This window comes from Gallinula chloropus, assembly GCF_964237585.1.
Source record: "Gallinula chloropus genome assembly, chromosome: 7".
Taxonomy (NCBI): Eukaryota; Metazoa; Chordata; class Aves; order Gruiformes; family Rallidae; genus Gallinula; species Gallinula chloropus.
This window is the reverse complement of record NC_140092.1, coordinates 16,946,740-17,013,238: the sequence shown is the minus strand read 5'-3', so window position 1 is coordinate 17,013,238 and position 66,499 is coordinate 16,946,740. Positions and strand designations below refer to the sequence as shown.

Genomic DNA, 66,499 nt, shown 5'->3' with positions numbered 1-66,499 from the left:
ACCAATGGGAAAATGTTGATCAACTCTTAACCATTGCAGGAGGTTTAAATCCACCTGAAAGCTTGTGTAAGTCCAGCAGGGATATTTCAGGCTCTGAGATGTATGAAAAAAGCCTGTATCATAAAATCTAGACTGAAGACTAAAATGCCAAAGCTGGAGCAGTCGTTGGTAAGCCTGGCATCAAGATAAGCTGAATTTTAGCTTTTCTATTTTAGACAAAGCCACATACCTGTAGGAGAGGTGGCTTTTATGGCCATGTATGGCTTGGGGGGTTTCCTGGCGTAGATGGAGCTGTTAAATTCATTCAGGACCTTCTAAATGGGTTTGTTCAGGACTATGTGGTGGTGAATTGAAGCTGAACCAGACGGAGCTCTGGAGCGAAAAGCGCAGAGAAAGCAAGACCTCCCTCTAGTGTCAGGAGAGGCCTGGGAAGGGAGCGGAGAGAGCAAAAAACCAGCTGTATTTCTGAGTAAAAAAGCACAAAAAGAGACAGTAGGATAGAAAGGCTAAACCCAGAGTGTGTGACTGGGCCATATATATGTCATCTACCCCTCTGTCTAACTTCTGAAATGAGATTAGACCTAGACAGATTTCAGTGATTTGCCTTGGTAATTAATGTTATTACATTATCTTCATAACGAGGAGGATGCAGCAAGTGGGAACGTGCTGATAAAAGGAATCTGCTAATGAAAAAACAGCCTTGAGAGACATTGGTGAGGGGGGAGCAGCACAGGACAATGGCATGGGTGAGGAGCGGGAGGGATGGGCCGAGCCAAGGTCCTGCCGAGGGTACGTGGTTTGAGGCCTGTAAGGAGAGAGCCATTGAGTCACGCAGGCCAGGGAAAGGAGCCCTTGGCTGACACGACACCTCTGCTGAGGTGGGAAAGGGAGGGTTAGAATTTATCAGTATATCTTACTACACTGTAGCAAACCTTGATCAGTAGGTTGCAGAGTGGGTTTGGAAAAACTTCTCATTTGTTCTCCCCACAGCAGGCCATTGGGCAGGAGGCTGCAGTCGGCTGGGGGCGGAGGAGGGTGGGTGCAGCGCCTGCACAGGGCTGTGTTTCACTGCCCCAGGCACGTTTTCAGGTGGAGCTAACGCAAAGGTAAGCAGCCCACCTGACAGTGGCTCGATCCCTGCGTTCTGCTCAGGAGGAAGCCAGCCCTTTGCAGGGACTTGTTTTGCTGAAAGCCGTTTTGCTGCTGAGCTGGGCTCAGGTGCTTTACCAGACACACATATTTGAGCAAGCCCCTTTTCCTGTTCCCGTGGCACGGTTGGGTACCTGGACAGTGTTGACCCTGTGTGAACAGTGGCACAAATATTTATTTTTATTTTTTTACTAAAAGAAAAACATCAAATCCCTCAGCACTGACATTTGCAATAGACATTATCTGCTCTCTGACATTTGGGCTCATAAACTGAGGTCAACTAAATTTCTGTTCTTAATTTACCCCACTGTCCTGGACAAGATATGAACTGACTGGCTGACCCTTTTGCCAAACGGCAGCACACCTGCCCCTCGCTCCCAGCACGCAGTTATGAAACTGGTACTTACGTCAGTGATGATGTACTGAGTGAGCCCCAAGAAAATAAATGTGGCATCATCAAAAGTACATGGCAGAGCAGGGGCCTGAGAGAGGGTCTCTCCCACTGCACCAGCCATGGCAGAGCTGAGCAGCCCACCAGCAATGGCTGCGCTGCACCCTCAGGGTGCTGCACTTTCAGGGTAGTGGCTGTGCCTGACAGGGTGACCGTGCTGCTTGTGTTGTGCATGTGGGCAGGGCCAATGTGTTGGCACAGGAGCTGCCAGTACCTGCCAGGAAGATGGAGGGGAAAAGGAAGGGGCAAATAATCCCAAAATCAAGAAACCAAAAGCCCGTGGGTTGGGATAAGGATAGTTTACCAAAATAGCAGAAAGATAAAATGTAAGAATGCTAACAGGACTTTAGAGCAAAAATCTATGAAGCTGTTGGTACACAATGCAGTTTCTCACCTAACCCACAACTCAGGCCGTGTCACCCAGAGCTGTCCTGGAACCCGACCGTCCCCCAAAAACCGCGCGTCCTGGAGCCACCCCCCTCCTCCTCCCATCAGCCCCCTTTATACTGAGCATGATGTAATTGGCATGGAATACTCTCTTTGGCCTGTTTGGGTCACCTGTCCTGGCTTCATCCCCTCCTTTCTCATGAATAGAGAAATATGAAGAGCTGAGAAAGTCCTTGACTGTCTGACAGCACCTGAAAACATCAGGGTGTTATCAGCACTGCTTTCATTGTAACTCTCAAACACAGCATTCCATCTGCTGCTACAAATGAAGTTAACTCCATCCTGACTGAAACCAGGACACTGGCACAGAATCATTTTAATTCCAATTCCTTTAAATCCTGCTGAAGATCTGCAGGTGTGTTTAATCACTACAGCCATGTTGTGTGTCCTGTACATGTGTTAGGCAGTCACAGCAGTGTGGCACTTCGTGTAAAGAAGATAGTGACGCGCAGTTCAACTGTGTGAGGTGGCAGGGCTGGAAACCACATTACAGAATACCTTGTGGATACTCCTTTCAGTCAACTCTTGGAGCAGAGATCGTCTTCCTTCCTGCAAAGTCGTAAGGATACCCCCCCTCCTCCTGAATTCCCAGGTCTTTGAGACTCCTACAGACAGCCTGCCTGTAGCTGTCAGCCACCACTGACAGGGCGGACAGCGTGCAGGCAGATTCCAGCCGCATCAGCAGCTCCTGTCTCCTGAGGTGTTCATCACTTACTTTTCTTCACCACCTACAGTCACTGATAGGCTCAGCTGCAGTCAACGATGGCTCTGGCCTTAAGCCAGCTGGTGTTTGCTCCGTGGGGCCTGCAGAGAGCTTCTGGCTGCTTCTCGCAGAAGCCACCCCTGCAGCCCCCCCTCCTCCACCAGAACCCAGCCGTGCAAAACCACACCACACACCTCCATACAGAAACCCAAAGGAGCCGCCATACCTTTGCTCAGAGTAAGAGAACTCGAGGAACAGTGTCTTCTAGTGTGAGTCTTGCAATCTGATGGTGCCACATACAATCAGCAGATTAATGTAAGGGTTTGATACAGCAACCCACTAAAAGAGCAGCAGGAAAGGCTACTAATTGCTTGCAATTTTGACGCTGCTCTCTGTTCCTGAAGAGCTGCAGGGCAAATGGTGCTTGGCTGCTGATTTAAGAAGTGACGAGGGGTGGGGGAGTGGATGACATTTTAGAAGCAGGAGGTGTGAAGCCCACTCTACCTGAGTAGGTCAGGTAACTAGTTGGATTATAACATAGGAGACTACGCCAGGGTAACAGCAAGCCGCACAGGTTAAAATTTGTTAAACAGATATAATACTAAGTGGCAACCAAATACAAATAAACTCAGCTTAACTTTATGGATACCATGATAAGGAAAAGGAAGAGAGGGCATTCACCTTATTATTGGACACATTACTTTGCAGCAAGACACAATCACAGGAAGTTACTGAGTTCAAAGCATCTGTATGCCAGCTGAGCAAGGCATTCATGGATGAGCTACAGAAAAGGTGTACCTAAGGATTCAAGTGCTGCTTACAAGGCATGCTTTTACAGTGCTCAATTCCCTGCAGAAATTCTAGAATTTTCCAAATGAGAAACTTGTTTCATGAGGTGGTTTGAAGCAAGCACGAATCCTCTGAAAACAGAAAGGCAGCTTGTGCACATACAGTTCCACAACCACAACACTCTGGAGGGTAATTCAGAATACAGCTTTTCACTTAACTGAATTCTGCATTGTCCTTGCAGAGCAGAGGTACAAGTCCACCTCGATCTGTCCCGAAATCAGATTTCTCCCCCATACAGCGTTGTATGCAGTTCAAGAATTACAGGGGGCAGCGGCTGATGTCAGTGACTTCTGAGAATGTCAATGTTGTTCCTGAGAAACAACCCAACACACAAAAAAAGCCCCAATACCCTCTGCATTTATGGAGGCATTTAAAAGCAATTTCTTAATAAAAATAATGATCCAAGAAGTATTTTGTGGCAAGAATATTTTATAATTTTTTTTTACACTTTTAACACTTACAAAAACATTCAAACACAAAAAAATTAAATAACTTTGGAAGCAGAACAAGTCCTTCTGCCTACACACATACAACAATTCCGAGCTGTTGGCACAAAAAGTAATCCACATTCATAAAACCCTTACTACTATCTCAAACATAAGTTAAGTAAATCATAGGCACTAGTTTATCAAATCCGTATTTCCACACTTCCGCAGTAAAATCTCTAAACACAGAGCCCCGTGATTTCCTGATATCAAGGAACTGGTAATGCACAAAGGCTTTCTAGTAAACAGTCAGTCTGTCTTCTCAGGAAGTTGCTCGCTGTATTTCAGGGGGACAACAGCAGAGAAAAGCATCTGTATAAAACTTACGCTGAGCTTACCCAAGTGATGAGTTACTTAACTTAAGGAAACGTGCACACATTTGATGCAGCCATGGTAACCCCCCCCCCATATCGTCATCTAAACCAGCTTTTAAAATTCAAAAGCCAGTCAAGCTTTTGATAAAATCCACCAATTAAAATTCCCCTTTTCCCAAAGAAGACTGCAGCATTGCTTTGTGAAATGCTGAAATGTTAAAACGTGGGCTTTAGTGAGAGCATGAGCAGTTATTTCATCTAGTCCTCTCTGCTGCTTAACAGTGACATGAGCTAGGAACTGACCTCCCTTACCTGAGCCAGCCAATGACACAAGGCCAAATTAGTGGTAAGTACTGGTCTCCTGGCACAAGGTAGTTTCTTTATCCCTGCTGAAATCTTGATGAATTACAGTATATTTGATACCTCAACTTTAAAGTCTCAGCACAGACCTCAGTCTAGAGTGTGATGTCATTCATCAACCCGAAGCTTGCTTGAGGAATTAGAGCTGCAAATTAGTCTCCACTCCTTCCTCTTTGGCTTCTTCCAACTCAAGTAGTACTGCATGGCTTTTCATCCAGGAATATGCTAACGCTGGCCTACAATTCAAGTGCTGGAATTTCAGGGTTAGTCATCCTCTTAGTGGTGGGAGTCAAAATACATCAGCAGTTCCAAACTCAGATACTAACGGGGTTGAAGGCTACCTACCGTCCAATCCAACTTGTAGTGTTCGTCAGCCATTGCACAAAGGATATACCATTCACATTCTCTTACTTCAACAACTGTACATCCAAAATACTGAAAAAGCTTCAAACAAAATCCCTTCCATTGAACTAGTCCCACCCAATACAACTTTAGTTACAAATGTTTGCGTGATGTCTTCCAAAACAGAAAACAATGCTTATGAGTTGGTCTGAGCAAAGTGTGTTAGAGTAAGTCAGAGCCACCAGAGGAATTTAATAGCTTGTAAACAGACATAGCAGGTTTCATACTCTGTTACCAGTAATGTAAGATACACATATGTAAGGCAAAGTACATATTTAAACACACTTACATGGGCAATATCTTCTGTAAAAATATTTACAATTTAAAATAAACCAATTTAAGAAATGGATGAAAGTAAAAAAATAGGATACAGAAAACTCCCTCATACCATGGAACATCACCTAAATGAATATCATTTGGCATCAAGAGTCAACTCATTACCTTAAAATTTGTATGTTACAAGTGCATAGTTGTGTTTCCTTCTCCTTAACTATCAGCATTTACAGTTGCTCCGGGCTGCAAGCATAGCGGTATGGTATTAGCACAGATTGACATTGCTCTTCCCTCGTAAGGAAACCTGCTGTAAAAAAAGGGGGTTTTCCCAAACAGTGAGCCATGTGATCAAAAGGTGGCTACAATAGCAAAGGCCATCTTTCCTGAGCCAGGAACTTTAAGGTTTGAAAGATTGTACAACTGATACGAAGCCCTTTTGGCAATCAACACGTAAGAGCACGTAAAGCTGATAAATCAACATAGGAAAGATGTGATCTATACTATTGCATTTGTGTGTGTCTGCTACATTCAAACCTTTAATGTTAGTAAAAGCCATGGCTATTTATTGTTTTGCCTCATCCTCCAGAGTAACTTCTGGTTCTTGCTGAAGGACGTACGTACCACTTTCCCCAGTGAGAATCTCACACCTTTGTTAAAAGCAACGTTGTTCTAGCACTGTAGCAGCCTGTGGTCAGAGTATCAGCTCTGATTAACACAGTCTTGTTTCAATGGTACATATTCACCAAGGTTTCTGCTGAATTAAAACAGGCTGAAAATGAAGTTTGGGACAATGGAAACTGACTGTTATACTTGCTCTTTTTCAAGATGGGCATTTCTTTGGCATTCGTTAGGTTTTTGCCCAGACATTGGCCACTGTCATAAATGCTCATATTGATACATTTTAGCAAGCAAGAAACAAACCCCACAGAACTGATAGCAATTTAATGTAGAAGTGATTGTATGATCACCAAACATCTGATGTTAGATGTCATTAAAGTGCTGCTTTATAATCTCTGCCAGTTTGTGCTAATTAGAGACAGAGAGGTCTGGAATTTTTTTACAAATCCCAAAAGTCATATCGGAACAGTTTGTATAATCAAGCTGTCTTTTAGCCTGGTGAGGAAGCATCCATGAGCACTGGAATTTTGCATTAAGCTTTGCAGTTCAGTAGCAGCCATCTTTCCAACTCTCATCTTTCACGTTGCCATAGGTTTTGGGAGCGGGTAATGATCTAAAATAAAATGAGATTGGTTTCAGTTACGTATAAAACTGCTGAAGTCTCCATCTACAATACAGAAGAATTTAAACATTTTATAAGTAATTGAAACATACACTTCACTCATTTACCTCTCTGCAATATAGTTTGCTTAAAATAAACCCCAACGTATTCTCAGTTTCTGGCTCTATCAGTTGTATCTTGGCAACTACCATGTCAGAAGAACATCTGGATAAATAGGCAGAAAGCTTTTTGCTATTATAATCAATAATACAAACTTAATCTGCAGCCATCTAATAGGTCATTTTTTCAGTGGTGTATTAACAGGGAAATCCTTGTTTAGAGTATTACATTTTGCTTACATCAAGATCCTGACATTTGCAGATACTTCATTGTTGTGTTATGTATGTAAACCTCTTATTTAAGTGTTATGAATTTTTTTGAAAAGTTGCATAAGTGAACCACCTTTCTGCAAGACAAGTTGTGATTTGAACAACCACACTTTGGTAGTATTATGAACTTCCTGGTAACAAACCCAACTGCTTTTTATTGCAGCTTCATACTGCTCACACTGCGGACTCAAAAAGTCAAAAAGGGCACAAAACAGTCAGTGTGACAGTCACTTGTCATTCCCCTGCCCAGCACTCACTGAAGAGCAGAACTCCTCCACTTTGCTATTTACTGCTGTTTCATCTTTTCTACAGTAGTGAAGACCAACTGTTTATCCTTTCTGTTTAATGGGATTCTTAATATTCCCCATGGATGACCACTTCTTTATGTCAGCTGGCTTCCACTTGGCACCTTCAGTGAAAATCCACACTAGGGTGGCATTAAGAGCACATATTCTAGATTAGGCATCACCTCCTCCTGATTCTCCTGCAGACAAATTGCTCATGTAGCCTTTCCAGTCAATATTTAGTCTCTCCTGTGATTCTTTCCAAAGCACTCTGACATTAAGCAACTTATACAGCAGAGTGCTAGCACAGAGGTTATGTTTGAGCTGAAAGTTCCGTTTTATCTCATGGGTTAACTGAATTTATCTTTATGCATTTAGCAAATGCTATGGATGCCTCCTCTGTCCTCACATCTTCCTTCCTAAAGTTTCTAGCTGCCCATGGAGAGAGACTGATCTCGCTGGGGTACCACTGCTTGACATAGGGATTACAAACAGCAGTAGTTCTGACTTGAGACCCTTTCATCCAGTGGTACCAATGAATTTTCATTTACCAGCTGTATTTTCATAACTTTTTACCATGCGCAGACAAATTCTTAGTGCTGTCTCAGCCCAGACTAAAACACTGTTACTAATTCAGTATCTTCCATTATTCATTTCACTTTCACTCCTTTACCTTCCCTCTCTTAATTCAAGAATCTTTTTCTCTGTTTTGCTTTAAACTTGTTTTGGAAAAACAGTTAAATACTTCATGTGAAGGTGTCGATTTCTACTCTAAACACCTCGAGACAAAGCAAGAGCCGCAGCACAAATACACAACGTAAAGAACTCACTCTGAGAGCTGCCACACACTCACCTGCGAACAGGCTGTGCAAGTTTGCTACGAGGCACTGGGATGCCCCCTGCAGAAGGGGCACTGGGTCTGGGCAAACCACTCCTCATCCCTGCTGTCCCTGCCGGTCTGGTAAGAGTAGTACTGTTAATACTGCTGGCAGGGCTTGGCAAGCCTGAACTCTGGGCTGCGAGAGGCCCTGGTGAGGAACTACTGTGTGTCATCTGTATGGCTTCTGGAGAAGCAACCGAACCGGGTCCATGGTTACTGAACGCCTTCACTGGTTGCCGGAGGGCTAGGGGAGACGGTGCTGCAGGTGAGCGGAATTTACTTGAAGAAGGTACTGGAAAATAAAATACAGATGTTACTTTCAAGCTTAAGTTACAGCATAACTGCAATTAAAAACAGGAAATTACTTTATGTGAAAATTCAAACAATATGGAATGTATAATGGAATACAGCCAGTCAAGCAGCAATGAGAAACAGGAATTCAGATGTCCTCTTTGTCATGTGTTTTTGATATCATAAAAGTCTAATGCTCCATTTGTTTGCTACAAATTTTTATCTGGATTTATAAGATCTAACCTTTATATGAGTAAAGTTAAGTTAGAGGAGAACATATCCACTAAGAGGAAATTTAGCTGCTTCAGAAACCTGCAAACCTAACTCCTGAAAGAACAAGGATTCTACTGTGATACAGTCTAAATAGATTTGAAGTGAGTGTTAGCTTCCAGTGATGAAATTCTGAGCAGAAAGCAACTGAATGGTTCTTTTAACTTTCTTCTTTTTAGCCAAATCTAATGAATTAGAATTCACCTACTGATATGGTCACATCCCAGGTTTACTGGCTAACAGGAAAAAAAGAGAGAGGGTCAGCCAACGCCCAACACAAGAGACTGAGGTGCTGCTATGAAACTGAAATCAGACAAGTACAACAATTTACAGCCTTCCTCTTTTTATGAACATTATCTAAATTATCAGTATAACTAATGCCTGTATTCAACTACATATTATCTAACTTAGTAGGTAAAATACAGGTCTTTATCAAGTCCTTTCTGGGAAAGATTAATAAACCAGTGAAAACCCATTTAGAAGCTTTGACTTAAAATATAGCACATGTCTATACAACGAGATGCATCTGCAAATATGCTCCACTAGCTATTTATTTTTGTATGATACCTATGGTACTCAATCCTATTAATGCAACAGCAAAAGTTCTTATTTATTACATACTCAAGAATTACTTCCAAATGTTAGTTGACAGCTAGCAGTGAATACCACCCCCTGAACCTCACAGCAGGAGTACTGACAAGGAAGAATATTCAACAGTTCTTTGATAAGACCAAACCTTAAGCACAACTCTTCATGAGTATGAGAGAGATTTTCAAAACATGCATAAAGCGTCACTAACAGAATACGTAAATTAATTAATCATCTTACTAATTAAATGGAATTTCACCAGCCTTTCATACTGATTTGGGTGGGCCAATAAAAGTTAACAATCAGGAAACAAAACCAAAATCACTTGGTGAATTTGCATCAACTGTTCTTTACTCTGCTAAATAAGCTTTTACATAGAGACCAACATTAAGTCCTCTTTGACCGATGCTGTAGGTAAAGAAGATGGTCCTTCACGTAGCTTTTTACAGGTAGATCCATGTAGATAGAGCATGAGGAGTGAGAGAAGGGACAAGTACCGACAGGACTGTGAAATCCTAAATGGGGACAGTTTTCAGGTGGTATTCTGAAGTCATTCCTTATACAGGATGTCTAGGAAGATTAGTATGTGCCTCACTGCAGATGTAAAGTGGATTTGATTCCTTTCTGGATTATCCAAGAGGGCTTGTCCACTGACAGCCATATCAAACACAGCACGAAGCCACTCATGGGAAGAGCTGACAAAAAAGATGGCAGAGATGTCAACAATACATGACAGTTGGTAAGTAGTGAGGAGAATAAATAACTCCCTTAAAATAAAACCCTGGCATCAAGCCAGAGGATGGATTAAGGAAAGTATTAACAGCAGAATGACTGGACAAGAACAGCAGCAAAGTGCTCCAAAGACTTAAAATAGATTACACATCAGCCATTTTTAAAACGTGACATTGTCTGTAATACTGGTGCAATGAAATCTGCAGAATTTCCAAGTGATCCTACAGTGTAAATACTGGGAGCTTTTAACTCAGAATTATCATTACAAGGCTTGCTTGGAACACAAATACAGCCTCATGCTCACAACTGGCCAACAGAGCAATGCCAGTGCCTACAAACTGAATACAGCTTTGGGCCTCACAGGCACAGCAGGGAGAAGGCACAGAATAGAAGCAATGAGAAGTTGTAACTGAGGAAAGCTTGTCACATTCTCAGCAAAAGGAGGCATTCAGTGAATTAGTCCTCTCCCTCCTCTCCAGTTTTCTGTTGACCATATTTTACCATGCTTCCAACTTGAACTGTCAATTCATAAAACATTTCCTGTCAGCACAGCATTGCTGAGAGCTGTATTCATTCTTGTACATAAGGGAATTAATTGTCTTCCAATGTGCTGTGATCTCCAATGCAATCCACATGATGCAATCTCTGGCAAACTACCTAACAAGTTTGCTCTCGATAGGAGAAATTTTGCCATAGAGCAGTTTCGGATATTTAATAAAATTGAGCTTGGCCTGTTTTAAAAACAGGATCATGAACAGCAAGGTACTGCCTTAGTCAGGGGCTATTTGATAATAGTGCACCCACGTGCACTGTTGAGCCCATCCCTGTTCAATAACACCATGTAAACGTGTAATGGAAGGGCTTAACAACTTCATGCAACTCCATCTCCTTAGAAACTAAACAACTACAATTAAAACATCTGGGAACACTAAAAATAAACAGCACTGTGCAGTCACGACATTCAGATTTCCCACCCTCACTAGATCCTGTACTGGATTGTAGGCCACGTGTGAAAGCAAAGTAGGATGCTGTGAAGCTACAGCCGTACCTGGCTAGCACCCCAAGGCCAGCTGCTGCCCCTAGACTTGAAATCAGAGGAGGGAAAATAATGGAAAGCAATAAACTGTTCTGTCATCTCAGTACAGGACACACATGGAGCTGTTGGAGCAAGGCCACAGGAGGGCCACAAAGACCATCAGAGGGCCAGAGCACCTCTCCTGTGAAGACAGGCTGAGAGCTGGGCTTGTTCAGCCTGGAGAAGAGAAGGCTTTGGAGAGACCATACTGCAGCCTTCCAGTACCTGAAGGGGCTACAGGAAAGACTGAGAAAAACTTTATCCTGCTGCAACAGACCCTATTAAAAGGCGGCTAATAGATTTAAACTAAGTGAAGATAGATTTAGACTAGGTATAGTCTAATACAGAATAGTTTGAGGTGGAAGGGACCTCAAAGACCATCTATTTCCAGCCCCCTGCCATAGGCAGAGACAGCCTCCACTAGCCCAGGCTGCCCAAAGCCCTATGCAACCTGGCCTTGAACACTGCCAGGGAGGGGGCAGCCACAGATTCTCTGGGCACTCTGTACCAGGGCCTCACCACCCTTAGAGTAAAGAATTTCTTCCTGGTATCTAATCTAAACCTATTCTCCTTCAGCTTAAGGTCATTACCCCTTGTCCTATGCCCTTGGTAAACTGCCCCTCTCCATCTTTCCTGTAGGCCATCTCCATCAGGTTGGTACACTGGGGACCACAGGGCTGAACCTTTTACAATGAGGGTGGTAAACCCCTGGAACAGGTTGCACAGAGGTTGTAGATGTCGCACGCCTGGAAACCCATGGGGTTTTGAGGAACCTGATCAAATTGAAGATGGAGCAGCTCATTGCAGGGGGGTTTGATGAGGTGATCCAAACCATTTTCATAATGACTGACACAGTGAGGTAAACAGTTACTTGAATGTATTGAGAGGTGTTTACACCAAATGGTAAAAAGCCAATTTCTGGGTATGAAAGGTGTCAAGCTCTGCATGAACAGTGTTTTAAGAGACTCAAACCAATTGTTGCTCAGAGTTGTTTATTTTGAAACGAGTCCTGTGATTACTGCATAGTGCTGCTGTAATTGTGAGAATCGCAGATCAGAAGCAAGAAAAATCAACACATCATGGGCGATAAAATAGCAACTGAAATAGGCAACTGAAAAGGAGACGTTGGTTCCTCAGTTGCAGCGAGGAATGAAAGCAACAGTAAACCAGAATAGCTAACGGGCAGTGCATCATGCTTGGTTCCTTAATTCTCTATATGGTTTGTAAAATTTTATTAAACAAACTCAAAAAGTCAGTATTTTGTACATTTCCCCAGCTCCAGACTAGGCCATCAACCTAGTAAGTGTTCCAGACATCCAGATGAAGGTATAGCCAACTGGAAAGAGGCTAGAAAGCTTCGCAGAGGAATCAAGATGTTGCTCTTGTGCCAAAGTAGAACACTGAGAGAACTTTTCTCCATTTGGTATGAAGTATTACAGAGACTGTTAGAGATCTCCTACTAAGCTATGTGAAACTTGTTTCAGAGCCGTCATACTCTGCTAAATCATTTTTATGGAGGCCCCTTCCAAGCCCTGTCATCCTGTGAATGAAGCCCACCCAGAGAAACACCACTCTGTATCTGTGCAAAGGGCTCTTACAGTCCTTAAATGACTCTAGCATAGATAGAGCTTATTAATTGGTATCAACTGAAACCTGATCTTTAAAATTAGATCTTTAGATTGTAATAGACAACAGGACCAACTACACTTAAAACCAAAATCATCGATCTGTTTTATCTGAGTAGCAAAACTGAGGCAGTGTCACATACAAGGCTGCCAGAATTAATTAAATATCAATTAAAATTTGTCTAATTGCATTAGAGACTCAATATATTTCATTTTCTTCCAAAACCCAGCCAACTTCATCTGTTAGCAAACTGGAATATTATATACAACAGTATATGTTTTTTCTCTTGAGGAAAAAATGTAAATCTAAATTCGTGTATGTTGGGGTTAATCTAGTTCTGGGAGGAAAAGAGAAAGCACAAGTGTGTACGCCTGTATGCACAAAACAAGTTGACATTCCATGCTCATCTTTTCAAGGATAAACTCATTAGCTTTTATTTTCAGCACAAAGGATGATATTTTTCACTGGCCTGCATATTTTTTCATGGTTAAAAAGAAAATTTGCACAGCTATCATTTAAAAAACCTGCATATTACTTTTGTAAAGATTTCCTATCCAAATGTAGCCTTAATGAATATGGATTCAGGAGTCTACTTTTGTAATCCAGATTTCCTGATTAACACTAGACATCACCAATCCTTGGATTTTACCTCAAATCCAGTTTAATACTTTCTTTTCCTTTCTTTGATGCTGGGATGTATTTTTCACGTTTAGAACAAGAAGTTATATATTTTGCTACAACAAGGACCACTTGGTTAATCTCAACATGCAACAGCAATTTTCTTAATCCAGAATGTGTGAGATTTAATGCAGGTGAACAATCATCTGAGATTTGCTGGAGCTCGATAAGAGGTTGTAAGTTAATTACCTCCTTTTGTAGATGGAGTTTGAAGAAACTGTTTGGTTTTGAAGGCAGCACGAGGCAAATTTTTCTGCCTTTGCAGAGCTGTTGAAAGACAAGAAGTGTTATATTTGTCTAAGAAGATAAGAAAACTAAATTTACTGGGAATTTCAGAATTGCATCCACTTGTGAAGCATCAAGGAACAGAGTGAGTACAACACTCAAAAAGCTGTTATGACTCTGGAAGTGATGGGGGTTTTTAAATGGTGCTTGCTCTCGATGGCAGAGTTACAGAGGAGCGTGTCAGAGACTTTGCAGTGCAAAACGCGCAGGGTCTGTCAGAGTGAAGCTTCTTGCAGGGCAAAAAGCCCAGAAAGGCAAAAAAAATTAATACACCAAAGGGAGAACAAGCCTCCTAGCAAACATGCTACAGCAATATGAGTGCAAGATTAGATACAAAGATGAAAATTAAACCATCACGTTTGACCTAGCAAGACTAAGCTTTTAATTTTAAAGGAGCTTTCAAAAAGATTTCTGACACAAAAGCAGAAATCTTTGTCTAAATGTGATCATCACATAAGAAGGCTGTATTTTTCAGCTATGTAAAAATAAGCTATTTTGACAGCTTTCTGGGATTCCACCCCCCCAAAAGGTATGCAAGAGAACTCAAACTTAAAACAAAGACTATCAGCTGCCAGCATACATGACAAAAACTGTTTTTAGTGCTCCTGTCCTGCCTTTTTTCCAGTAATGTTAAAGGGCTGATACTGCCTTGAAATGACCTCACTACCTACCAGTTACCAAGAGAGAAGCCAGTGTTCCAAGAGCTGTGGAATCTTGGCAGAGAGAGAATTACCTAGTGCCAGAAGGAACGCATCGACTCAGCGCATTTTCACCACAGCGTATTTAAAGTGGGGAGGGAAGGAAGTAGTCAATGAAATGAAGCTTTGCCTATAAAGGCTTCTGAAAATGGTAATGTAGGAATGTCTGCTCACCCCAGTGCCTAGAGTTCTATACCAGCATAGAAATGATTGCACCAGCAAGGCTTATTTCCACAGTGAGAAAGAAGAAAGATGGGGGAACAGCTGTGTGTAAAGATCCTGACCCTGAGTAAGGAAGCTCAGCAATCCTATCACCAATCGGTGGGTATCCCTATAAAGAAGGTAGAAGAGCAATCAGAATCCTAGTAATATCAGTTAATCCTTTTCTAAACGTGATTGCATGTAATGATTGCCATCACCTCTCCTATCCTTCAGTCACTGCAAAGTTCACAATATTTTGTTTGGACTTGATAGTCTATCTATTTAATCTTAACTAACTAAACTCTGTAATTTTAAGAGCAAAAAGGAATTAAAGTGTTTATGAACATGAAATGCTGCCTGTGGCTATTAGGGATAAAAAAATGGATTCCTTCTATCAACTACAATCTACTGCAAAAAAGCACGTGTCAATGTGCAATTCTTAGTCGATTTCTGGCACATGGTCTTGCTATAAACTTTTAAGGCATACCCATAAACAGCCAATTAAGTGCAGTAAGATGTTTAAATATGAGCATACTCCTAGGAATTTAGTGAGACAGACCACTGGCCAGAGTGCTTCTGTCCACAAATATTCCATTATACTATTTTTTACTGAATCAGTTGTTTTGTTACACCACACAACCAAGAAAAGCTTCTTCCTTCACATTTATGATCTTGAATTTAGTTTGCCCTAATTAATTCAGTTAGATTTAAATATACTACTGCACACAGCATCAAGTTTCTTCCCCCATCATTATTTAAACTACTTGCAAGCCAAGAGGTGTGGGATGATATGGAAAGTATTTAAAAAAAATTATATGTCAAATTCCTTCTTTCTTAATTGAGACTCTAGGAAATAGCAACTCAATAGCTAAACAATTCTGTGCACTGAATCACTAAAAGAACTTTGGGCAGTGCAATCTGAGCAATGCTGAAGAAACATGCAGTCTGAGATAAGTGTGGAGTGCATGCTTACCCATGCTATCTGCTGCTCTTGAAGTGCAGTTATGTTTACTTCTGATCAACTCAACTGGAATACTGTTTCCTCAAAACACAGTCTGACTTTCTTTTACTCTGAACACACCAAGCAGACTAGTTACTTTATGGATAGTTTGAAAACCATTTACAGCTTAGCTCTACAAAAATATTTAATACTGCTTAAAGATTTAATATTCATGTGCTAACAGTGCCAGGTAAGTCCAAAAGTATCACACACAACTCCCTAGAAAGCACGGAGCTCCCATGTGGAAGCCACCCTAGGAGTTCTACAGCTTTGCAATCTATGTGCAGTAGGGTGCACAAACAGAAACTTCCCATCAAATACAGAGATTTCCCTTTATTCTAACACTTCATTACTGTTTCTTCCAGTGTTTTAGGGTGAAATATTTGATAGCTTTCATATAAAAAAGTACATGTATAACTGCATGAAGAACCAGACCTAGATGAGGAGTCTAACAGTTACAACTACTATTTAATTCACTCATTCTCGATGTCTTTACAAAAAGAATTTGGGTTTTTCATATTACACATAAAACTTAAAATGCCAAATGTTTTCATGTTTTACAGCTGTACTTCTAAGCATATTACAATTTTCTTCCCTCTGTAGTCTTTAAGCAAGTGTGTAAAATTTGCCTATGTAACTATAACAGGAATTGTTGTTTCAGAAACTTACTGGATTCCTAACTCATTTCTGAATGCCAGCAACCATAGCAAGTTCAGTATTGCAGCCACAGCAAATGTGCAAGTAAATTATGAACAGCAGATCTTTGACAAGGGGAAAAGTAGTGACCTTGGGTGGCAAGCCAGCATCCTTGCAAAGGTAAGCTCATGCAAAACTAGCAGGTGTATGAGGAAGCTTTGAATCCCGAGATCCAGAAGTCATTGCCAAGGGAAAACAAAAATTTGCTGCATTTTAACAGTGCTTTGTGCAAGGTGACACAAAAACAGTAAACCAAAAAGGATACAATAAAAAGGACACAATTCTGGAAGTTTTTATACAATGTACAGTTTTGCAGATTTTTTTTTAATCCAAACTAAGCAAAGATACTTACTCATTGACTTCATACACAAACCGTTTTACGATTGTCAATAGCAAGACTCTGACAAACATCTGTAAGAGCAGGGAAACTGTAAAAGCTAGAAATATGGGCTTTATTAATGATATTTAACTTACATTTAAATGTAAGTTAGTCTAGAGTGGTTCACATTTGTGGAAAGATTCCCATGAAAGGCAAGCAAATTCACCTAATGAATCTCTGATCTTTCCATTAAGTTTCATTGTGAATATACTTTCAAAACTGGAAATAGCCTTCCAGCCAACTAAGCTGCCCTCTGTACTCCTCCCTTCTCAGCTCACTTAACTTTAATTTTTTTTTTCCCCTTTCAGGTCATTTTGATTATTCTTCCCATCACAAAAATAACACCGTTGGAGCAGTGATCTCCAATTGCTCTGAGTGCTTTATAGTTTGGTAAGCCTGCCTAACAGAGAAGAGTCCTGCATTTGCACTATGTGCATGCCCTTTCAGTTGTAAATCCCACCTTCTGAGCGTTTGTGAAGAGTGGCAGAAGGGGGCGAGGTGAAAGGATGCAGGGTAACAGATATGCGTGATCACAAGGTGACATTAACTTCTCTGGCTACAGTATCACACACCTGGGACTGGCTGTCCACACAACCCTTACATCTGGTCTGCTCACTACAAAGAGAGAATCGTGTGGTCATCAGCACGGTCTGCATTCCTTTTGTATTTAACTGAACTGGGTTGCATTAACACATTGTTTTAAAAGGACTAGTTACAAGGCCACCTAGGTAGGCCAGTATGCCTTTACTGTTCCAAAATATAGTTTAATTCACAAATAATATCTTACATTTCCCATCAAATATTTAGATTACTGATGAACTTTTATTGTAGAACTTTCACAGTTCAACTCTCTATGTATATTAATATTCATACTGTGTTCTTGCCTTGAAATGTCACAGAGTTATTAATTCTGAAACTCGTTTTAAAATAGAATAGTCAGGAAACATTTAAACAAAAGGAACTGTCAATATTGATACATAAAGCAGCAGTGAATATTTCGTTTGATTTGCTTTGGCATCTTTAAGGTCACCATTTTTAAGAGATTTGTGAGATTAGCAGCGTTCTCTTATCAGTTCACTTTTGGACAAACTAGCAGCCACTAGACCAGCAGCAGACTAATGTGTTTTGTGGGACACAGGTTCATCCAAGCCTTTTCTAAGAAATACTGAGACTTAAAAAGAGTAACTAAAACCTGCTACTAAATATATAATTTCCAGGCAACAAAATAGAAGAAAGACTGCAAACAAGGGTTAAAACTTGCATGAATTCAAAAAAACCCAAACAATTAACATAATCAGGTAAGTATTAGTTTTTGTAACCTGAAAATAAAACTCAACAGTACAAAGCACTGTACCTTCTGTAAATTACAGAAAATAAATGGTTTCTGAAGTGTGTAACTAATGTATTTATGCTGTAGTACTTGTACCTATGCTGTTAGGAAACTGTGAGCAATATCATATCTTAGTAAGAGATCAGGAATTCTTTGAATATGCTCAGTACCAGATTTTGTGTACCAAAAAAAGCAGATTTTCACACAAGTGTGATTAAAAATCAAGATTAGCATCTCCAGTGTAACATGCAATGCTTCTCTTTGCCATGAAACTGGAACACAGCCGAGTACCATTATTTAATTCCGAGATGTACAACACAAGTGCCACTAGTGGTACTTACTGGCTGAGGCTTGAGGTTGAATGCGAGGTATTCCTCCGTTTGGCACTTGGAAGTTTGAGTCACTTCTACTGTTTTTCACAGACTCCGCTTGGATGTTCGATGTCCTGGACAGGTTTGGAAGACTACGCCTTAGTTTTTCTGTGTGAAACAATACAAAGATACCACATGTAGGCTGATGCCAGACAAACATCAGGTCATGGACACCCAGCTGAACCACAAATCTAAGTCACACACAACGTTAGCCACATACAACTACGCTACAGTTTCCACCCATGGTGAAAAAAGTCGAGCGTGGTGTGTATTGAAATTGAAACATATCTGGATTATGATTCCCTGGGTTTTGTTCTACCATTAGGGAAATAAAATAGGCAACCCCCATTTGCCATTTGGCGCACTTTTTTCAAATCTTTACCTAGAAAGTTATTGATAATATTGAATACTTGACTAAAGATTAGAAACACGCAGTAATTTTAGTCAATTTTTGGGACTACTTAGTCCCATATCAGCACATCAGACAACAAATAACAGTCATCCACTTGGAAACAAACTCACGCACGGCCTTCAAAGTTACTGAACTGCCCAGTTATGCTTCATCTTTCACATAATGACTTCATTTATCCAGCTAATAACGGTTCTTCAAGGGTCTAAAATTTGTACCATTGCTCATGGAATACAGAAATACGCCAACATGGAATACAGAAAGATGCCATTAAACATCTCTAAGTCTAATGACATTCTGTGCACCTCCAACCCATGCAGAGCAGGGTTGATGACATACTTTGGACAGAAGACTGCAGATACCTTGTCAGGATGAGTAGCCAACCTTTCCTGTATCCCTCTGCAGAATCAGAAGTACACTAACCATGCACAAGCACTGAAGATGAAAACAGAAGTGAGACTCTTTGTAGGCTGAATGTTCCTACAAGTGTACCTTCTGCACTCAGCAGTTTGCATTGCAGCTGGTACATTGCTAAACCCTGTCAACCAATTTTCCCTCTAACTATTCAAGAGAAAAAAAAAATCCAAACCAACATTTTTTGGCAGTTGATATATAAACTGAATATCCAAGCAACATTCAACTACATAATAATCACTGCAAGAGAATTCTTTGGAAGTGTTTCAGAAACACATGATCGTACACTCTATTTTGATCCCTCTGGTATGTGGTGCACCAGCTTTTGGTACCTTGCCGCTCATGGGATATTTTTGTTGTAACTCATCTAGCATGCATTAAGACTTTAATGAAACTCTAGAAAACAATGGGGAAGGAATTCTCAGCTAAGTCACACAATAGTAGATTAACTTTTGTGTAGTACATTGTCCTATACACCTAACACTTCCCCAAACCACTACTAGATAAGACAAATTAATCCTACCAAAGATATTCTTGAACAGCTAATTAAATTTGCAGGATCACCTCCCCAAAAAATTCTAGCTTAGTCCACTGACTTTCCCAATTAAAATTCAAAAATTTCTTAGTTAATGGAATTCTCTAAGTAGCACAGACCTCTCTGATAAGTTGGGTGAAAAGCACCCAGAACATAAACTGTTTAAAAATAAATTTCTAACATCATCTCTACTGCAGACACTTTGCATCCAGCTGATCTGAAAGATGAAGAAAATAAGCTGAATTCTTAATACCTACATGTATATTATTTCTGAATTTAAGATTTATTAAACTGCATTTGTTAAAATGCTTGTGAAGTTTCAGCCCAACTGAATTTCTGCCAGATTGCTACCAGGAAAAAGGACATTAAAGAAGGAAAATCATACAAGGATGTGTTATTTTGTTCTATGTCAATATAGTATAACTGCACCGAGTTTACTGCAAGGTTTATTTTTATTATGCAGCAGGTTGCACAGCTTTGTGGTATCTAAAGGCATGACTTCAGTACTAGTATTTTTAAGACAGCATTCATGCTCAAAGAGTTCAGAGTCCTGTGTGGCCAGAAAAAGAAGCATTCAGCTACCTCACAGGTTACGGCCATGCATAAATTACCATGTAACTCTTCTCTTACCACAGTTACTTTCTCTGTGTTTTATTTTGTCATCTGCAAGGCATAACCCTACTGGCAAGAGATAGTTTCCTTTGGGCTCTGCTTTATTCTAGTGCATTTGCCTGCCAAAGATACAACTCTGTCACCACAGAACTCAATTACACCCAGAGTGACAGAGTAACATCTAATGCAAATATAAGCTACCAACTCATCTGACTTAAGGGTTCCCCAGTAGAAATTTAGCTTTCCTTGCTCTGCTTTTTCTTCAACAGCTCTGTTGAAGAAACCTGAGATTAAGCCATGATGTTACACAGGCATATAGCACTGCACACTGACCAAAATCCTCTACAGGATCTACACAGCCACTTGTGCAATGAATTTGAGACACAGCTTTTTACCTTCACTTTTGACATTACTAGTCTGTAGATCTGTAGGGTGGCCTTGAAGCGAAAGACGAGGTTGCTGTAAACGGCTGATCATAGGCTGGGGTGACACTCTACTGTATTCTATGCTCCGAGCAGGTGACCGGGAGCGAGGTGAATTCCTTGGAGACTGTTTTGGTGAAGGCCAGGGAGAGCTGCGAGGTGATGGTGAGAACCTGTTAACAGCAGGATGCACCGTGTGATGCGTGCCATCTTCTTCATCTTCTAAACTCTGCGCATCGAGCTCCTGATCACTGAACGTGCCGCGCCTTGTGGAGTTGCAGGAAGAACCAGAGCTACGCCGAGAAGCAGTCGCTGCATACTCCTGCCGGAGGCCTGGCAACAGTAAGGAAGATCACTGTTTATTCGCCTCCAGCCCACAAACAGTTTAAACTAGAGACAGCACATACAAATATTCACCCAGTGCTCAACCTTACATTTGGCTCAACTTCACTCATTTCATTGGAGGCAGTAACTCTAGATTAGTACCAAAAAGTTATCTACCAGCTGATAGTGTCCTGCAATAAGAGGACTCCTCATTCCTTTTCCTATGACAGCAATCAACACAGGTATAAATGTGTTCTGTACTGGTTCATCTCCTCTCCCTGCCTAGACACTACCAACACAGGCTACACCTTAATTTTGTCATCATGTAGCATCCTGCAACAATTATAGCACCTACAATAAAATGTCTCTTGCAATGTGTTAGCAAAAGTAACAAAAGTCTATAAGCTACCTCTAGAGAAATTATTGTTGTGTTCTCTGAAGTGGGGTGCACAAAATAATCCACTGAGGTGCAAGAAGAAATCAAGCACAATACCTTAAAAATAGCATTTATTTAATCTTTATCTCATCCTTTTTATATTTCTATTTCTGTGTACACTTGTGTATTTTTTGTGTACGTAATACTAATAGAGTAGTAGGTGCAAATGATTTATTAAAAAAATACATATATTGCGGGTTTGTTTGGGGGTGTTTTTTCTGCTGATAGGAGTACATAAAGAAGGCTGGAGACCACTTAGGCAACTGCAATTACTACCACCTGCAATCTCAGAGGGAAAAATGTTAGGCAAAACTTCATCTAACCCTATAATTAAAGGCTCACATCTACCTATGTGCTTTTCTTCTCTTTTCTTTGCCATATCAACTTTACATTTGGGTGACATGGTTTAAGCATCAATGTCAACAATACCGGATTACATCTGGAAGGCACATATTTCCTGAGAAGACTGATGGCTGGCAGTAGTCTAGTCCAATAATCATCCTTTTAGCATATACTATATGCTACAAATTCATACTCTCTCTAGTATTTCTTTTGTCTACTGTTCCTGAAGAACACTTCTGCACAGCAACTTCATTTCCTTATCCAAGTTGGTAGGTGAGAATTAAAGGACAGGCTAGCATGGGTGATACTGTTGTGGGTAACTATTACAGGCCATCTGATCAAGAGGAAGAAGCTGATGAGGACTTCTACTGGCAGGTGATAGTAGCAGTCACAGGCCCTGGTTCTCACAGGGGATTTTAACTACCCAGGTGTTTGCTCACAGTCCAGGAGGTTCTTCCAGTGCATTGACAATAACTTCCTAATGTAAATGGTGGATGAGTCTACTAGGAGAGGAGCGCTGCTGGATCTTGTACTCACTAACGAGGAGGATCTGGTTGGAGTAATGAAGGTTGAGGGTAGACTTGGCTACAGCAACCATGAGATCGTGGAGGTCACAATCATATGTGGCGGGAAGACAGTATCAAGTAGGATCGCAACCCTGGACTTCATCAGGCCCAAATCTGGCCTCTTCAAGCCACTGGGGGAAATCCCAGAGGACAGGGTACTAGAAGGAAAAGGGGCTCAAGGTAGTTGGTCCATATTCAAGGACCACTTCTTCCAAGCTCGAGATCAGAGCATCCCAATGGGAAAGAAATCAAGAAAGGGAGGCAGAAGACCTATGTGGATAAACAGGGGACTGCTGGGTAAACTCAAGCCGAAGAAGATAGTCTACAGGTCACAGAAGGAGGGGTGGCCACTTGGGAGGAATGTAGGACTGTTGCCATGGCACGTAGGGCGGAAACTAGGAAAGCTAAGGCCTCTTTGGAATTAAACCTTGCAAGAGAGATCAAGGACATCAGAAATGGCTTCTTTGAATATACTACAGACAACACTAATGCTAGAGGCAACACAGGCCCTCTGCTGAATGAGGTGGGTGCCTTGGTGACTGAGGATAGTAAGAAAGTGCAGTTACTGGATGTCATCTTTGCCTCTGTCTGCACTGCTGGAGACAGTTTGCAGGAGCCCCAGATGGCTGAAGCCCCGGTGGAAGTCAGGATAAATGATGAGTCTGCCTCAGTTGATGAAGACTGGGTCAGGGATGAATTAAGACATCTGGACATCCATAAATCCATGGGTCCTGACGGGACCTGAGGGAGCTGGCAGAAGTCATTGTTAGGCTACTATCCATCATCTTTGCTAAGTGCTGGGAAACGGGAGAGGTGGCTGAGGACTGGAGGAAAGCAAATGTTACTCCAGTCTTCAAAAAGAGCAAGAAGGAGGACCTGGGTAATTACAAACCAGTCAGTCTCACTTCCATTCCTGGAAAGGTGATGGAACAACTTATCCTTGGTACTGTTTCTAGGCACATCAAGAATAAGAGGGTTATTAGGAGCATTCAACATGGTTTTATCAAGGGGAAATCACATTTGATTAATCTAATAGCCTTTTATGAGGATATAAGCAGGTGGATAGATGATGGTAGGGCAGTAGATGTGGTCTACCTTGATCTCAGTAGAGCATCTGACAGTCTCCCACAGCATCCTCATGGCTAAACTGAGGAAGTGTGGTCTGGAAGGTTGAGTAGTGAGGTGGATTGAGAGCTGGTTGAAGGGAAGCCAGTGAGTTTTGATCAATGGGACAGGGTCTAGCTGGAGGGCTGTATCTAGTGGTGTCCCTCAGGGGTCAGGACTGGGACCTGTACTATTCAATATATTCACTGATGACCTGGATGAGGAAACAGAGTGCACAGTCAGCAAGTTTGCTGATGACACAAAACTGGGAGGGGTAGCTGACACACCAGCAGGTTGTGCTGCCATTGAGCAAGACTCAGACAGGCTGGAGAATTGGGCGGGGAGAAGTTAAATGAGATTTAACAAGGGCAAGTGTAGGGTCTTGCATCTAGGGAAGATCCACCCCAGGTACAGGTATAAGTTGAGGACTGGCCTGTTGGGAGAGCAGCACAGGTGAGAGGGACCTGGGAGTTCTGGTGGACAGCAAGATGACCACGACCCAGCAATGTGCCCTCACGGTTAAGAAGTCGAATGGCATCCTGGGGTGTATTAGAAGGGGCATGGTTAGTAGGTCAAGAGAGGTCCTTTTCACCCTCTACTCTGCCCTGGTGAGACCTCACCTGGAATATTGTGTCCAGTTCTGGGCCCCTCAGTTCAAGAAGGACATAGAACTCCTTGAAAGAGTCCAGTGCAGGGCCACCAAGATGATTAAGGGAGTGGAACACCTTCCTTATGAGGAAAGGCTGAGGGAGCTGAGTCTCTTTAGCTTGGAGAAGACCGAGGGGTGACCTTATTAATGTTTCCAAATATGTAAAGGGCGAGAGTCAGGAGGATGGAGCCAGGCTCTTCTCAGTGATGGCCAGCAACAGGACAAGGGGCAAAGGATGCAAACTAGAGCACAGGAAGTTCCACGTGAATGTAAGGAGAAACTTTGACTGTGAGGGTGACAGAGCACTGGGTCAGGCTGCCCAGAGAGGTTGTGGAGTCTCCTTCTCTGGAGACATTTAAAACCCACCTGGGTGCATTCCTATGTGATTTAGTCTGGGTGATCCTGCTCGGGCAGGGGGGTTGAACTAGATGATCTTCCGAGGTACCTTCCAACTCCTAATGTTATGTGACTCCGGAGGCAGTTCTTAACCAGCCTTCGCAGAACTACATTTGTACATCCATAGTAAAATCTACACCCCTCCTTTGCCATTCCTGCTAAGCAAGTGCTACTGCAGTTCATCAGTAAAAAAGGGAAGATCAACTGCTCCACTGTGTTTTCAGGATCGGAAATACTTACTTTCTTCCTGCATTCGTGCTAAAATTTGCACATCTGTAACATCGTTTAGCTTGTAATTAGACCCAATAGAGTCTTCATCCATCTCTGATGCACTTAATTCACTGTCCAAAGATGACTGTGGACTTAGTGGAGGATTTCTATCTGCTGAACTTTTAAGATGACCTATAGAAAGAAAAAAAAGTAACAGGAAATTTTAAGAATAGGCAAGATATATTTTCTTTCTAGTGAAACAACCACCAATCTGAAAAGAGATTATCACTGAGACACTGAGTCTGACAGGCCACTTGATACATCTGATTGCAAACTTGGGCTGAAAATACAATTTACACAAGCAGAGCTTGGCTGTTACCTTCTAAGAACAATGATCTTATAAAGTTGCTTGTATCTCCTTCATTTGTTTTACCAGCATTATAATCTGGTGTACCTGTATCACACAGCTCTTAAAGAGCAACTGCATACCTGTTCCATTTGTGCTTTCATTCTTGTGTCTGCACACTACCCTTTTAAGACATAAATTTGTCTGTATCTTTATTGACCATAAGAACTTGCTGATCCAGTGAGTATAATTTTAGTTTGGAATGCTTAAAATACAGCTTCTCTGAAAATATCACCTGTTCTAGGTACACATCTTTGCTAAACTATAACATAGAAAAACTTTGCTGCCTTCTGCCTGACACCCAATTGCCAGTTACACTTAAATTTCCCTGTCCTGCAGGCAGATCTAGCATTGTAGCACAAAATGTACAGCAGAGTTACATAGATTAAAACAAAACCTGGGTAACAGCACTGGAGAATATGCTGCAGCACAGGCTGCTCTTTACCTGTCCACAGCAAGCTACATACAGTTGGGATTGTCAGTGCAATGTTTTTTCAGCTTCCCTGCCAGCTAACTTAAACTCAAGTATACAAAATAAGACAACATTCTGATTTCAGAGAAGAGATGTGTTCGAGGCATCAATTTTTCTGATGCAAAGTGTCTGTGGCGCAGCATAAAGGCAGAAAACATTGCCAGAAGTTAAGTGTTTACACTGATGACTGCAAAGCCTCAAATAATTCTTTAATACATGCTTCTTCCTTAGATTCTATTGTTCACATCTCAGAGATATTGATGGATACATTCCATATCAAGCATTTCAGTTAATAATTAGGAAGGAGTTGCAAAGACTTTACCTGACCTTTAAATACCTATGATGCAACATGGACATCCAGAGAACACATTTTAAACACATCATATGCCAGAAAGTCTGTAAAAAAGCTTTTCCTAAAAAACATTAAATACAGCATGATACAAACAACCTATGGAAGTCTGACAGGGTTTTGGTACTTTTCTTACTCTAGTTCAGCGCAAATGTAATCAATTTGAGCACTTGCTTTTGCACGGAAGAGGAGGAAGGGGAAGTGGAGAGACCAGACTCTCACACACACTTACCTGAGGTACCAGGAGGTATGAGCTGTTTCACTAAAGCAGATTTCACTGGTGTTGAGGACGGAGAGTTAAAGCCACTGCTGTAGGGACTGCTAGTATTTGGACTGTAGGAGCTTGCGTAACTGACTGCACTGAACGGACTGTTGTACAAACTCTGTCTCTTGAGAGCTGTATGAAAGAGGAGGAAAATTATAACCATATTTATACAATACCATATAACCTCAGTGTGATTTAATTACTACACAATTCAAGTAGAACATTTCCGTCACTGGCAAGTTTTTCACCTGACTTAATCTCCTAGATACAACCGTACTGTGGCAGGAGTGGAAGAGGAGGGCAAGACAAGACAACAAGAAGTATTTTCTTTGTAAAAAGATCTAAGACTACTACAACTGATCCCTTCAAGATATTCAATGTAGGCATTGGGAAGGAGGAGGGAAGCAGCTCAACAGGCAGTAGCAGCTAAGCTAAGGTAACGTGCATCCTATGCACAATTACATATAAACCAGGCACACCATGAGGTCTACTTCTCCAGAACTCACAGACCTGTCTGGATCACACAGCATTTCAACAGTAACCCCATGACTGGGGCCACAGAACTAAGCAATACCACCAAAGCAGCTCCCCAAAGCATACATTAAAATGAAAAAACTTTAAGCATGGCAAATCTTACTGTTTATATTTCGGGGTGCTGTGAAGCTGCTGGCCAGAATGAAGCTAGCTAATTATTCCTTTCTGCATACCTCCTGTTCTAGTGTTCTGTGATTATGCCAAAGTATTTTGAGATTAGCACCTGGCAAACATTTTCAGTATGATACCACAATTCCCCTAGTTGCCAGGTCTATGATTAGTATAGTTACTTAAATGACTATTCTGTTCAGAAATTCACATTTTATTTTAATATAATAAAAAAATGGAACTTCAATGGGGAAGCGGGAACAAAAGGAAATTTAGTCACTTGTGGTAAAATCAGTTCCTTTATCACTGAAAGTATTTTATGCCAAACAGAACTGTATTTGAACAAAGAACAAGTAAACTTGTAAAACTTTAAACTGAAAGTTAGAAATATAAAATTCATTACATCTAGATTAAGTTGCAGCTCACCTAGCTGCAAGAAACTAAACTCTCTTTAAGGCACAACAATATTGAAACTGTGAATATATTTATTAAAATGGACAAGAATAGGCCTGTCAAATGCATGCCAATACACTCAAGCAGTTCTAGAAACAACCCCCCCCACCAAAACACAATAACAAAAAAACCCCAACTCCCCCACAAAAGCAGAAATTATGGTATTTGAAAACTGTCATGTGACATTTTTGTCACTGAAAAAGGGCTTCAACTAGTGCAGCAATAAGCAGGCTACTGATAACACTGGATACAAAAAAGTAATTGAACTGTATCCTATTGTGCCAGAAACTTGACCATTTATTTATTTTTTTTTTTTAAAGGAAAAATCCTTTCATTCAGTCTAAGATTTGCCTTGCTTTCAGCAGCAAAACCTGCTTCAGCTCCTCCTCCCACCCTACTTTGCTTTTGGTCACTACCTCCTCAGTTCGTCAGAGGACAGAACAATGGGCATGCACTATTACCCAGCCTACTAAAATGGATTTAGGTTACAAACATCTAGAGTACTTTAACCGACAGTTAATATGACTAGCATTTTAATTTAGAGTGTTAGATGTTAGTGTTTAATTAGACAGCTATAGATAGAGGATGGAAAATTTATTTTTTAGCTTTCACCTCAAGTCTGAAGTGATATGCACTAATTTCAGCAATCCGTGAATTGCTCTGAGCAATGTGATCTAGTTAAAGGTGTCCCTGCTCACTGCAGGGGGGGTGGACTAGGTGACCTTTAAAGGTCCCTTCCAGCCTACCACATCTATGGTTCTATGAATTCAATGTATTCTTGAGGTACCTCCAGTTTGAGAGTGTCAGAAGGGCAATCTCCATTTCATTACAAAGCTCAGTTAACAAACCCAGCCCACTACAAGCCAACTGTATTCTATTTGACTCCGACAACTCCTTTGCTACCAAGTTCTGGCATTCACACAGGAACCCCCAAGCATCTATTTCAACTAAATTTTTGTTCTCATGCAAAAAAAACCCAAACTTTTCATCTCTTTCTGAAAATGACAGTAAAAAAGGCCTAAAACGTAATCCTGCATAACAGGGCTTTTTAAGTAGTATTTTAGAAATAGCACAAATTAGAAAACAATTGTACTACTATATAACCTTCAAAAAGCTCTCTGTACATATCCACAATGACAGAAAATATCTGATCACATACAGATTTCTTTAGATGAAAGACAGCATGCATTTGTAGCATATAACAAATATGCTTTGGTACATGATGAAACTTTATATGGTATAACAATTTTATCCTAGGTAATGTGAACTTGTACCTTCCTCACCATTGGATTCAAACCATTTTTCTGGCCTAGAATTCCTAACATTTTTCCACCAGGGATTTCCATAACCTAGGAAGACACTGCTATTTTTACAACTAGAGATATGGTCTTTATTAGGACAACATTAGTAAGACAGAAAACTTATTTTAACATTAAAATGATGCTATACTAGATGAAATGGCTTACAAAAGATTACACTTTAGCTTTCAAAACACCAGAAGGGAAGATTATCAATCAACATTTATATTTTAATGTAAGTTTTTCTTTTATAACATTCAGAAACAGTATGCAGCATCTAATTTATTTTAGTCAACATGTGGTTAAACTGTCCTTGAATCACTTTTGCTCTGGAAAATAGGGATAGAAAAAACTGAGTCCAGGGGACTCATGCTTATGCGGTTCAGAAGGATGCATGAGGTCCGAATTTTCCAAATGCTAGATACCTTATAATTATTTTTGTTATGATTAAGTGACAAATTTATTCTAGCTCTCCCAGTAGTAACTCAAACCAACCATTAGCAAAGCTAGCTAAATGTTGAAATAAAAATGCTGCCTCAGTAAAAACAGCAATAGGACCAAAGTTACTCTTTTCTAATCCTCTGCAACTAAATTAAATAAAAAACCCCCAAAACCATCTCTCCAGAAATTCTTCTGCCTGGTATTTCTCTGCTCCTGAGGATGTTTTCTTGATTTTAGACCACTATGTGGTGGAAGTCATGGTTTCCAGCCAACACGAAACGTACTCTTGCACTTTTCACCAGGTACTCAAGACATGGATGAGAGGTCTTTGCAGAAGAGACAAGAAAACCTCCAAGTTAAGAACACTGTTTCTTCCTGAAAACTTCTGACCAAACTGTAACTATGCAGGTAGTATTAAACTCTGAAATCATTACTGACAGTCTAATGCTTCCCTTCATTTTATTCCTACAGTCTACAAAACAATTGAATTAACTGGACTGTAGGAATGAATTACAGATTGCAAACCAAAAAGAAAACTTTAGACAGAGGTTAACAGTTATGAGAGGGTGAAATCCAGCATCTATTGGCTAACTCTGGCCCTGTTTCAGAATAAATCTGTACAAGCCAGTGGTGTCAGCAGGCAGGTACTCACCGGACATTGTCTGTTCCAGCCTGTGGATCAGCGACTTTTTAGCACATTCAATGTCAGGACTTGGGTAATCCAATACCTGCCTGCACCAAACTAAGGGACTGACGCATTTTTGTGCTGGATTCAGTTTCTTCTTTGGGGACATATATAACCTGAAAGGAGAAAAAAGACAAAAACCATCTGTGAAGACAGACAAAATGAGCATAAGGTCAGGCACGTAGCAAAATACCACACACTGTGCTATGTCCATTTTTATACTGTATCTACACCACAATCCCAAAGTATACAGAAGTCACAAATTTTACTTTTAATTATTTTGGGTAAGACTGATAACACATGGCTACCCCAGGACTTCCAGCAGGAAGTGATACTTATCCAGTGCTACATTCAGACATCCTGACTCACATGCCAGAAACAAAAATGTCTCCACTTTTCAGATACATCAGGTATATGAACAATTTCACTATGTCACAAATACAGAAATTTGGATTAATCTTTTAAGGTTTAAGTAATATTCACCTGAAAGAAGGAAACAAAGCACTATACAATATGCAACTTTTTGTTAAAGATGTAGCAAGTGATAAGCATAACAGACAAGGAATGGTGCTGAAGTGCACAGAACACACCTACTATTTTAGTATTCTTGAACAATAAACCTTTTACTTTTACTTACAAGTTATATCCTAGAACACTATCTTTTAGCTTTCCTTTGAACACAGAACATCTCTTGTCCTAAGCAGAGTTGAGAAACAATGAGACCATATTGTTCTTCAGGACATGCTGAGGCCTTTGTCAGCACCTCCATTCATTTATTTTAACATCAGCATTCCGAAGAGAAATATTCCAGTTTAAGGACTCCAGAAACTTAGTTGAAAATTTGTTTTCCCTCAACACACAAATTAAAGGAAAGTCCTGATCAATGACACAGTCAAAAATAAGGATATTTAAGCCTTATCTTTGGTCTAGAACCAGCTGTGAACTGCAAGACCTTAAGCTCTAGTCAGAGCTGTCACATACACAGAACTGGTTAAATGAGTGTTTCTTCTAGGAGTAGCGACAGACTTCTTACTCCAAGAGAAGTCTCCAGCGCTTGTATGCTACACACTGTAACCGAGGAACAGTTGCAGGCCCAGTCAGCCACGTTTCTACACAAATCAGACAAGCAAGTATTCTTGTTTCCTTTCTGCCAAAGGCAGCAACACAGAAGCTATTTCCCACAGTTCTATTAAGAGATTACTAGCTGATCCTTCTTCTGTAATTCTAGAACTTGAACTGAGTTTGGTTTATAAACAGCTTTAAAAGATTTCTTATTTTAATTACTACCCTTCAGAAGTGACCTTTAAAAAAAGCTTCCCAAGAAGCATGCTTACAAAACCACCACAAATCTCACCCAGAACACTAATCACTTTGTTTAGAGCATGTTCTGAAGCACTCTTCCTCTCAAACACTGAAATTAAAAAGCTGTATTTGCAAATGCAGACGAGAGGCTTCTTATTAGCTGCCAGGTCTTCAAACAAAATTGAAGCTGTTTCTAACAATGCAAGTAGCCAACAGACTAGGACATACCACAGTCCATGTGGCTTACCGTCTGGCCAGTTATCATGCTGATGGTTAAAACTGATTTTGTAGGAATCCTTACAATCTTCACAAGTACTCTACCCTCAAGAAAAGCTAAGAGCCCATCACACATTTACAGCCCTGAAGATCACTGGAAAGCACAAGAATCACTAATCTTTTTACAGTTCTATGTAAACAGTTACACAAATTGCAGTGCTCTCTGATTATGTGCACATAGTTAAAACCAGCATTTAACATTTACTAGCTCTCTAAAACTGAAAATTTACTGTCTTCATAGCATTTATCTGCCAGTGCTCTTTTCTATCCTAAAGCATGTTTACCCAATACAAAGACATGTCAAAGGCAACAAAGTCAAGTTTCGTGCTCTACAGGCTAGACTAGCTCCCTGGGTAGCTGACATGCCTTGCTGTGTTTGAGAAGTTCCATGCACATTCAAAGTGTTTACAATAATATCTGGTATAATGGGGAAGAAATTTAAAGTGTATGTCCTCTTTCAAAGACACACAAAAGGGATCTATTGAAACAAAACTACAAGACTAATAAAAATGGCACCTGGTATTTTAAGTTCCAACACATTCTTCTCTGCAGTTTCCAGTTGCTGCATTTGTTTCACAAGTAGTTTATTTCCTGAAGCAATCCAGGCTCTCTCAGCTGCCACTTTTCCACATCCCTTCCTAGCCATATACTACAGATTCTCCTAGACCTTTCCATACAGCCTTTTCTTCCTTTAACAGCCTTTGTTTCACATCTTACGTTTCAAGAAGAGACAGAACTTCAGAAGATAGGCATTTCACACAACTCCACCACCTCATGACAAACACATGTGCATCAATACAGTACACAACTCATTCAGGAAAGTTTCTTGCACATCATACAAGTATGAAAGTTCATTATTATAAACCAGCAATCTTAATTCTCCATCTGATGAAGAACTGACTCAAGTTTTGAAACTGATGTAATTCTACTTGCTTTGCCCAATTTGGATTAAAAAAGGACCATGGGCAAGGCTAAGGATTGGACTGATGCTTCTACTATCTCCTCCCCTCTTCCCAACAGGAGTAAGGGAAAAAGAACTGAAAGGAGATTATGAAGCATGCACAAATAACTTCATACAGCTAAGCAATATGCTTTGTCAAACTACTGTTTGACCCAAACCATACAGGTTGTCCATAGCTGAAGAGCTTTCCACAAGAGATTTATTCCCAGTTGTACCTGTTAATGCATACTACAGCAGCGCAACAGCACTGACTGGCAGCACAGCAACTTCAGGATTGAAGATTAGCAGCATGACCTCATACATCTTTGAACACTACTAAATCACTTTCTCAAAACAGGAAGTTGACAACAACTGAGGAAGCTGACAGCTTACAGTTACCATCCATACTACAAATGTTAACACACCAGGTCAATCTACGTAGAGTACAGACTCTATGCTTCAGTGGGACATGGCCAAGAAAAAAACCCTCCAAACAACAGTATAGAAAAAGCAGCTCAGATGTATTTTGAAACATTAATAAGCCCAGACACTGTGATTCTCCTGCACATAGGGACATTCCCTTTCTTCAGCTGTCACTAGTCAACTATGCCATAGCAGCACCGATCTGAAGCAGCCAAGGGCTCTACTGATTAGTTCCAGGAAGACGCAGCACGAAAAGGGCAGAGCTTTTGTGGAGAGACTGCTGTCACCATAAGCTTACATGATCATGTCAGCTGGATGGGGCAAACTGCAGCGTGTTGTGCTAGGACACAGAGGAGCTGGAAAAGGCTTTGAAGAGAACACAACATCGAGGTAGGAATGGGGTATCTACATAGGGATTACCTCACCTGAGGAACACCTCCCAGTGCATTAAAATACAAAAGCCTAGTTGCCACAAGCATGAAATCAGAAGCCAAGATTCTAATCAGGAAGAAAGGAAGTCTTTGTACCAGAATCCTCCCACTGCTTCGGTACAAGAGCGTAAGGAAAACCATGCAGATGAACATGAAGTCACTGATCTGAATTAAAAAGAAATTGGCAAGTGGAAGGAACTTGAGTTAAGGCTTGTTTATTTTAGCCACATTCATTTTAAGGGAAAACCGGCAGGTACAAGAAAGGCAATGAAACAAGAGAGCAAAAAAAAACATTGCAGACAAAAGCAGAATAGAGAAAGCAATTTGAAGAGATGATGGGAAGAAAAAATACAAATCAAAGGCAGGATCATTAAGAAACACAGAATCTCCTGAGCTGGAAGGAACCCATAAGGATTGTCAAGTCCAAATCCTGACTCCACACAGGCCCAGCCAAGTCAGAGCATGGGACTGAGTGCATCATCCAGATGCTTCTTGAACACAATCAGGCATGGTGATGTGACCACTTCCCTGGGGAGCCTGTTCCAGTGACAACCACCATCTTAGTAAAGAGCCTCTTCCGAATACCCAACCTAAACCTCCCCTATCACAGCTTCATGCCATTCCCTTGGGTTCTATCACTGGTCACCAAAAAGAGAAGGCTTCACTCCCCCTCATCAGGAAGCCACAGACTGCAATGAGGTCTCCCCTCAGCCTCCTCTTCCCCAGGCTGAACAAACCAAGGGACTTCATCCTCTCCTCATAAGACTTTCCCCTCCAGACCCTTCACTATCCTCATTGCCCTCCTCTGGGCACTCTCCAATATTTTTATGTCCTTTATGCACACAGCACTCAAGGTGAGGTGGCACCATCACTTCAGAGCGGGACAGTCACCTCCCGGACCAGGAAAAATTCCTCTAAAATACAGGAAGGAAATCCCACAAGGAATATCTACTGAAAATAAATACATCAGAAACAGTAACACTGGAGAGTTTTGGAAACTGACACTGTCGAATCTAAAACTTTCAGGAAATCCAATCTGGAGCAATTTAAATAAATTAAAGTTTAAGTTGAATTTTGAACAAACAGCTACAGGTAAAGATCTGAAGATAATCTCTGGATGTGAAGAAAAAAAAATAAGTCCAAAACCTAAATGACATCCCTCTTTACTTCTCCCCTACTCCTGCAAAGTTTCTATCCTGCAGTTGTAACTGACAGAGACACTAATTACTGACTTGTAGGTGTGTTTAGCTGAATACTTAGGAGAGATACACAAGTTACAGCAGACTCCAGGTCTCTCAGAAATAAGGACGAGTACTACAAAAATGCTTTGACAATCTCATTCATCTTAAAGTGGCACATCCCAACTACACCATACCATTTTCATGTAGAATTGAGAGCATTCAGAGAGGTTGCAAAGTGCAACTGGGAACACAACTACCTTCCTGTCACCAACAATTAAAGATAGTTAGTTGTGCCCTGCCTAGCTGCTAGAAATTACAGCCATAATTCATTTCCTCATCTCAAAATAACATGTTGCTGTCTAAAAGGGCTGTTATAGAATGGGAACAGGGGCCTTCAAAACCTTGGAAGGTGAGCATAACACCATCATCCTTAGAACTGTCACATAAACACAATTTGAGATGCTTTTCAGAAAGAAATCTGTTAGAGCTCTAACAGGGTACTGCTGATACTTACATGGAATAGAGAAAAGTTGAGAAGTTCTGTGGCCTATTAAATGTGTTACAAAATAAAAGTCTGTTTAGTTACTAAGCTTGAGAGCTCTACCAGCACCTACAAAAAGTAAAAGTGTGAATTATGCCTAGACAAGATACAATTATGAGGTAAATTTCACAAATACCATCAGGACAATAAAAATTTGCATTGAAGTTCTCATAATATCAAAATAACAAACCTGTTTAAAGGCCATAAATATCACACAAGAAGTTAGAAATGGGAAGAAGTTTTTTCTATGGTCCTTAAGCAATTTTTTCACCACAGACATATCTCATAGGCGTTAATCAAGTATTATCTGATGTTACACCAGTTGTTTCACTTGGCAAACTGGTAGCTTTCTTCCTAGTTTGAGAGGCCATTATCTGAATTTGCTTTAAAAACCCTGCTTTAAATCAGACTGACATTTAATCTGCCACAAAATGAAAAGCATCAATAGCTCTTTTACTTAGGTCACAGGGCAGGAATTGATCAGAACCTGTCCAATTTCCAAGAGGCCTAAACCACATTCACACAATGCCATTTTAGCAGCTGAAGGGGAAATGCTGCAGTGTAATTACAGCAATGGGAGTTCATTCAGGTGCAGGTCTGTCCTAAAACACCCTACACTTCACTAGCTCACTCTGGCAAACTATAGGGTTCCAAATCAAAAGTTAGTGCTCAAGGGACATCAAGCAGTGTGAGCTGAAAGACAATCATTACCGATGACAATCATGCTTTCATCCTCTGTATCTCAAAACAGCCACTTAGACAACTAACTGGAAGGGATGACTAGAACTAAGTGTCAACCATTAAAAATAGGTGCCAATTTAATACAAACAGCTGCTGAATGAGGTGGTGTATAACAGTAAGAGTACTTCCTTTTCATTTTAACTGAACAGGGTACCAAAACAATATGAGGTCTTCACAAGCACTAAAAATATTACTGTGGACTACTAACATGAATATAAACAACCCACCAGTAATTTCACTCTAAAACAGAGTAACCAGCTTTAGTTTGCAAATAAAGTCAGTCAGCTGTTTGCTATTTCAGCCCTGTCAAGGAGACTTTAAACTGCAGTGACATGAAAACACTGATAAATGTGAGGCTTGCTCTTACAGCACTGATTTAAAGAGGACGCAACTGTTCTGAAGTTTAGTGAGCAGTTATAGGTGCTCTATACACTTCAATTTATATACTGCATATAAATTCTGAATAAAGAGCACTATGTGTTTTCCTCATTTAAAAGAGAGCTCCTCAGAAAGTTTAGTTAAGTGTGATAAGTTGCCACAAAGCAAGATACAGTGGGTTCACTGCACATTAACTAATCTGCAGTAATTGCCCACGTGTGCACACTTAACCTGCAATAAACTTGAGACAGCTCACTTTTTAAAAGCAGCATAGCAAGCCACCTTGTGTACTGTTACCAAGTTGTCATGAATGTGCCACACACCCACACCCAACCTTAACCAGCGAGTCAGGCAAGAAACTGCATGTATACCTCATCCTGCCTCTTTGAAGATTTCTCCACTCCAGTCCCCCCCACCCCGTTCCTAAACTTTTGTCTTTTTAATTATGTAATAAAAAAGGGCTGTTCAGATTGACATTTGAAAAAAACTAAATTTGACCCAATCTGGTTCAAGAACAGCTAAAGAACAAGTATAAAATGGATTACCAAAGTCATTGGTAACGTCTCCAGGATGTAATTAGCAGGCCTAAAGCAAAGTCTCCATGGAACTTTGTACAGCTCAGTGCTGTGTACATGTGCCTACGTGCCTATCTGCAACCTTCAGTACCCTATTAGGGAGAAAGTTTCAGCGTATTAAATAGGATTCAGAAGCACTGAAATATGTTTTAACAATTTACCATAGGATCTGAAGATTGGCTCACGTGCCAAACTGTTTAAAACATAAAACATACCTGGATTTAACTAACCACAGTGAAGAAAAACAAGCAAAAATATAAGCAGTCCCAAAGTTCACTAATCCTGTAATGCTATTTTAATAGCTAACACTGCTATTAAAGCAGCGGTATCCAAGTTCTTTTCACTTGTTAGTGACTTAGGCTAGTTCTACCTTCTCATTTCATTTTTCACTATGCATTTCTGTCCTCTGTGGACTTAGCTAAAAGCATTTAAAGAATTAGAACTTAAATAATGAGCTGATCAAACCGTAGATTTAGAAAGCCAACCTGCCATATTCCAGCATCAATTTCAGTCACAGTATCAATTGTTCCATCTTAAATTCACAGCCAAACTTCACAGGCACTAATCCCATACAAGCACTGCATGTAAAACATTGTAATTTTAGCAGTGAAGAAGACTTTTTCTTCTGCCATTGCAAGGCTGCAAGCAGTTTCATAATGGAGTATATGAATACATGGACTGGACACACCCCCACCCCCCCCATAATACACAAAGCAGAGAGAAGAACAGAGATAGCCAGCACCTTTCATCACCTCTTATCTCCCATAGCAAGGTCTTTCTGAAATCAAAAGTAAATAAATATAACATTCACTACATAGACAACCAAAACAAGTAAGATGAATCAACTTTTTATGTACAAACTGTGATTTAAATTCAGCTTCTTTCCACATGAAGTTTCCTCAACTGGTAAGTGGTCTTTGATTCCTACAGTGGTATAATCCCATAGTTTAAACAGGATTTTGGGTTAAGCAGCAGTGATCCAAATCCATTTGAAACTGAAAGAGTTCGCATGCAATTTGAATTTCATAGAGTACATTTCACCCTTTCAGTTGATTCATTATTTTTTGAGTGACCTTGCATGACTGAGGCCTTAAGAGGCCTTATATGAACAGTTTAAGAGAGAAATCCACTTACACCACCACTATTTTCACTGGGTTGTCGCTTTTTGATTGCTCCACTAGACCTCTGAACATTTCCAACTTCATTTAGAGCAACAACCTCCATTCATCAAATGCACAAACATAAAGTTACTCTACCTTCACAAGAAAAAAGAAAAAGGGCTTAGAGTATTTACTGTCTCAATGCTTGAATTAAATGGTGTTCAGAAATTCCAGGAGTTTGATTTCAATTTTTATAGAGGAATTGGTGTGTGGGGGAATCATCAACCTAGCCACTTTAGGAGTATATTAAACTACAGCATGGAAAGACAAAGTTATTTAATCACAAAGACATATTCCTTGCTATGTATGACAAGTAGGTTTTCAAAACTGCTCTTTCCTAGGTGTATGCGTTTTGTGTCTCAGTCATTGTCCCATGTCTGAGACTGAAAATTAGTATTACAGTTAGAAAGTATTAGGAAAGGCATTAAGATGCATAACAGACTGCATTTAAGCTTTGCTGTCTTTTGAGGACTGAAGCTTGCATAGAAACATGACTGAAGCCACAGCAGCAGCGTAAGTAATATGCCAAACACCTGACACCAGCATGAGCAGCGCTCAGTGAACTATGACACCTGCCCATGAGTGTCCAGAATGGCATCAACAGAAACACAGCACTTGCACTGTCACCACATGCTCTGTTGAGACATCAGCTTTCACCAAAGTGATGCATTACACTGCCCATTATTTAGGGTGAACATATACAATGATAAACACCTGTTGTCACCAGATTTCACGACATTCACAAGCTTGGCTTTCCCACTCCAAACTTACTGTGCCTATTTAGTATATTCTATTCCCCTTACGTGCTATAAACCAGTAGATTACAAGGCATAAGCTGAGAATTAAGAGTATCTGCCTTGCACAGACTGGTACATGGATGTCTTGTGTTAATTTATGTTGGATGAGAATAAACTTACACTCTCATACTTCTCCAGTGGAGCGGGCTGGATGTCAGGCAAATGACTTCTCCAAGGAAGTGCCTCCTCCCTGAGCAACTAAAACATTGCTCATGCATGGAATCATTCCAGCATTTTTAAAGGTGGTTCCAATTCTGAAAGGCATATTTGTTTTTTCAAACATGTCTGCACGTTCACTCCAGAAAGAGACCTTTGTAGATGAACCTACGACCAGTTCAGACCCAAGTCAGGCTGCTTTCATTATGCTTTTCCTCCCTGCACATGCTTCCCTTACATCTCTCTGTTGACACTGTGCTCCTCCCCACTACTTCTTGTGTAGCTCTAATGCTGCTACTCTACTAGTCTCACAGGAAGCCTCAAAAAAGACAGATGGAGAACAGCATGATGTTAACAGAGATCAAACCTTCTTGATTCTCAGTAGAAGCTCATCCAAGTATAATAAAGACAAGTTGAACACCTGCAGGTGTTTCTGCTAGAGCAGCAGGATAAGCAGGCCACTTAAAAAGAGAGAAACCACCTAAGGTAAACTGTGGTCCTACATTGTTAGCAACGAACGAAAACACCTAAATGACAACACATTTATGACATGAAGGAGTATGCTACATTAGCTGCCTTCACAGCTGAAAGCTTAAAACATGTTCCATGCACGTTTGAAGAGCACAACAGTACCTGTGGGCTAATTATGCCCTACCCCAGAAATTTTCCACAAGTTTCTCAACACCTCCACCCCTTCCGAACTTGTGGAAACACTGACAACAGATTTTGCGGCCAACTGGAGCCTGCTCCAGTCTCCAGGTGACCCGAAGTAATAGTCTCACCGCGGCCCAACAGCAGCAGAGCTGCAGGCCTCCAGGGAAGTGCGATGTGATGTGCAGAAACGAAAACACCCTTCCCTTGTCGGCTTCAGCACGTCTGGGAGAGCTAATCCCCTCATCCAGCCCCAGAGGGCGAGGCTGCCTCCCTACACAAAGCCCCGAGACCATCTCCGACACCAGGCACACGTCTGGAAACGGCCCCTTCCTACCGGAGACGGCGAGTAAGGGGAGAACGGTGCCCTCCCCGCCTCCCGGCAGCGGGGGACGGCAAAGACGGGCGCCGCCACCCTATCCCCCCCCACCCCCGGCCGCCTCCTCACCAGCCGGTCTCGTCCTCCTCGCAGCCGGCCAACCGCTCCAGCTCCTCCGGCCTGAGCGGCGCCGCGTCGTCCAGGAGGCTGTTGCCCTCCTCGCCGGTCGCGCCGCCGCCGGACTCCTCGAGGGGCGGCCGCCGGGCGGTGGCCCTAGGACTGAGGCAGCGGCCGTCGGGCGGGGAGACGGCGGGGGGCGACGGGGAGGGCCCGCCGCTCAGAAGCCGCTTGGGGCTGGCGGGAGCGGCGGTCAGAGCGCCGTGGCGGCTGCGGAGCTGCTCATTCTGCTTCTCCAGCTTCTTCACCAGCTCCTGTAGCTTCCGCACCTCCGCGTCCGCGCTCACGCCCGAGCCGACGTCCTCCATGGCGCCCGCCGGCAGAGGGGCGGCTGCGCGGGGAAAGGCGGCCGCGCCGCCCCGTCTACATGGCCGGGCGTCCCGCGGCGGGGGAGGGCTGCGGCGGGGCGGAGCGGACCGCGGGCGCTGCTGCTGCTGCCGCCGCCGCCTCCTCAGCGGCGCTAGCGGGCCGTAGGAGGAGCGAAGAGCGCGTATCCGGCGGCCGCCATCTTGCCACCTCCCCCGTCCCACAGCCCTAACGTCACATGCGTAACCCGGAAACGTCACCACTCACGCTCCCTGCTTCTCCTGAGGTGACGTCGCCGGGGCGGGGTTCCTCCCCGCCGCTGGGGGGTTAAGGCTGTGGGCTGGCGCTGGAGCGCAGCTGTGTGCGTCTTCAGGGTTCTGTCAGGGGACGGTCCTGCCTCACGCCGCCTGGCGCCGGGTGAGGGACACCTCCGGAAGCCTCGCTCCTGAGAGGACGGCCCGGCCCGGCCACCGGTCGCGTCTCTTGGGGGGCGCAGGTCCCACCCAGGAGCGCACGCGAAGCCGCGGGATGCCCCCGAGTGCTCGACCCCCCCTCGCGGACGTGAGGTGTGGCCCTGGCCTGAGGCTCTGGCCTCTTGTGTGACAGGCGCGGGTGCCACTTGAGCCTTTCACGTTGTGTAAATGCAACCCTGTCCACGTAAAACCTGACACGAAACTGACATCTACCAGTTTAATCGTTGTAATAGTGGGGCCTTGGGGTTTGTGTCTCCAAACTACATCTGGGGGTACCCTGGGGAAGCTCTGCCTCCCGCATGCTGCTGTCAGTGCCCTTGGAGACGTCCCTCCACAATTTCTCTCTTCCCAAGCTCTATCTACTCATCAGCTTCATTCTAGAAGCTGGAGTTGCTGGGGGGGAGGAAGCACACGGATCTTCAGGGGATGACACCACAGATGAGTAGCGTTTACCAGGCTCGGAGTGTGAATAAAGGAAACAAGACTGGTGCACACAGACCAGGGGGGTGTGCTGGGGAAGTGCGAAGCTTGGGGGTAGGAAATGCCATGTGGTTGCATTTGGGTTGTGTTAGGTATGGTGCATGGACTGCTGGGGCGTTGAGGCTGCCAGACACAAGTGTACAGCAGCCTTGTGTATGGGGGCAAGGATGCCTTATGCAATCCTCTTATGTGTTCAAAGATTACATTGTGTCTTTATGTACAGCACTGAGAGTTTGTGCTGGGGTGGTTATCCACTGTTACTGTTAAATCTTTGCCTGAATCTGGGGCTGTGATCCATAAATACAAATTAAGTCCTTGTTTCCTCCAAATCAGTAGCACCTTAAGTATTTAACTGTATTGAAATACTTCTGGTCTGGTATCTTTTAATAAGGCAATTTAAGTTACTTTTTTTGGTAATCTGTCTTCATCATCTGCTAGCAAAACAAGCTTTTTATCAATAGCAAACTTTACCACAGATTTTATAAAATTATCACAACTATGAAATTATTAAACAGTTTTGGCCCATGAGCTGAGACCTTTGGGGCTCTGTTCATTGATACCATATTAATAACTGTCAATGGCAACACTTGGAAACTGGTTTGTAAACCAGTTTGCAAAAAACGCTCATTCTCTATTAAGCCTGTATCATTTGGTACTAAGCCAGGTGCCTTAAGAGAATCCAGATAAATTCTACGAGCACAGTTACTTTATTAACAGAATTTACAGTATTCCAAAAGGCAAGTAAAACAGTACAAAGCTTTTTGACAATAAGGATTTTCTGTCACTGACACTTTCAGTGACACTGCAGACAATTCAGTGGTTAGTAGGTGTAATAGTGGCTTTAACCAATGCAGGGAAGTTTTTTCCAACCTAAAATATTTATAGCAGGACCACAGAATGCAGCTTCCCTATACTTCTTTAACTATTCTCAGTCCAACTGTCAGTGTCACAATAAACCTTCAGTTGTTTGCATTAGACATGCTTTTATAACAGCATATATAGAAAAAGCTATTTTATAATAGCTTTTATAATAGAAGGAATTCAGTCCTTCCATTCTGTGGCTACTGGGATCAGGCTGGGGCTGGGGCTGGAGCTGGGAGGGGGACAGAGTGTGAAGTGGGGCTCTGCTGGGGGACACATACAGACAGCCTGGAGAAGGACTGGGACCAGAAAGAGCCCCAGACTCCTGGGAGCTGCTGAGTCAAACTGCAGCTGTTTGTGGTGATCATGTCATGTTTAGGGGCCTCCTGCAATGTGGCAGCTCTGGGAGCCCCCACATGGTCTGTGCGCTGCCTGCACCCTGCCTCTCTTCGTCTTTCTTCTCCTCCCTCTTCCCTTGACCCTTGTATGGTCTGTCTGTCCCCCAGATTCCCAACCCTAACTTTCTGTTCCCTGCTGACAGCATTACTTTGCTGCCAGCAGCTTTAGCAATTACTTCTCCCTACAAGATCTACTCCGTGTAGGTGTGTGGATGGGGAGAAGGAAAGGGAGAAAAAAGTTTGAGAACTGCTGAATCATCTGCTATTTTTACAAATAGTAAAGGCAATTGAGATGAACAAAGTGAGTCAGTGGTTAATGGTCACCATAGTCTGGGCTTGAATAGCAAGGACAGTGATCCTGCTTTTGCATCACTCTTGAGTGCCCTTCTCATATTTCAGGAACTGAAGAGGCTTGGACCAGAACCCTTCCACTAAATACTGGGTCAGTAATAGACTTACATGAGCTTCTCTGTCTTCAGATTCCAAGCTTGGACTGGCCAGATGTGGAGACTACACCCAACTAGAGGCCCCAGAGTGACTATAACCAAATAGCACTTACTGATAGTAACTCCACAAAATTTACATCTTTCCACCATGTCACAAGAACAAGAGAAATTCCTCTGCATGTGAAATTAGACCTGCTGCAGATTTTGTCTGAGCAGCTGCAGCTTGAGCACAGGGTGTCTTTTCTATACAGATAGAGAGGGAAGGGAGAAGCAGCATTTCTGCACCAGTGTTTCTCCGATCTCTCTACCTGCATGGGTGCTTCTCTTCTCTGGCTTGGGGCAGGTTCTTGGCTCACATGATGAGAAGAAATGAGGAACACTCCCTCCAAAGCAAAAGAAGCCTGGGCAAGGCTCCCATTTCACTCAAATAATTCGGCATACATCCCTCTAGCAAGTGGTTCCTAAGAAAAAGGCCACTGGGAGCTTTGTTTTTATGGCCTGTGAGCTCTTTAGCATGGACAACCCTGTGGTTAGTTTCTCACATCTGTAATTTGCTGCATTCTTGGGTTTGCATCTGGCAAAACTGTTAGGCACTGCCTTCAAAACCTTTGTTTCAGTTGTCACCTGAGAGAAAAAAGGTCCCTCTGGTAAAGAACACATGAAGATGAGCAGATGCATGGTGGGGAGTTAACATTTATAGCAAATATTTAACTCCTGGAAAATGAGTCTGGGTTTTGAACAGCTTTGTTTAGTCTCTTGCAGAAGGTTCTTGCCTCACAAACTTCTCAAAGGAGGTGTTCAGCAGGCCCACACATGTTCTTGTTAAGCAGTATTTATGTAAACCTTTGACAAAATAGAAAGTATCATTTGTCATTGCAAAGTATAGCATGTGCAAACATTGCGTACATGGTAGAATAAGTATACCTCTTCCATGATATGTCCCTTTCAGAATAAATTCCAAAGCTGCTCAGCTGGTTCTACTGATTAAGAACCAATGTTGCCACTTAAATTATTTAGGAAAGTTATCTCGGAGTACACCTTGCCTCATCAGTGGTGAGGCAGCACATGTAGCCCTTTAGAGTAGACTTAGGTCATTTGGAACCTCAAAAATACAGTCAGTGTCTTGGCACACATCTTCAGGAACTGTCCTCTAGAAACTGAACAGCAGCAAGCTTTGTAAAGGCACCTGTGGGTAAATACACTTAAAAGTATTTCTAAATCACTCTAAAAAATTATTTACTACTGAGGCTGTGGTGGGGAAGAGAGACACCCACATTCAGTGTACTGGGCTTCTTACCAAGTTACAAGCCTGCCTGGAGGGCAGGCAAGATTCCAGCTGAGTTCTGCTATTGAAAGTACATCTATCTTTGGTATCATCAAGTATAAAATATAGCTCTTTGGCATGGATTTACATGCCTCCTTCTGCACAGGAAAAAAAAAAGTTAATAGTTTGACCACAACCGTCTTTAAACACGTATTTTATGGTCCAAATCTGGAGCAAGAGCTATTCTAGGATACTGTGCAAACGGAATTCTAATGAGGCTGGTATCCAACTGCATGCCATGTGGCTAGAAAAGGTAGGAACAAAAATGTACTTAAATCCTTGTAATTTATATAATTAATTTAGACTGATGAGTCTTACAAAGATTATCATCACAATTGAGCACTGTAATAAATATTTCATACTGCAGAATGGCTGAGGTTGGAAGGGACCTCTGGAGGTCATCTGGTTTGACCCCCCCTGCTGAAGCAGGGTGAGCTAGAGCTGTTTGCCCAGGACTATCTCCAGACAGCTTCTGAATGTCTCCAAGGCAGGAATCTCCACCACATCTCTGGGTAACCTGTGCCAGTGCTTTTGGTTACCTTCACAATAAAACCAAACCAAACCATACTTCTTGCTCTTCAGACAGACCATCCTGTGTTTTGGTTTGTGTCTGTTACCTCTGGTCCTGTCAGTGGGCACTGCTGAAAAGAGCCTGGCTTCATCCTCTTTGCACCTTCCCTTCAGGTACTTATACATGTTAATAAGATCCCCTTTGCCGTCTCTCCTGTAGGCTAAATGGTCCCTGCTGTCTCAGCTTTTCCTTTTAAGAAGAGAAGCTCCCCTCCCTTCAACATCTTTGCAGCCCTTTGCTGGACTCTCTCCAGTATCTTCAGGTCTGCATTTTCCCAGGAGCTCAGAACTGGACACAGGGCTCCCAAGAGTGACCTCACCAGTGCTGAGCAGAGGGGCACCTGCTGGCAATGCTTTGTCTAACAGAGCCCAAGATACCATTCACTACCTTTGTGGCAAGGCTCAGCTTCAACTTGGTGTCCACCGAGTCCTGTTCTGCTGAGCTGCTTTGCAGTTGGGTGGCCCCCAGCATGCTCTGGTGCCTGGGGTCGTTCCTCCCCAGGTGCAGGACTTTGCACTTTTCCATGTTGAAGTTCATGAGGTTGCTGTCAGTCCACATCTCCAGCCTGTGGAGGTCCCTCTGGATGGCAGCAATGACCCTCTGATATGACAATCACTCCACCCAGTATGCTGTCATTAGGAAACTTGCTGAGGGTACACTCTGCCCCATCATCCAGTTCATTACTGATGGTGTTGAACATGATTAAACCTTGGGGTACACCTCTGGTCACTGTCCCTCAACTAGATTTTGTTCCACTAACCACCACCACCTCCTGGGCCTGGATCACTGCAGGCACCCCACATAATACATGAATATTTACACATTATGATATCTTGAGTACCTTCCACAGGTTTAAGATCTTCTGCTCTTTGCATTTTTTGCCTATCTGTATGCACATTAACAAATGCAAATCCTGTTTTGTCATGGAGGTAGCTACCAGTATTTCATGTTTATCAATCACTTGGAAATGACTTAATTGCTCTTTAAAAACCCGCTGAGCTCAACACACTTAAAATGCTGTGGTGAGACTGAAGTGACTCAGAACACTGGGACAGGGTTTTGTGTTGTCACGAAGATGCACGCTTGACATTCATTTGCAGACTGCAGCGATTTCATTCACTTGGGTAACATCAAGTGAAACTCTGTATGCCTCCACCCATATGAAGCAATCTTCTGCCCTAACACTGAAGAAAGCTCTCTAATTTACTAAGGACTCTCCTGACATACTTTTGTTAACAAGCCAACACTGGAAGGAAAAAGATTTAATAAATTAAAAAAGATTTATTTGCACTCAATAAGTTATTAAAACAGTTTACCAGTCCACCTTTTTTAGCTGGAAAGTGCCAAATCTTGTTCAGAACGCTAAACAATTGCAAAGGGGGCAATTTTAAAACAAGTTGGAAGTTTGCAATGCTTCAGTAGATGCATACTGAAAAAGTGTCAACGCTTTAAGTATCTTCTTGGTTAGATTTTCATGAAAATTTGTAACTGGGGAAGAGACCATGAAGAGATAGCGTGGCCCAAACTTTAGAATGAAATTAAGTTTATGCCCAATTGATTAATTAATGACTTGTATTTGGCAAGGCTGTGCTCCAGTCTGGAGACAATAGGCTAATAGTGACAGCAATAAGTAAGATTTACGAGCAAGAAAGGAAGATGTGTGACCAGTTCTAAATGTGATTGCAGCAATGGAAATACTGTACACAAAAGAATTACCGAAGAAGCCAGAGATTATCTCTGCACTTGAGCCTGGAGAGAAAAGGAGGATACCCTATTTGGGAAATGGCATATGGCTCTAGTATTAAAAACAACGGCGTAATGAAACTTCAACTCTCGCCTCTTCCCCCGCACCGCCCCCCCCTTTGGGAAAGCATTTGTCTGTTTCGCAGAGTACAGAAGGTATCCATCGCCATCTAGTGACACCACGTTGTGCCCGAGTGGGAATCAGGCTCCGCGGCTGAGCCTTCCCAGGGAGAAGGTTGTGTACGAGGGCTCTCGCCAGCCTCTTCCAGAGGACTTGAAGTCACCAGACCTCGGTCACTGCTCCGGTGGCTCAGGGCTCGGTCCTGAGTTGCTATTCCAGTGACGGTACAAATATGTGCAGAGAGCTTCTGGTGGGACAGCTCTTCTTGCACCACTTCGGTGGTGACGTAGCACGGGTATGTTGTGCTCTGGCCTCTGTGCTGAGAATTCCCTGCCCAGATTCTGGGGGCAATTGGAGAGGAATCCCTGCTCATTCCATGGTGGAAGAAACTCCTTGTATTCAGAGGACGCGTGAGGTAAATGTTATGGTGTAACGGCCCCAACACTTACAATCTTCTCTTCAAAATAAGTATTATTTATCACAGTGTCAGGATTTTTGTTTCTTCTGGATTCTTGCATGGTAATTTTAAAAAAATCTATCAAATTAAGTCTGATTTTACCCCACAGTGGTAAACCAGCAAATAACACATAGGATTGAGCAAACCATCCCTGCTTACATTGCTGCTTCTCTTAGTGCCATTCACTCCGTGGTCTCCTGCTGCTCAACTAAACTAGCTAGCTCCAGGGAGGAGAGGAACTGTCCGCTCTGGCCTCTGTCAGCAAGGACGAGCAAAAGGCCCTGCAGGGAAATCAACAGAAAATTCAAATTAATTTGTTTCCCAGAGCATATTTCTCAGTGCCTAATTAAATGCATACCTTCTTGCTGAGGTCCACAAGAAGAGGCATTATTAGATTTCCCACTGCAAGAATATTATAGTGTTTTTGAATGAGAGGCAAATTGGGGAAACATTATTTAGAAACCACAATGGATTACGAGAGCAGGCTGTGCAGGGAAGGTGGGCAGGAGACAGCTTGGGAGGGGTCGCAGGCTTGCAGGCAAATGGCCCTCTTGTGACTCAGCAAAGCCACATGAAAAGTATCACTCTCAGTATAAGTAGTAGGGTTGATACAGGTATTCACTCTTCATTTGTAGCTGGGTTTTGGTGAACAATTTGATGTAAAAAATATTAGCACAATTTTTTTTCTATTATTTTCCTATGGAATTGTTTGCTTCCCTCCTAATATTATCATGACATCCACCAAAGCAGCCTGAATAACTGGGATTTTTTCTTTTCAGTAATGACTTACTGACAGCAAAAGCAAGATGGGCCTTCAAGTTATCCACTACAAATAATCTTACTTATTTTCGTGTGTTTCTATGTGTTGTGGTTTAACCTCACAGGCAGCTAAATACCACACAGCCGTTCGCTTGCTCCCCGCCCCAGTGAGATGGGGAAGAGAGACAGGAAAAAAAAAACAGTAAAACTTGTGGCTTGAGGTAAAAACAGTTTAATAGGAAAGAAAAGGAAAGTGGGAAAAAACAATTATATGCAAAATGTGATGCGTAATGCAATTGCTACCACAGGCTGACCAGTGTTGACCCAGTGCCCAAGCAATGATCTCCTGCCTGGCCAACTCTCCCCAGTTATATGCTGAGTTGGATGTCATATGGTATGGAATATCCCTTTGGCCAGTTTGGGTCAGCTGTCTTGGCTGTGCCCCCTCCCAGTTTCTGGTACATCTCCAGCCTTCTCACTGGCAGGACATGAGAAGCTGAAAAGTCTGTGACTTAATATGAGTGCTACTTAACTACAACTAAAGCATCGCTGTGCTATCAACAGTATTCTGATACAGTATTCTCCTTCTCTGGAGACATTTATAACCCACCTGGATGTGTTCCTGTGCAATTTAGTCTAGGTGATCCTGCTCTGGCAGAGGAGTGGATTAGCTGATCTTTCGAGGTCCCTTCCAACTCCTAATGTTCTGTGGTTCTGTGATTCTGTAAATCCGATACACAGCACTGTTACTAGGAAGAAAATGATCTCTATCCCAGCTGAAACCAGGACACCACATTACTTTACAGACATTGTGGAAACCATTAAAAATAGAAAAAAATGAAACTGATGAAACGGTCTGTTTCATTATCTCTCCTCCTGCTTTGTATTTCCCCAGTTTCTTTAATTATCCCCTCTAGATTTTAAGATCTCAGGTCAGAGCTGAGATCATTGGACTTTTGTTTACCAAGTGCTTCATTTGTTCCATTACACCTACTCAGTGGGAATCTGAACTCAGCTGAATATAAGTAGCTGTAGTATTAATTTAAAAGTATTGGTGCTACACAGCTGATTTGAATTATGAATACATCTTGAGCCAGAATAGTTCAATCAGATAACCATGGAAAGCAACTAGAGTTCCTTTAAGCCAGTTTTTCAGTAGTTGTCTTTAGTGTGTATCCCAAAGGGAAAAATTAGAGGTAAAAACTTAATTCACAATTAAAGGAGGAACCCTTAATATTATGTGTAAAGAGAAAGCCTACAAGGAACAGAAAAAGAAAAAAAAAAGGTCTTGCTGGATATAAGGCATATGGGAAAGGTGAAAATGTAAAAAATCAAGCTTACTTAGATGCTCCAAAGGAAATTCAAGCAAATAGTAAAAGGTACCTTGGCCATATAAACATGAAAAAAAGAAGCAGATAACTTATAAAGCATAGATGTGATTGCAATTAAAGATAATCTAGGCACCATTTCAAAGTATGTGAGTATTTGGCTCCACATCAGTAATGATAATTCTGTAGAAAATAGGGACAAACCAAGAATGTTAATGGGTGTGGAAAGAGAAGTTGTTGTGTGCAAGGTGAAGCCAAAGGATAAAGAGCTCAGGTCTCAAGGAGGGCCAGTAATTGAGATACCGGTCAGTGGTAAGAGCTCTGATACATTTACTGGCAGTACCATATGATTAAGACAATAAAAAGATGAAGCAGTGATCTTTAAGAAGAAAAGGAATCCACAAAAGTGTATGAGGATGATCTCAATTGCCTACAAGGACTCAACATTTTGTGAAAGAAATAGATATGTAAAAGTACATGAAAATGGAATAAGTAGTTACCAAAAATAGATCTTGCCAAACTAACCTGGTATTTTTCTTTGCTAAAATACGCAATATTTTTAGAGAATGGAACTCTAATAAAACAAATCCATTTAGATTTCAGTAAAATGACTGACACGGTGTTTCATGGAAGTCAGTGTGATGATGTAGGAAAATCAGGGGGAAGAAAACAGCTGAAGAGCAACAGCAATTGCTGTACTTCCCATAGAATGCTCACGCTACAGGGAGATGATTTGTGTAACTGTGGATTAGGCATTTGACTGCATTTGCCATTGCTGTTCATTATCATGTCTAAAGAATAGAAACAATTAATGAAATCCACCAGTATCTGGCACGCACAGTAGGACTGAACTGTTGTAAAGCAGGGGCTCAGTTAGCAGAAGTCTAACAAAGGCAAGGGACTTAAAGAGTAGGATGAATTTCTTCAGTAAGCACAGGTCCATCAGCTGCTAACAAAAGATGAAGAGAAAGGCCTGACTGGTTTAGTTAGTTGTCCATCACAGGAAGTCTAAAGACTACTATTGTGGTATCATAATGAAAAAAGAAAATGCATCTAAAGCTCTATAGGTGCCGTATTTCAGGTAGGTTAAAGGGAATAATTTTTGCAACTGTATAAGCTGAGACCTTACGCAGAATACTCAGAACAACTCTGTCACAGTGAAGAAAGATGAATACATACTGGGAGAAGTTCAGGAAAGAGGACCTTAAAATGGCAAAGGAAATATTGATACCTTCAGTGTAGGCCAGAAAGTCTCTTGTTCAGCTCAACCAGATGTGGTTTCAGAGGGTTACAAGTGCTAACACACAAGAACTTTTCAAGTCAAAGAATACTACCCTGAGAACAAATGAATATAAACTAGCTACCACTGAATCTGAACTGATAATAGACTTGTCACAGAATCACAGAATGCAGAACTGTAGGGGTTGGAGGGGACCTCCAGAGATCATCGAGTCCAACCCCCCTGCCAAAGCAGGTTCCTTAGGACAGATTGCACAGGTAGGCGTCCAGATTCTTGAGTATCTCCAGAGAAGGAGACTCCACAATCCCCCTGGGCAGCCTGTCCCAGGGCTCTGTCACCCTCACTGTGAAAAAGTTCTTCTGCATGTTGGTGCGGAACTTCCTGTGCTCCAACTTAGGGCCATCGCCCCTTGTCCTGTCTCCATAGATAATTGAACAGAGGCTGGTTATTTCCGCCTGTGTCCCACACAAGATATTTATAAACATTAATAAGATCGCCTCTTAGTCTTCTTTTCTCAAGGCTGAACAGCCCCTGTTCATTCAGCCTTTCCTTGTAGGGGAGATGCTCCAGGCCCTTAATCATCTTGTCACCACCAGATAATCTCGAATTGTTTGTTACTGAGGGTAGTGGAGGCCAAAAGCTGTCTTCCATCTAGGGTTTGCTACCCTTGTTCATGGCCCGTGCTTGAGGGCTTGCTGTGACAACAGGGGCAGGAAGGATTTGAGTTTTGAGTCCCATGTTTTCCAGCTTCCTCCATGCTCAAGTTGCAGTTCTACACAGCCTGAAGATTCCCAATACAAACAATAAACTAACCAGCAATATGTTGGTCAACATGATTCATTTCAAACAAAAGATTCTTCCCATCAGTTCTTCAGGTTTCAGGGGAAAACCTGAACTATGAGAGAAGAGGGATGTATAATGCAAACTCTCATTTAAATTCCAGCAAGGCAACCCATGCAAGCTTAACAGAAGGAAAGATTTTGCTGCATTTTATAAACCGAATTTAACTCACTATAGAGTAAATACATCAGTGTGTAGAGATGCAAAATATATATATGATAACCAAAAACTGGCCTCAATTTACTCCCTATTAAATCAGTGGGAATGAAAAGCTTTCAGCATCAGGGCCCCTCAGGTCCTTTTGTAATTCAGGTAAGTTGCAGACTTGCAACTTGTTGGTTTTTGTTAATGCATGTGATAATTATGAGTGTGTCAGCACATATAACATGTTGCAAGTGTCCACTGACAGATATATATATATATTTAATACACATATTTATATATATATGCATTTGGCTTAAATCAAAATGCTAAGCTGAGGTATTATAACATGGTATGTAACACTGCAGTAGAACTACTGTCCTTTTAAACAATGATGTTTCTCCATCAAAATTAAAATAAATAATATCCAAACATGTAGTTACCATCACAGAAAATCCCTCATTGAGAGCTTGACAATAACAAGCTCCACACATCTATGTTTGATTAGAATTACCTTCTGTATGCATCCCTCTCTGCAAATATCCCTGATCTCTTGCAGTATTGTACTTTGTACACATACAATTTAACTGATTTTATCATTTGCAGCTTGAAGCAATCTTTGGTGTGTCAGTGAGCTGTGACCTTCCAAATGCCTTTGTTGCTTGGTGGACACACTGACTCACTCTTTCTGAGGTATTTGTGGAGGATGCAAAATTGAAAGAATAGATGGGACAGATTCAGCTTGGGTCTGGCTGCAGCCATCGGTGCTCTAGAGCTAAATATGAACCAAGTTTGGAATTCCTCCAGGAGAAGGAAGCCTCCTGTGGGCTGAGGCACCCCCAGGAACACTGTCTTGTCCCCGTCACAACCAAGCCCCCACTTCATGACATGGTAAGATGCTGGTGACTGGTGCGATAAGACACATTAAGCACTTCTTACATCAACAGTCCCGTGACTGTTCCAGTGCTGCACAATTCTTTAAGTGCAGAAAGCCCTACATAAAAGCTAAGCTATATTCACATGGCAAAAGAGGTGGCAAAATGACAAAAGTCAGCCCCTTGGCCAAAAGTTTAGAGAGAAAATTCAAAGGCCTCTTATTTTTAACAAGGATGTAGCAGTTTGTCTTGATTTCCCGGCTTAAACAATGTGGCAGGCTGGTGAGAGCAAGGTATTTTCTATGGGCTCAGTTCCTACTATTGTTTACAAGTCAAATGTGAGGCCAGATAGTAACGGGTCAGCCCAGCCGTAGTCATGGCACAGGCATCTCCTAGTAGTGACATGCCTGTGTATTAGAACAAAGAAACACACAGAGGCAAGGGACTTACAGTCTTTTTCTTTTCTCATAAGCGTTTTGGCAAGAAAGGTTTGAGAAAAATATTCGTCCTTCCCATTGAGGTTTATTATTTTAAAAATGCTTTGCTGCTCATCCCAGCTGATTTTCCTGAGAGTTGAGCATCTGAGCAGTGATAGCTAAGTAGTTCTTTGAAAATATGACAGAACCCAAGGAGGCATAGGAGGGCACTGATTTGGCAAAAGAGCATTGTCTGTTGCTCATATTGTTGTATTTCTGCAGTTTGAAGTCATAAGCCAAACGGCATTGTTTTAACTTGTCTTTCAGTAGGTGTATAGCAGATCTGTGTGTGTGTGTGCATCTTTGCGTCTGTATGTGAGCACAAGGTCCTGCACCTGGGTTGGAACAGTCCTCACTACTGATACAAGCTGGGGGATGATGTGGTAGAGAGCAGCCCTGTGGAAGAGGATTTGGGGGATACTGATGGGCAAAAAGTTGGACATGAGCCAACAATGTGCACTTGTAGCCCAGACCAACCATATCCTGGGCTGCATCAAAAGAAGTGTGGCCAGCAGATTGAGAGGTGATTCTGCCCTTCTGCTCTCCTCTGGTGAGCTCCCACCTGGAACACTGTGTCCAGATCTGGAGCCCTCAGCACAAGAAGAATATGGACTTCTTGGAGTGGATCCACAGGGCCACAAGGATGATAAGACGGCTGGAGCACCTCTCCTGTGAGGACAGGCTGAGAAAGCTGGGCCTGTTCAGCATGGAGAAGAGGAGGCTCAGGGAGACCTTATAGCAGCCTTCCAGCACCTGCAGGGGCCTACAGAAAAATTGGGAGGGGACTGTTTGTCAGGAGGGGCGATGGTTTTAAACTAGTGCAGGGTAGGTTTAGATTAACATTAGGAAGTTTTTCACTATGAAGGTGGTGAAACACTGGAACAGGTTGCCCAGAGAGGTGGTGGAGGCCCCAGCCCTGGAGAGATTCAAGGTCAGGCTTGATGAAGCTCTGAGTGTCCCAGGGACAGAGGTGTCCCTGCTTACTGCAGGGGGAGGTGCCTCCCAACCTCACACGTTCTATGATTCTATGAACATGAAGTTACTAATTCTTTAATAACAAAACTAATACTATTTATGTCAGCTCTTTTGAAAATATGCAATATTGATGACTGTCAATAAAGACTGTAAAAATTATTTTAGGGTGACTCTAGGATGTCAAGTTCACTCTAGGATAAATTGGGGTAGGTAATTGTCACAGTGTACTTGTCTAGAGTGTAACAGTGACTTGTCTAGAGTGTCAAGAACTGGCTTACTAAGGACACAAATTAAGGTCATGTGGCAAAATTCTTGAAGTCAAGACTACTGTCATACTACTGATTGCTTTTGACAAAATAGATTTGCAGAGTTGGCCAGATGCATTATGTATTTCATTCTCCAGTTTTCAGTTGTGTCATTCTAATGAAATTAGTGTAACATGGTCACGTAGCATAATGATAAAAACCTCTTGTAAATGGAGAAATATTCTTGTCTGATAAGGGAAAAAAAATATTTCTTTTTAGTGTTCTAAGCCTGTGTAGAGTCCCACATGAAACTATGTACTAGGTAAATTTACACATTGACCACCTACTTTTCAATGGTATATTCTAGCTAAACAGACCACATCCTGAGAATAAACCTCCTTTCAGTATTTTTGCTATAAATTTGTTGTAACTCTACTGAAGTCAGCTGTGAAATTCCACCTTTGCCAAGCTCAGAATTGGTCCACTGTAGCACCCATACCCATTAATTTTTGCCCTGACACTTGGGCTAAAGATGGCCATCTGAAGGCTACACTTGCTTTCGAATTCAAAACCTTGTCTTTTGGGGCAGGTTCACACTGTTTCCTTAGCAACCTCACATGTGGCTTCAAAACCACAAACTATCACAGTGTCTCAGGCTGCCCTGCAACATCACTTCGCTACAATTCTTGCTTGGGGCTTCCTGGTAGCTGCATGCTGCTGATAGTCCACACTGCTTCCACACTGCTGGCAAGGCAGTGGTTTTCAGATCTAAGGATTCTCAGAGAGAAAAACCTACCGAATGAAGTGTGGCTCTCCTTGGTTAGCTCTTGTGGGTTCCAGTTTTCACTTCTGGACCAGGCTGGGAATATTATATCCCAAAGAATAGCTACAATGGAGATGTATGCATGGACTCCTTGAAGCGCATTAGGCACGAGTATCTTAGTTGGCACTGGCCAACTCCCTTTGTATAGGAAAAATCTATTCCTTCAAAGAAATGCCGTGCCTCTTAAATGTCACAGCTGAATAGAGACCTCAGTGGAAGATCCATCTGCCTCTATCTCATTCCCTACTTTTCATGAATCTCAACCTATTATGGCAGTAAGGGCTTTGGAGAAACAAAGGAGGTTGTTTGCTGTTTACGGAAGACTGGGAAATTTGGGCTGTGTAAGGGGCAGATTGTGAGGAAAATACTAGGACAACCTTGTTGACTTACTGTGATGGTTTCTGGGCAGGCAATAAATGTTGCTACAATAGCTCCCAGATCTGTTGTAAAAATACATTTATTTGCATCTGTGAAAGGTAGGATTCATCTAACCCAGCATCCTGCATTCTATGGTGCCATAGAAACAATATGATTGTGCAATGAAAGATTTAATCACAATGCATGTGGCACAGGGGTTCTGAAGTCAAATTACAGAGATGGTCTTTGTTTTTGTATTCCTGACTTTGAAGCAGTAACATATATGGATTTCCTGGAAAAAGGGGAAGAAGGCATTTGGGAGGCCATAGCCTATTTTCCTCCTCTCTGTCAGACACCACCAGGCTGTAATGGCCCTGAATGTCCTCCCAGGTCCTCCCACCACCCTATGAATCCCCTAGGATCCCATTTCAGCAGTCCTCAATATCACAACAGTGCTGCTCTCCAGCTTTCCGTACCCTAGCCCTGCCTATCCTTGGGACTGTCCCGTCACCATGGAGCTGCCTAGAAATCATTGGACCTGTCCTTGACCTGTGGAGTGACTTCCCAGCTTGGCCTTGGACCTACCTCATCCTTTCTACCTTGCCAGATGATCTGGGTTCTGATTGAACCTGGCTGCTCCCTAGTCTGTCCTGCTTCCTGGCTGGGGTGGTAGGATGAAGCCTGGCTGAGAGGCCCTGTACACTGCTGTCCTCCTGGGGATCTGCCATGGCTCCTGGACCCCAAGGAGCCCTCTCTACCCCATTTCCTGAAATACTTCCCATTAGCGTGGGTACATACACTGTCACCTGACATAGTAGAAACCTTGTGGCGTCATCATTTCCTTGATGCACATTGTGGCTGGATTCACCTGCCTTTGATATTTTTTCCCCTCACATAGAAAAAGAACAAAATCTTTATCTGTTTCATAGACAGCATCAAATAGAGACAAAATAATGTAAAATGCTAGAAGGGAAAATAGTGTTGGTAAATTGCACAGTTCAACACATTGCCATGGGCATTGGCAAGTTTAGCAAGATTGAAAAAGAAGATTGTTACATGAATAACAAGAATATCCAGAGTTTTAACAGCCAAAACAAAGTAAAAAATATTCTGCAGGGAAATTAATGCTTCAGAGATAGACCTGCATGAGACGTTACCTAGAGCTACAACTCATCCTAAGACCTACGTACGTCCTGGCTTTAGGCCCCAAGTGGTAGCCAATATTGGAGACCCCTGTACTGAGCCAATGTGGAAATTTTAGGTGGACTTTGCTATTGGTTTCCCACTAGAAAGCTGTAGAAGATGCTACCACAACAGGCTGCAGTAAGGAACTGTCTTGGTTGAGCTGAGTTAGCCCAGGTGAGCTGAGTTAGCCCAAGCTGTTTTCCACACCACCTGACACCACTTCCCCATAAAAGCGGCTGGTTGGGGAAGGGTAGGGGCTTGTTGCCTCCAGAACAGTCTGAGTGTGGCTGGGGTGTTGGGTCAGTCAGTTGGTTGGTCCTTGCCCTTGGGCAGCACTCTGTAATTGTCCAGTCAAGGTACTCTGTGTTATCACCAGGTGTGAGTATAATCAGCTGTTACTGTTCTATATTCATGGTGATTTTTATCAGTAAACTGTCCTTATCCCAACCCATAGAGGCTCTGCCTGTCTCTCCTGTGGGAGTGAGCTAGCAGTGTGTGGTGCTCAGCCACTGTCTGGGGCTGAACCACCACAGGAACTCTATGGGTATGCTTAAACTGGAAAGGATGTTAAAAAGACATTAATCTTCTCTAGCTTCAAAAGTTAACTCTGAAGATGCACTATGTCACAGTCCAGTTGTTGTGCCTTTAATGATTAGCTGGGAGAGAGAGAAACCTGCCCATGGGCAATTAATCTCATCCTACAATAAACAGAGGAATTGGGCTCTTAAAGTGCTGAATTCTCTATGTGGAAGGAGTCTAGATGAGAATTTCACATGCAGACATTGTATTAAATGTATGAAATAAGATTAGTCTTGTTTCTTTAAATATATCTGAGTTAAGTTAGTCAACTTCAGTGTTACTAGCTGTGAAAGTTGGTTTCTCTGTCAAGGTCTATTCACACTTTTATTCTCCTCCTTCACCTCCCAGTGATCTTTTAGCATTTATTTTGCCCAGCTATTCCATGTGACTACAAATGAGAAGGTAGCAATAATTTCAGGTGCACAATCTCTTTTTTTTTTTCTTTTTTCCCTTAAAGACTTAAAAACCTCTTCCTCTCATCCAATGTAGGCATAAAGGGCAGGTTTAAATGGTAGTCTTTGTACCACACTGGGCAAAATCTTTACTGTACATCTTGCAGCTACGCATCTGCAAGATGCATTTCTCACTGTTAAGCATCTGGTGAATTATTCTGGCATATTCTTTATGATATGTTACCTTAAAAAACCTTTGCATAAGTTCCTTCGTGTTTCTTTTGGTGCTCTTCCAGATACCTTCCTATGCTGCTCTCATCCAAGCCTGGAACATATGTTTACCTCTGTGGTTATTTGCTCTGTGATAATTGGATGGCACAGGTCTGTAATTGTTTGCATATGATCTGGTTTGTTGCTGTTTGTTTCTTTGACAGTCATCATGCCCAACCTTTTTTTTTCTACTACAGTATTAAGCCTCCTGGTCCTGTAAGCTACTAGAGTCATGCTGAGATCTTGGGCCTGTCAACTCTGAGTACACCTAAAAGAAGAAAATTTGGAGGCTGGATGTCAAAACACAGATATTTTTGTTTAAACTTTGAGTTTAAACTTTATTGCCAGTTTAGAAGACATACCACAATACTGCTTTAAAACTAAGGATTTAACAGCTGCCTTACAAGGATGCAGGAAACAAAACATGGACCTCTGTGAAGTTGTGAAGGAGTTCAGCAGAGAATTAAAGTATTGGTCTACACATCATTGTGAATGTGACTGGTGTGCCCAATGTCACCAAGTGTGGCAGGATCAAAGAACCACAGCACAAATTGGTATCTGACTGGGTTCTGCTCCCCAACCACCAGTTAAAATCTCCCCAAAACATGCTCACCTTGCAAGCAGGTCTGCCAGACAGAGAGCCCATGGCTCCCCTGCCTCCTGTTTTCTGTTCTCCTAAGCAAGCCTTATTCAAATACTGTCCCTGTGGTTTTCAGTTATTTTGCTGATCCCTCCATCCATCTTCAAGACAACAATATTGCCTGCAAGAAAGAATATTTTATGGTAGGTCTGTATTACACTCCTCTGTTTAGAGTTACTTTTGGTGGTACAATGGAATTACCATCCCAAAAATCTCACAAAACCAGGAAGAAGCTCTGGAAAAAGAAAAAGCAGCACATTTGCTGATATGAGAACCAGACAATGAAGAATGACTGTAACTTTTCTCTCATTCAGAGGGTTCCCTCTCGAGAGTGAGAAAAACTCATCTGTCTGTCATCTCTACCCACAGCAAGTGAGGGAAAAGAAATAAACAGAGGATAGGGTGAAGAGTGTCTGACAGGCAGGAAAGGGAGAAAAGGAATAGCCTCTCTGTGACCAGCGGACTGGTACAGATGCTTCTCTCTGACCAGAAGAATTGCAAAGGAGGGGCTTTTTGGACTCAAGAGCGTGCCCAAAAGAGCATCACCGAGTCCAAGTACAGAACAGACACAGACCATGAGATGATGAAGTATAAATAGATGAATAACTGCTGGAAAAGATGGTCTATCCAAGTTACTGTCCAACTTGCATATTCTTCTTTCTCTTCTTGGTACTTTACACGTGGGCCTGAAATGTCATAAAGCTCAGTGGAGACTTTGTCCTGGAAAGGGGTGCTTTGTGACAAGAATTCTTCCCAGCTGTTCCCTCCTTTGCAGCAGAGCAAAGGCAACTGCTCTGGGAGCTGAGGGTCTTTAATCCAAACAGAGCAAGATCACTCTGCCATTTCAGTTCACAGAGTCCCCAGGAGCTTACCAAAGAAAAGGCTCAGTCAACAAGTGCTCCTGCAGTCCAAAGGTGGGAGTAATAGTACACCACTCAGGGGTACTGAAACTCTAAGTAGAAGAGGAGAGAAAAAATGGAAACAATAAGTAACACTGAGTTCTTCTGGAAACAGAACCAAAGCCTTGAAAGTCCTGTTCTTTTTTCATGTTTGCATGATATTTCTGCATGTGAAATTTTAGGGAAATGAAATAATTTCTAGTTCCAATTTGATTCTTTTTCTGCAAAGGGGAATTTTTTTTTAATCCTGAAGCTAGCACGTGTCCCTGAATGGAAAGCTCACCCCTCACTGTAAAAATTATACAGATGTATAAGAGAAGGTTTGTATTTGAAAAATACATTAGATCAGGACACACTAGTAGCCCTGGTGATGGGCACTTTTAGATATTGATGAAGTACAAAAGGAAAACAAAAAGTTCTCCTTGCAAAATGAAAACTTCTTCCCCCAGTGACTCTAGCACTGCACAGGGATTGGTGTGTGTCTCAAATTGAAATCACACCACGTGCTCTGTTTAACAAGAGTGAAGGCATACATGCCACGAGAAACCAAAACTGCAGCAGAAATCCAAATGCAGGGTGCTGCCCTGCTCACCAAGCCATGAGAATGATGGGCAATGCTTTTTTCCTGGGCTTTTGGAAAGCTTTCCTAAAGTTTTTCCCAAAGCTTTCTCCAAGCTTTTGAGAGCATTTGAGCCTTTCCTCAATGCGTGTGCTCAGCATGTATTTAAGAGAGTTTCCCAATGCTCAGCACATCCTCCACTCCAGAAGGCGGTGAAAATCTCTTTTCCTTGCTCTCATTGTTGCTGTCCAGTTATAATTCAAACCAATCACAGCTAGACAGAGCCCAGCTTTCAGACTGACCAACCCTCTTCAATCCTTCAGAGGCATGTCCCTGTCCTGAGAAACAGTGTCATCTTGTGGTTACTTTGATGGCACTGTCCTGCTGATGTCTGTATGTGCTGTTGTGGTACAAGAAGGTGGGAAGGGAAGAGAGAGCTCTTCTAGGACTGAGAATTGGCAAGATTCATAAAGCTTGCAAAACCCCCTAGTGATCCACACCTCCACCACAAATGCTCTGTTAGATGACCAATCAACATCACACTATTCAATTCCTGGTCAGTAGTTGTAAAAAGGACACCTTCAGCTTGGTAACAGCCATATGCTTTGGACCCTGGAGATGCCAGCTCTGGGATGGAGTCCCAAGGGTAACATAGCTGCTGCTGGTCAAGTCACTTGTAGCATTACTGCTCTCTGCTATGTGACACGTCTTCCTGGAAGTCAGAAATGGCACTTCATGGGGTAAAGCTATTCCATGTCCCTCTGTGAGCAGCTCCTCAGTGTTACTGGCTTTCCTCCTGCCGCAGCAGCAGGCAGGGTGAGGAAAGCTGTAGCTGCTGTTGCTTGAAAAATTAAGCTTTGCAAAACATCAGTGGCAGTAGGTAAGGAGGTCTGCATGGACACCTGAGCGTGTCTGTGCTACTACAAATGTGTGGGGACAGGGTTGGAAGTGGAGTGGTCAGAGCAGGCCGGTGGGACTGGTCCTTCTGACGTGGCTGCATGGAGACTGCCCACGTGTTCATATCAGAGACACCCCATGCATTAGCAATGCAGCCCCGTGACTCTCTGGTATCAGCAGTAGTGTGACAGCCACAGGAGATGTGGCCATGGCACCAAAAGCGTAATGTGGAAGAAATTCCCCAAGTGAAAACAAAGGCTCTGTAAGTCATTTCCTCCAAGCTGAACAGAAAGACATCTGTGTTGGTCCAGCACTCTAGTCACAACAAAACAATGCACTTGGAAGCAGCATAGACCCCACTTGCTTTTGTTTCTAAGACTGACATTTCGAAACATGGAAGATGTATTTTAAACACATTTCATAAGCTCCTTTGTTCTCAGTGAGATCTTGCAGGCTGACAGTTTCTCTAGGTAAGGTTGGGCTGAAAGAAGGAGGTAAAGAAGAGAGCGTGGGTGACATCACGCTACAGACCCTGAAGCCTGAAGTTCAACACAGGCTCCCGGTGATGGGTGTGAAAAGCCGCTTTCAGTTATTCTGGCTGCAGATGATTGCCTGTGCTTTGAGGCGGCTGGACGCAACCATTACGTTAAGAAGGAAGGTACTGCGACCCCGGGGGCCATCTGGGCGTGAGCAGATTCAGATGGCCTTTACACGGGAGCAGCCTCAGGTTGCACAGCCCGCTCGGGCCAGGGGCGAGCTGTGCCCACCACCCCCCGCTGCCTCACCCACGGCCCGTGAGCGCTCAGTCTTCGCGGCGGTTTGGAACGGGAAACACCCGATCACACGCATTTAAAGCCCGCTGGTGGAAATGTGCCTAGGTTGGTTCGGGGGTTTTTTTGGTTGTTTGGGTTGGTTTTGGGGTTTTTTCTTGGTGTGTGTGTGTGTGTGTGTGTGTGTGTGTGTGTGTGTGTGTGTGTGTGTGTAAAAGTTTACACCTTGCTCTAACTCCTCTAAGTTGTGTGTTTCTTTACTGACTCTTTTCCGGGCAGCTCCTGCCGGCTCCGCTTGCTGTAGGCCACCTTCTCAGCCCAGCATCTGGCCGCCCCGCACCTGTCCCGAGCGCCGGGGACAGCCGGCTCAGCGCTGCCGGCCGAGCAGGGAGCGGGCTCCGGCTCAGGGGCCGTCCCCGCCGCTTCCTCAGCCACCGCCCCCGGGCCGCCGCGCTCGGAGGGAGGAGGAGACGCCACCGCCGCCTTCCCGGGCCGGAGCGGGGTAGTGCGGTTCCTCCCTCCCTCCCTCCTTCCGCCTCCCTCCGTGCCGTCGGCGCCAGGGCTCCTTCCTTCGGCGGCGGCCGGGAAACTCAGGTAAGGCAGAGCCGGGGCTGGCGTAGCGGGGCCGTCCCCGCAAAGAGACCGGGGGCACAGCGTATGTCACCGTGCTGCCTCCGCGCAGGTAGCCGGGTCCGCGCCCCGCGGTCGGGCCGGTCTGCGGCGGCCGGGAGGAGCAGCGGCTCCCGGTGTGCCGTGGGAGCCTGTCCCGGGACGGGTGGCGGCTCACGGCACGCAGCCTGCAGCAGCCGCTGTCTGCAGCTTAAGACGTAGAAAGGTTTCTTCCCCGAGGTCCCCGTGTCCCACGGATCTGTGAGCAGGAGCCACAGTGACAAACGCTGCGTTTCACGCCGCTGCTCGAAACGGCTGTAACTTGTGTAATGTGAGGGATTGTAACCCAGGCTCCCACATCCATTTTAAAGCTAGCAGCTGCCGAGTATTTTCTTGTTTATGTGGCTTTCTTCTGAGTCCTCCTATCTCTGTAACCCCGGTGCTTTGCTAAGACTGTTCCACCTCATCTCAAGGCACAATTAGGATGGTGTACAATTCTACATTGTAGAATTACAGAATGATTCGCGGACGGGTTTGGGTTGGAAGGGACCTCAAAGACCATCTATTTCCAGCCCCCTGCCATGGGCAGGGACACCCTCCACTAGCCCAGGCTGCCCAAAGCCCCATCCAGCCTGGCCTTGAACACTGCCAGGGAGGGGGCAGCCACAGCTTCTCTGGGCACCCTGTGCCAGGGTCCCACTACCCTTGCAGTAAAGAGTTTTTACCTCAGATCTAATGTAAATCTACCCTCTTTCAGTTTAAAGCCATTACCCCCTGTCCTCCCGCTCCTACTTAATAATTCCCCCTGCTTTCTGTCCCACAGCATGGTTTCATTTCTTGGCAGTGAATGTTCTTATTGGTGCTGGAATACCGTGTACCTGCAGCTCATGCAGTAGGTGACTAGATTAGCAGACTTTCTGCCCCTGTAAGTTGGAACTGATGATTATGTGAACCGTAACATGAGCTTTTAGTGTAGACATGGCCGTGGGCTTGCTGCTTGGAATGACAGATGTATATCTTACTGTGACAAATGCTAATCTGAAATGGTTAGTATGGTTTTATGACTCAAATATGTGAGACTATCTTCTATAGATGAAAAAAAAAAAACTGTAGCAGAAATGCAGATTAAAAAAAGTGTCTCATGACTACTTGCTTCAGGAGCATTTGTTTTCATTTTAGAGTAAATGTTCCCGATGCTTTTTCTGCCTGTCTCACCTGTTGATACAGTCTGGCTGCAGGGTGAAGCATTGCTGTTTAATTTCTCTGAACTCTCCAGTGACTGGAAGACAGGCCATTAATTACGGTTGCTGTATAAATATTTAGGGTATTTTTGTCCATCAGAAAGCAGCACCCATACAAACAGGCTCCCAGTTCCACTTGAGAGCGTACCCAGAGTGAGTCTGCACATGCTCCTCTTGCCTTTGAGCACACCAGCTGTGCTGCTCAGACAATGCCACCTGTGCAGAAGAGGCCCTTCAGGCACCTTGGTCTTGTTTCGTGGGTGCTGCTCTTGTAGGTGGGGAGTTAGCAACTCAGAGCCTTTTGGTGGTGGTTATGGTTTGTAAGGGGGACTACAGCAGGAAGAAGCCCATTTGCTATCAGACTCTCCTCTGAGAGTCTTTATGTTTCTCTAGGGTTTATTTTACATGTTTTATTTATTGAGAATTTACAGTTTGTGGTGAAATAATCACATTTAGTCCTCAGTGAAAGGATGCTTTGTATGTCCTGATAGATTTCTAAATGGCTATTAGAGCATTTTGAATGAAACGATTTCTATGTTAGCTTGTTTGCTGAAACCACTTGAAACAGAACAAGGTGGCTATATTTGGCACCTTCTTACCTTCTTACTGCTGCCTCTCTTTTTTGAGATAATCTCACAGGTGTGAAAATCAAAAACAAAGATTGGGAGTTCACATAGTTAAAACATGCTGCCAGTTAGACCTCTGTTGTGAAATAACACTCATCCTCAGCTGCCAGACCTGATTTTACTAGCTTTTCAAAATTTACAGAAGTAGCACCTTCCTTTTGGATGCTAACATAAAACTTTTAAGTTTTTAAGAATATTTTTAAACTGTGGATTGCGAGGCAGCTAGAATTCTGTTCTAAGTTACGTTTTAATTGTTAGCTGTGGGCTCAGTATTGTGGATTTGGCGTTGCAATGTAACCAGTAACCCGGCTGACTGGCTACAATGGTTAAAAAGGGAGAGAAAAACAAAATAGAGCTGATACTGTTTTATCAGCCCCATATTGTTTCATCTTGCCCTGAAACAACATTGCATTCTGAAGTGCCATGATAATGTGGTATCCTGTAATTGCAGTTAAAATAACTGGGAAGTGGTTACTTTCACAGAATCGCTTGGAAGCATCAAGAAAAGTCTTTCCCCCTTCACCAAATGTAGGTGCAACCTGCTGTAGATTTAATTCCCTCAGTTGTGCTAGCTTATGGACTGGATACACAAGATAAGGGGCACAATGGTGTAAGTTTCATACAAATGTTTGTATCTCAAATACGCAAAACATTTTCTGTGTGTAAGACAATGGAAGCCTGTGCTTCCTGATGTCAGTGCAAAGACCCATGGAAAAAATGTCTTCAGCCTCCATTAACCGTTGACCTCTGAGATGTTTTTCTACTTTTGCTTGTTTTGACGTTTTTTCAGTAACCTATTACATTTCCACTGCTGAACTTGGAACTGTGCTTTAAAAAAGGGCAGGTCTGTGTATGCTGGAGAGACCTGCATGCCAAAGACTGTTGTAGCCATCTGTAATGGCTCTCCTGCAGAAACAGGGTAAGAAAATACCGGTATAAAAATACATGGAAAGCAGTACTTGGGCAAAGTGGAGTAAAGGCTGGCTTGGAGAAGAAGGCCTGAGGTGTGGGTATGTGTGTATTTGCCCAGGATTACCAATGTGTAGGTTAAGAAGTGGCAGCAATGGTCAGTCGGTTTTGGCATCCTGGAAGCTACAGTGATGATGTTCATTACATGACCTGCTGATAACTTGCAGCTTCCTTTCTTAGGCAAAATGCGAGGCAATGGCTCTTTACACTGATTGCAGCCTAATGGACCTTCTTCTTACTGCTGAGGGAATAGCCTAACTTACCCTACTTCTCCTGACCAAGGCTGCATACTCGTGCTGTGGTTTAACCCCAGCCTGTAACTAAGCACCACACAGCTGCTTGCTCACGTCTTTCCGTAAAGGGATGGGGAGGAAAATGGAAAAAAAATTGTGCATTGAAATAAAGGCAGTTTAATAAGATGATAATAAGTGATGTATAAATGCAGGTGCTCACCACATGCAGAAAAAACCCAACCTGATGCCCAGTCTGGATCCAGGAAGAGATCCCACCTCCCAGCTTGTTTCCCCAGTGATATACGGAGCATGATGTTACATGGCAGGGGATATCCCTTTGGCCAGCCTGGGCCAGCTGTCCTGGCTGTGCCCTCCCAGCTCCTCATGCACCTGGCAGGGCGTGGGAAGCTGAGAAGTCTTAGTGTGACTTGACTTAGTGTGTAGACACCACAACTACCCAGCAACAACTGAAAACATCAACATTATTCTCATACTAAATCCAAAACACTATACTGACTCCTAGAAAGAAAATTAACTCTCAGCTGAACCCAAGACAACCAGGCATTAGATACATCCCTGATATAACAGGGCACAACTCTCCAGAAACCATGGACATTGCCTCTGCATTTTAACAAATCAGGACTCAAGAAATGCTTTTTTGTTAACGGAAGGTGTTACTTCTGAAGGCAAATCCCCTGTTTGCTCTGCTGGCCCTCAGGCAGAGGAGCATGCTGTTCTCCCACTTCTGGTCTGGTTTTCCAAGTGTATTTTCTAAAGGTGCAAGCTTTAGGAAAGAAAGCAGTGTGTAGGTGAGGGAAGCTGTCACTTGGGTGGATGTGTACGCCCTGTGGTATGACTGAAGAGGAAGTGGGGAGCAGAGGCTTGTGATTGACCACTGCCCCGTGGCCGTTACAGCTCCCGCAGCTCTCAGTCACCCCCCCGCCCCAGCTCAGCCGCATGGGCTGTGATTCAGAGCCAGGGAAAACACCGTGTGAGAGAAAACTCTGCAAACCAGATTGACTGCTTTTTACGTGTGGGGAGACAAGTCTCTTCACAGGAGATGCTTTGTGGGGAGAGAGGCAGATTTTTACAGTTTTGTGGAGGTGGGATAGAGTAAGGAGAGGTCTGTTCCTTGCAAGCAAGTGGCCTCTGTGTTCAAATGGGATCATGAAATTTGTGGGAGGGTGGCAAAAACCTTCTGAGAGTAGGTCTGTCCATCACAGGCAGGGTTTAACTTTCTTAGATATAATGAGATCACCTAGGAGAAGTCTTTGGTTTTGACAGTACCAAGACACTTAGGAGGAAAATGACATTGCTAAGAAGATGCATCTTGGTTGGACAGCTCTGTCCTGTATACCCTGTGGTTCAGTAATGCTCGTGCCTAGCTTGGTGTGGTCCAGCCTTGGTACTGTGGGCAGGAGAGATAGTTTTCAGGAGCCTGCCTGTGGTGGTTTAACCCTGGCTGGAGGCCTGATGCTCACCAAAGTT

General features: G+C 42.7%; 1 protein-coding gene across 1 annotated transcript; it reads right to left on the bottom strand.

Annotated features, from left to right (window-relative positions):
• Positions 1–6,267: 6,267 nt before the first annotated feature.
• Positions 6,268–40,211, bottom strand: SLAIN2 (SLAIN motif family member 2; the record flags this gene model as incomplete). The annotated part of the gene is made up of 9 exons (XM_084266894.1): positions 6,268–6,664; positions 8,179–8,497; positions 13,655–13,732; positions 18,396–18,533; positions 20,791–21,150; positions 24,875–25,036; positions 26,304–26,468; positions 29,823–29,971; positions 39,856–40,211. 9 exons carry the CDS (start codon positions 40,209–40,211, stop codon positions 6,598–6,600), a joined length of 1,794 nt encoding a protein of 597 aa, XP_084123020.1. The 3' UTR covers positions 6,268–6,597.
• Between the last annotated feature and the right edge of the window lie 26,288 nt (positions 40,212–66,499).